The sequence below is a fragment of the Alternaria viburni genome (assembly GCF_023758015.1).
Source record: "Alternaria viburni strain BMP 2772 chromosome Unknown scaffold_37, whole genome shotgun sequence".
Taxonomy (NCBI): domain Eukaryota; kingdom Fungi; phylum Ascomycota; class Dothideomycetes; order Pleosporales; family Pleosporaceae; genus Alternaria; species Alternaria viburni.
The window spans coordinates 172937-242257 of NW_026055806.1; the positions used below are offsets into that span (position 1 = coordinate 172937).

The 69321-nt window shown below is 53.4% G+C and overlaps 15 protein-coding genes across 15 annotated transcripts; 9 read left to right on the top strand and 6 right to left on the bottom strand.

Annotated features, from left to right (window-relative positions):
* Positions 1-327: 327 nt before the first annotated feature.
* J4E79_011129 (uncharacterized protein) lies at positions 328-3105 on the top strand (the record flags this gene model as incomplete). Its single annotated transcript, XM_049359960.1, has 4 exons — positions 328-900; positions 1821-2837; positions 2909-3038; positions 3074-3105. The coding sequence occupies 4 exons, from the start codon at positions 328-330 to the stop codon at positions 3103-3105; spliced, it is 1752 nt and encodes a 583-aa protein (XP_049205601.1).
* A 3149-nt stretch (positions 3106-6254) lies between these two features.
* On the bottom strand, positions 6255-7805 carry J4E79_011130 (uncharacterized protein; the record flags this gene model as incomplete). The annotated part of the gene is made up of 3 exons (XM_049359961.1): positions 6255-7047; positions 7095-7437; positions 7496-7805. The coding sequence occupies 3 exons, from the start codon at positions 7803-7805 to the stop codon at positions 6255-6257; spliced, it is 1446 nt and encodes a 481-aa protein (XP_049205602.1).
* A 2141-nt stretch (positions 7806-9946) lies between these two features.
* J4E79_011131 (uncharacterized protein) lies at positions 9947-11147 on the bottom strand (the record flags this gene model as incomplete). Its single annotated transcript, XM_049359962.1, has 2 exons — positions 9947-11052; positions 11108-11147. The coding sequence occupies 2 exons, from the start codon at positions 11145-11147 to the stop codon at positions 9947-9949; spliced, it is 1146 nt and encodes a 381-aa protein (XP_049205603.1).
* A 4373-nt stretch (positions 11148-15520) lies between these two features.
* On the top strand, positions 15521-16279 carry J4E79_011132 (uncharacterized protein; the record flags this gene model as incomplete). The annotated part of the gene is made up of 1 exon (XM_049359963.1): positions 15521-16279. One exon carries the CDS (start codon positions 15521-15523, stop codon positions 16277-16279), a length of 759 nt encoding a protein of 252 aa, XP_049205604.1.
* Positions 16280-16702: 423 nt separating this feature from the next.
* J4E79_011133 (uncharacterized protein) lies at positions 16703-17629 on the bottom strand (the record flags this gene model as incomplete). Its single annotated transcript, XM_049359964.1, has 1 exon — positions 16703-17629. One exon carries the CDS (start codon positions 17627-17629, stop codon positions 16703-16705), a length of 927 nt encoding a protein of 308 aa, XP_049205605.1.
* Positions 17630-26443: 8814 nt separating this feature from the next.
* J4E79_011134 (uncharacterized protein) lies at positions 26444-27820 on the top strand (the record flags this gene model as incomplete). The annotated part of the gene is made up of 2 exons (XM_049359965.1): positions 26444-27122; positions 27186-27820. 2 exons carry the CDS (start codon positions 26444-26446, stop codon positions 27818-27820), a joined length of 1314 nt encoding a protein of 437 aa, XP_049205606.1.
* Positions 27821-29400: 1580 nt separating this feature from the next.
* On the top strand, positions 29401-30329 carry J4E79_011135 (uncharacterized protein; the record flags this gene model as incomplete). Its single annotated transcript, XM_049359966.1, has 2 exons — positions 29401-29482; positions 29506-30329. 2 exons carry the CDS (start codon positions 29401-29403, stop codon positions 30327-30329), a joined length of 906 nt encoding a protein of 301 aa, XP_049205607.1.
* A 2616-nt stretch (positions 30330-32945) lies between these two features.
* Positions 32946-33644, top strand: J4E79_011136 (uncharacterized protein; the record flags this gene model as incomplete). Its single annotated transcript, XM_049359967.1, has 1 exon — positions 32946-33644. The coding sequence occupies one exon, from the start codon at positions 32946-32948 to the stop codon at positions 33642-33644; it is 699 nt and encodes a 232-aa protein (XP_049205608.1).
* A 5150-nt stretch (positions 33645-38794) lies between these two features.
* On the top strand, positions 38795-39703 carry J4E79_011137 (uncharacterized protein; the record flags this gene model as incomplete). The annotated part of the gene is made up of 1 exon (XM_049359968.1): positions 38795-39703. One exon carries the CDS (start codon positions 38795-38797, stop codon positions 39701-39703), a length of 909 nt encoding a protein of 302 aa, XP_049205609.1.
* A 5371-nt stretch (positions 39704-45074) lies between these two features.
* On the bottom strand, positions 45075-45774 carry J4E79_011138 (uncharacterized protein; the record flags this gene model as incomplete). The annotated part of the gene is made up of 2 exons (XM_049359969.1): positions 45075-45289; positions 45354-45774. The coding sequence occupies 2 exons, from the start codon at positions 45772-45774 to the stop codon at positions 45075-45077; spliced, it is 636 nt and encodes a 211-aa protein (XP_049205610.1).
* Positions 45775-48220: 2446 nt separating this feature from the next.
* On the top strand, positions 48221-49915 carry J4E79_011139 (uncharacterized protein; the record flags this gene model as incomplete). Its single annotated transcript, XM_049359970.1, has 2 exons — positions 48221-48365; positions 48417-49915. The coding sequence occupies 2 exons, from the start codon at positions 48221-48223 to the stop codon at positions 49913-49915; spliced, it is 1644 nt and encodes a 547-aa protein (XP_049205611.1).
* A 7082-nt stretch (positions 49916-56997) lies between these two features.
* On the top strand, positions 56998-58016 carry J4E79_011140 (uncharacterized protein; the record flags this gene model as incomplete). The annotated part of the gene is made up of 2 exons (XM_049359971.1): positions 56998-57477; positions 57645-58016. The coding sequence occupies 2 exons, from the start codon at positions 56998-57000 to the stop codon at positions 58014-58016; spliced, it is 852 nt and encodes a 283-aa protein (XP_049205612.1).
* Positions 58017-59162: 1146 nt separating this feature from the next.
* On the bottom strand, positions 59163-59572 carry J4E79_011141 (uncharacterized protein; the record flags this gene model as incomplete). The annotated part of the gene is made up of 2 exons (XM_049359972.1): positions 59163-59446; positions 59536-59572. 2 exons carry the CDS (start codon positions 59570-59572, stop codon positions 59163-59165), a joined length of 321 nt encoding a protein of 106 aa, XP_049205613.1.
* Positions 59573-61628: 2056 nt separating this feature from the next.
* J4E79_011142 (uncharacterized protein) lies at positions 61629-62153 on the bottom strand (the record flags this gene model as incomplete). Its single annotated transcript, XM_049359973.1, has 2 exons — positions 61629-61745; positions 61800-62153. 2 exons carry the CDS (start codon positions 62151-62153, stop codon positions 61629-61631), a joined length of 471 nt encoding a protein of 156 aa, XP_049205614.1.
* A 527-nt stretch (positions 62154-62680) lies between these two features.
* On the top strand, positions 62681-63649 carry J4E79_011143 (uncharacterized protein; the record flags this gene model as incomplete). The annotated part of the gene is made up of 1 exon (XM_049359974.1): positions 62681-63649. The coding sequence occupies one exon, from the start codon at positions 62681-62683 to the stop codon at positions 63647-63649; it is 969 nt and encodes a 322-aa protein (XP_049205615.1).
* Positions 63650-69321: the final 5672 nt, after the last annotated feature.

The following is a 69321-nucleotide window of genomic DNA, read 5'->3' on the forward strand; positions in this document are numbered from 1 at the left end:
CCGTCTTCGGCAATTGAAGTAGACCTTGGTATGCGCCGGATACGTGGCCTCGAGCACCTACACCCCTTGCTCGCTCTGAATCGCTCCTTTCGGCTGAAAGCGCTATCCTCCATCACAATGCTGGCCGAGCCAGTAACGGTGCGCCTTCCGATGAATACCACCTCTAAGGATAAGTCGGGTTTCTGGGACCTCCTTCGCTATGTACGCGAAGATGCCGGAGGTCCAGATCGCTTCAATTGTTTGCACTGGGCATTGTTACGTAACAGGCATCTGAGCATTTCTGTTACCTTTCAGCTCACCCCCACGACGACCCTGCGCAACGTCGAAATGGATGTGCATGGCTTACTTCAGATCGAGATGCGTCGCGAGTGGTCGTGGCCTGTGGACTTTCCTCGACCGGATATCCCCATCCGTGTGCAACTTGTGCATGTATCTGGCAAACACTCCGGCCTCCAGACAGTTCACACACGTCAATTCCTCCTTGGCCAGTTGAATCAGAAAATGTTGTTGCTTCTGCGCGACGCCATCCAGACATCGACAATTCATTACCGCCACTGGATCAAAGTCAGCACCGATGGCCACGGATCAACTCCGCCAGTCAATCCCGCAATGTCGGAATACTGCAAGAAGTTTGGGGTGACGGCGCCCGACTGGCTTCTCACGAGAGGCGTTCTGATCTTCTGGATGGACGGATTCGGCGAGCCTTTGCGTGCAGACTTTGCTACATCTGCTGGTGATGTTGGGTTCTCGGTGCCCTACTCGCATCCTGGACTAGCCAATAAGGCGCTGCGCAACCAGGTAGACCGCCACTTGGACGAGGAGTGGAGTCACTTTGCCAGAGATTATCAAGAGGGCGTGCACGCAGGTCTCTACAAGTTGTATCACGCACAGGTTGAATGGGTACGTCTTCACTGTCCTAGCATCGGTGGTGGTCAACGTCACTAGTAGCTGCGTCTCGTTGCAGTCGGCTTGAATGCGTCTCTTTCGTATTACCTTTCCTTCCCCTTTGTATTTCTTTCCCATCTTTACCTTCTTGACTTTCTTTCCAGTTGGGAGGTTGGACTCGATCGAAAGTCGCAACCGATCAGACTATATGTCCCAAGCATTATGTGTGCGCATAGTCTGCTGTACCGTTGGAGAAGATTCGCAGGAGCCAGATCGAACAACTATGCTTGAGACTCCTCTTCACCACCAAGATTTTATGCACATCAACGTCGCCACCCGCAATGTCAATGATTTGGATAGACATCTGAATACTTTCAACCACACCTCGCATCGTTTGTCTCCTTCTAGATACCATGGTTCGTGCCCGCAATGAGCCAATACAAGACACGTATGCACCCTGCTCACAGTCTGTCCACCCTCATACCTCTGCGACGGCCACTTCCTTGTCTTGGACCCAGGCTGACCTTAGGGCTCGTTTCCTATTGTGAGGTGCGCTGTTTGCATGCGAGTGATTCAAGTGATACCTTGGTCACCGAGCAAAGCTTACCCCGTACCGATGACACGGTGCCCGCCACCGGACTGCCACAATCATGGGGGGCGCGAGATGAAGCCCGACCTCCTCATGGGTCGAAAACCATGTTCTTCCTGCCCCAGCTCTGGTACTTTATGAACGCATTTAGTCGAATGCTCTTTGTTTTCATGACGATGGCCATGTCTTTGGCTGACATGGGGACTTCGCTTGCGCGCATGGGGGGCAAGTGTGAACACACACGCTAGTCATGAACGTCTCACGATCTAGCGCCACGACCAAGGCAATACTGTGCCGCGAACTTCGCTGGCCTTGATCTGGAGACTTGACAAGTATAAGTATATAGACGCACATCGGGACTGAGGAAGCGTTATTCCCGAAGATCCTGAAGGGCCAACTCCCGCCTGCGTTCACCAACGATTCCATAGAGCAAGCCTCGACATTGCCAGTCCACTCCATCGCTGACACAGGTACAAATGATCTCATGGATCTTGCTGGTCTTGATCCTTTTGCGCCCGCTACGAGCAGCCGTTCCATGCAGACAATGGAGCCAACGAAACCTCCCACCAGTCCGCAAACCGACACTGAAGACTTCGATGACATTGCAGCAGCGATCAGTCTGATGATGATGCAGACCGCCGACTCGGCCAAAGACAAGTTCTCCTTGGACAACTGCCATTCCGGTGCCCTCGAAGCTCCCGAAATCCCCTCCATGCGGGTGACAGAACCGAACAAGAATGACATTTCGTTGGAGACCAAAGACTTTGGTAGTTTTATCGCAGCTACAACAACAAAAAGAGCGCGCCCAATTCGCATCCCTTCCATATTCACCAGTCATCGCGTTGCTGCTGGCTCTCCCACTCTCAGCTTTGCGCAACGATCCACTGTGGTTGATGAACAGCTGCCACTGACCTGGCTCCAAGACATGCCCAACGGCCCTGAGTTCGGTGGCGGCGATGTGACCAACTGGGATGACCCCACACCGGAATGCTTTTCCGCACCGCCGCCTTTACTGGAGCGTACTCCAATGTTGCCAACGCAAGCGGCTATGAACTCAACTCACGACATATGTCTTCCATTGGACAACGCCATTTCCACAAGCCTGTGGCTCGACGATATCAGCAGTGGGTTCACACCTGAGTCCTTGAGTTTTTCTCTACCATCACCGGAGGAGCGCGCAGCCCCATGTTCGAGCCGAGAGTACGACTCGCCAGGGCTATCCCAACTATGCGAATTGCCTACGATTCCACCGAAGAAGCGCAAGCGCTCGTCCTCCGTCTTGTCAGATGTCCAATGCGCACGGCGCGCGTCCTGGAACCAACCTTGGCCCTCATCATCCATCTTACCGGACCATGACGTTCCAGTAAGTCGTCACAGCACGGTCAGCTGGTATCTCTTTCTCCCCTTATGGGTCATTGCTAACGCAGCTTGCAGCAGTTCGCCTGTCCCGATATGGCAAACGATATGCATGCGATAGAGAGCCTATGGGAGGGCCCAACGTGCGTGGAGCAGGCCGACGACGACAACCACCCTGTGAACGAAGCCTCCTTGAACCATGCGACAGGTACGGTGCTGTTTGTATCAGGAAGCCAGCTTCAGCTTGGGAGCGACAGCTGCTACACATCGGCTAAGTGGTTGGTGTAGAAGGGGGGCAAATCGATTGTACAATACCTAGGTAGTCTCCTTTGTTTCTATAGGTATCAATGCCGTTTGATCGTATCCGGGATGGTTGCAACGAAGTACGTCAAATTGTGAGTTCCATACTAAGTTACTTCCTCCCCTTTCGTTTCATTGCCACATGCGAGACGGTCATTAGTAAAGTGCCGACAATCTGGGCAATGAAGAACTCGACCGTATCCCTGGACTAGGATACAATCTCACAGAGACGAAGTGGCAGAAGCTGAGAAGTTCTAGCTGGCAGTGAACCTAGGAGCTCTCATCAAAGCGTCAGGACAATCGAGGACGGATGCAGGCATTGCTGCGGCGCTCCACCACGCAGATTCACTGGATGCATCAACACCGTCGCCCTTCGCAGGAGCCTATCCTCACAGCCATTGTGTTCATGGGTGGATTTCTGGCTTGCTGGCGCGATAGAAAGATTTTCAAACCCGATAGATGCTCAAAGCAGTCAGGTAACAGGCCAGATCAGCATCGTCATTGTTTGCAGGCTGTCTACGTCACGAACAATTGCAAAGGGCACGTGGCACGCATTACGCTGTACCGTAGTCGTTACGTACTGGTATTCCTAGATTATCTGCTGTTAATGTCTCGCATTGTCGTCGCAGCGACGCAAATTCTGTGTCGCTACAGCCACCTGTAAAGTCGTCCCCAATATCCCCTGGTTCTCACTGAATCGACCCCCTACACCACCTGGGTATGCGCAGTGCTTGTCAAAGTCACTCTCGATGGGTCGGCGAGATCTGATGTCTTTGTGCAGAGCGCATACGATCGCATAGAACCAGGATGCGCATCAGTAAAACCCCTTACACGCGGTTCCAAAGTTGTCGGGCTCATATTCGGGTCAGGTTTCAGCGCGTGCCAACGCCACATCCGCCATCGTCAACAGAAGACCCAAACTCGTCACATGTTCCTCACTGATCAGAATACAGGCAGTCTACCAGCCGTATCAACTGCTTCGATAGGCAATTTCGTTGTTGCTACTGCTCAAGATGGAGCGCGTGAATCTCGGTGATGTGATGAACGCCATCATGTGGCTCAGCCATGACCGGCGTAGCAGCGCGCAACCCACTTAATTGCCGAAGCGAACCCGGGCACCCGTGCTTTTCCAGGCGCGCCTTAGCGTGGGGTCAGCCGCCAGCTGCATCTTCAACGTCATCTCACCATCGTCAGCGAACCTTACGCCGTATCCTTTCCAAGATGTCTCGAACACGCTCAACCTGTGACCAAATCCCGGTCACCAACAGCGATACTCCAAAGATGCGACATCCAGCTCACCTGTCTCCTGATCTGACGAAGCACATACAATAACACGCGCGAGTGTGCGGCGAGGAGACGAGGCTTACATCCATACGACTGGGCAGCACTAGTCCGTGAACACATCCATTCCTCGGCTGCTTTGCCAAGTACGTGTGTTGTTGAGGCTTGCAATTTGCTCTTCGCTGTCTATTGTGAGCTGCAGGGCTGTCTAGTTTTTGCCTTGTATCAGGTATGTAGATCTTCCACGGATGCACTAGCGTCCACATAGGACCCCTTGAACACGATGGTAATCGGATATGGCTCAGGAGAGTCACTACGGAGACTTCGATGTGCAGATGAACCAAGATCTCAAACAGCGCTTCAGCGCGAGAGGGTGAACCAGGCCCGAAACCGTCCCCTTCACCTTTGGTCTCTCATTCTGGGCATTCCAAAGTGAGCTGGAAAGATACCAGAAAGAACTGACCATATGCCACATGCGACGCTGATCGTGACTACTTAAGCTTCTACTACTCATCTCGTCACCGGAACCTTTGGCAACATCATGGGCACCACCGCTACCATCGCAATGCAGGCGTCTGCGCAACATCACCCTATAACCACCCCAGATTCCACATCAACCACTATCAATTGCGCAATCTCAGATTCACAACGTTATCTGCGAACGCCTCAGAGAGAGAGAAGACACAAACCCGACTTCGTCATCTACGCCGACAACTCCACGACGAATTTTCGGAGCCCGTTGCCGCAAAATCAGGGTACACGCGTCCCGCTGCGCGAAAAGACCAACCTCGCAAATGCAGTAATAATACCTGCGTACCGCCGCGCCAACACTCCTTTCGTATTCAGTGCCGCCGATCCTTTGTGGGAAGATAATGAGAACTACACGAGAGACATAGCGGGTCGTTTCACACCACCGCTGCATCGCATATATGCAAAGCTACCGTCGACCGTCTCGACTCGCTCCAGATCATCACGACGGGTGAGGAGATTGGCGCGTTTGCATACCCCAGCTTCCATCCCTGATCGCCGCACGACACAACGTCAGATATCTACACCAAAGTCACCAGTCGTACCCGTATCCATACCGATTCGAACTGCGATGCACGGCCAAGTCAATGCTTCCTCGTTTGACTGCACGACCTTGTTCACACAACCATACATTCTGCCGGCGCAACGCATTCATCATCCCATCAGCCCCTCGAAGCCGGTAATCAATGGTACATCATCCTGTGTTTTGGCCCACCACGCTACTTCGCCATCAACACATGTTCCGATGTACGAGCCTGCTGGCGATCGCGCGTTCCGCCCGCCAATTGTCTCTTCGCCGATCGGATCTGTTCACGAACCGCCGGCGACGTATGCTCGGGAGTACAACTAGCTCGGTGCAAGGCAAGCATGTGAAGACCAGTGTACGGCCGCGGTTCTACTTCGTAAAGCAGAAGTCGCGAAGCGAAGGGGACAGAAACATTTGGATGATCAGGGATGTGGTCGTTTTCTTGTCAACAAAGGAAGGTCAGTCGCGAGCGTGCCTCTAATGCCTGCGTAAGATTCCTTCGCGATGACACCGTTTATGATGATATTCGTGCTATAGAAATGTCTTGTACTGGGAGTTGTGATGTAGATGTGCCAAAGTCGCGTCATTTTGACATATTGCCAACTTCATTATGTCTGTATTGTTCCCTCGTATCGATGCTAATCATCTCACATCTCACAGCAAAGACACTGGGTGCTTCGTGTTTGGAAGAGCTAACTTCCCTGCCTGTAAAACTACTCAAATTCTCTCAAACTCTGCATGTTCACTAGCCATTCGCATCATATCCACCCATTCCTCTTTCGTCTTGCCCTAAAACCAGCGTTCCTGTGGCAAAAACCTCATTCCGCCATCCATATTTCGTTGAATCTCATTGTCCATCTCTTTTTGGAAAGCGGCATCGTTGAGTCGCCAAGTTGATGTAGCCGGCATGTCTTCTTGGAACGGTAAGAATTTCTTGATGTGGTTGTACGCTGCGGGCGAGTCTGGCCCCCACTTTTCGTGCCCACTGTTACCAATATATAGTCGGTTGCACGATGACGGCAATTTCTCGGCGACATCACCCCATTTATACCCTACGGTGGCGAGGTAGATGTACTCGAAGCGAGCATATCGCAATCGCGGCTGTCGGGATAGAAAGGTAATGAGAGACGGTGTGTCCAGGACCAAACTTCGTAGCTTCAAAGTTGTCAAGGCCGGAAAGACTAGCGGTGTGATATCTGCTGAGTCGGTGGAACTGACGCTACCAAGGAGCCTTGCGATGTAGTGCTCGCCCATATCCGGTAGTTGTGGATGTGATGTAGTCATGTTGCGAAACTCGAGTGTTTGTAACGTTTCCGATGAGCAACGAATCAAGGCAGCGAGGGATTCAGCTTCGTTGTTAGATGAGTCAAGCATGAAGTCGACACTCTCGGCGTTGAACGAAAGTGCAGTGAGAGAGCTGAACATGTGTTCCAAGGCGGCACTTGTCGTGATTGAAGATGGATCAATCTTGGGGAGAACCAGACTCTGGATGCGACTGTTCGACGCTTGAACGGCGGAGCATAAGAGTTCAAGGTGCTTCCAGGTCGTGCCGCATCCAGAGAACTGCTCGTCCACTTCATCGCTGACTGCGTTAGTTTGGTGTCATGCAAATCATGTGGCCATACTCACTCGCCGCCCTCTTCGAATCCATAATCACCCAAGTCACAGTGCCACTCTTGGACTTCGATAGCTTTCAGGCACGGCATATGTGCGAAGAGCTTGACCATTGCTGCTAGAACCGCGTCTGCCCTTACGCGCTGCTCCTCCACCTTGGCGGCCCAGATCGCTTCCGCCTGCTCGATCAATTCGCGCTCTCTATCGGGTCTTGCTAGTCGTTCCGCGGCGAGACGACGAATTCCGGCATACTCACCTTCGGAGTCAGTTTCAAAGTCTTCTTCATCATACATTCGATGAAAGTCCTCCTCGTAATCTTGCTCACGCTCTAGCCAATGGCGATACCTCGACCAGAACCCTGGGAGAACAGTCAGTATCCGTCTGGCTATGGATAAATATCCATCGGCTGAGTTTACCATCTACGTGATATTTGGGACTGAACTTAAGCTTCCGAACATGCCGCGCAATGTCGTGCGCAATGAGCTCATCCACGGTACGTTCCAAAGAAACCAACTCCACCGTGCGTGAACGACCCGGGTACATGACACACTCGTTATTCTCCATCCTGCCAAATCTGCTCTGGGGAGAGCCATCTAGATGAATTGTGGCGAACATCAGCGGCCTCACAATGGTCGCAAAAGCGCGACATGTTTGAGATACTGAACGCAGGTGGTGCTGGGGCAAATGTGAGAAGATCTCGAGGTAAAGTTCGTCGGGCAGTTCCATGGTGATCTGTAGTACTAAAGACTAGGGAAAGATAAACGAGCGCTATATGTACAAAAAGCGTGCGGTCGGCAGCAGCGCGGGCGTGACTGCGCGGTGGTTTCGCGATAGTAGCCTGTTCGCGCAAGGCACTAAGCAGCAAGGCAGCAATCTCGAACTGGGACACTTATATTGACGACGCGGCCCGATTTCATGAGTGCGTGTGCAGAGACACGATTATTGGTGGGTGGTGCATCCAGTGTTGGTGATGAGGACTTGGTGCCAGGCAGCAGCAGCGCCTAAGATTCGGCGACAAAGTGCGGGGCGTTGGTGGCGCATTGCGATAGTAGCGGCAACTGATGCGGCAAGTCGAACACGTGCCTGCTGCAAAAGGCTGTGACAACGATACAACATCTGGGCAGATAACCCTGATGTATGCAGTGCTGGGTAGATTCCTGGGGTGTTTTTCCATGGTCTTGTAAGCTACAAAGTAGAAAAAATGCGTTCACACTTCTTCAACTTCTTTCTAACACAGGCTGGTGACGAGATCAAGGCTTGCTTATAATGCGACTGGCGCGCGTCCTTCTTCACAGCCCAGCTGCCCTTGACATCTCGATCGCCCTCCCGCAATGGCAACAATATACATGGAGTGGAATGCGACGAGCCGCGGAACGATTGCGACACTCCCTTCTAGATGAGTGCAGAAAGTCTGCTGTTGAGATGTTGTTCGCGCGCCCAACTCACACCCGCAACTGACCACAGCCCCTCGATGAAGCACAGGAGAGTCCATGTACGCAAGAGTCAAGCAGAGCTGGCAGTTGCACTGCGGTGGGAAGCGTGACCTTCGGAAAGAAATGGCCGGGCTTCGGGGGCATGATTCAACGCTTCTGGTCCAAGTTGTACGCGACGCCCTCCCGACTCCAATCCGTTGTGAATGCTGACGGTGTTGCGACCATTTCGTTGTCGCCAGACATATGTCCACGGCGCATGCCATCTTCCGTGGAAGCAATGTGATTGCGACATGCTCTCGCCGCGCCGTCCTGATTGTCTGCAGGTTGAAGAATAGTGTCGAACGTTGGGGTGGTATAGTGCGATCGTCGAGCGCGCCGATGTACGTGTAGGCTTAGGGGGTGCTTCAGTCGCGGTAGCAGTTTGTTGCCTACACCATGTCAGCAATCTTGCAGCGTCCTTGACGCGAGACATCTACTTACGGGGTGGAGGACCTTCTTCCGCGTCCAGACTACCCAAGCTTTGTGCAGCGTGTTCGTCGCAAGCGGTCGTTTGCGAGCCGGCCGCGCACGCCGGTTCCGAGCTCGAGAGCGGCAGGCGAAGTAATTCATTTTGTTGAGACGACCACAGTCACATCGGCGTGATGATGTCGTCACCCAGGACAGAAGGTGTACGATACAGCAACGCCGATTCCATCCCGGTGTTCAAGAGATGAGTGTTGTCGATGTTGAGCATGTTGCCGGGGCCAAATTGTTGGACGCCATCAATAGGGTATGGGTTATGGCGTCCATACTGCACTGAACCGTCGAAGAGAAGCGTGAGCGATGGTCATGGAGACAATGTGCTGAGGTCGAGTGTCGAGCGGCGCGACTCAGACTGTCCAATCGGAGCTCGTGAAGATCTCTAGCGCGGCCCTTACTGGATCCAGCCCACCACCCTCTACTCGAACATCACACGGCCCGCAGGTTACGTGAGTGACATGTCTGCATCTCTCCGGCAAAGGTCCATTCACGCGCGCCTAATCTGAATTGCCTAGCAGCTAATGCATCGCTGCAAAGCCCTCGCGTTGGTCTTTGCTTCACGTTCCAGCCTCCCGAGGTCTCTTAGCTGGTCTTGCGGACTTGACGCCAGCAGTAAGGGGCACTGGCTCCATTTTGTCGACGGTACCTAGGTATTGATCCGCACGGAGACATATGACAGACAAGCCACCTGCTGCGACATGGTGAGTAATGCAACGGGATAACACCAGAAACCGACATGCATGTAATGCAAATCTTCTGCATGTGAGATGGCCAAAGTGAGAAGAGATTGTACCATGTATTAGACTACCGATAACTACCTTCGCCGCGTTCTCATTAGATCCACCAATTCACACGAACGTTCAGCATTATACAAAGTTTCCACCGATACGACAGTCTGCCCCAACATACGAAACGTTACTCCTTCTTAGCCTTCTTCATCACCGGTCCTTGGTTGGCATAGCGAACACAAGGACCACTGTCACGATCCGAACCCCCTGATGCTGATGCCGTCTCCTTCGCCGGCGCGGACGATGTAGCTGTTGTGCTTTTTACTTCCTCAGCCAGCTCCTCGCGCCATCCCTGGAGAAAACCCCGAAGGTTCGCCTCGCCGCTGTTGACCTCGTTGACGTGAACGTTCGGAAGCATTACGTCCGGTACGGTCGCTGTAGTGGCTGGCCTGCCTGCGACGACATTGGAGCCACTTCCAGCAGCCTCTGGGTAACGACTTGGGTCGAGGAGTGTTCCTGGCCCCCTCAGAGGCGACTCTGCAGCTCCTTCCTCATCGGCCACTTCCTTTTCCGGTTCTTCCACCATTTCATCTAGCGCCTGGAGTAGTAGGCCATCGACCTCTTTCTGACCCTCTGCATCGTTCTCTCCTACCACTTCCTCGGTGTCTTCTTCCATGACATCTCGCCGGGGTTTCTCTTCACCCGTACCGCCCATCTCATCCTTTCCTCCTTCAGCCCCCTCTCCTTTGGCCACTGTCGTGATGTCTTCTTTGCTCGTACCAACAACTTCACCCTTATCATCTGTGTTGTCCCATCCCATGGCCTTTTTGCCTATCGCCTCATCAAAGCTCTGGTCTCCATCCTCGTCGTCATCTTGTCTCTTCCTCTTTACACCTAGATCGCCTCCAGTTTCGACAGTGTCAATTGGGTCGTCTTCGCCAAGATCAATGTTGAGATCATCTTCCGGCAACACAAGGTTCTGGTGGGGTACTGGGGTTTTGACAAGAAAGGTGGTATGGTCCCAGGTTGTTGCCGAGGAGCTCGACGCCTCCGGTATGTCGGATTGGGCCAGCGGCTCTGGGAATTTGAACTCGGTCAGCGGCTCCACCATGGGGTATAGAAGTGACCGAGACAAGTCCAAACGTCCGCCTTTGGAAATGAAACCGTTGAGCGGCAGCAGTTGTGGGTCCGCTAGGAGATTGGAAGACGTCGCGACTGGTGGTACGGGGTGTGATGCGGTAGTAGCAGGCGCAGGTTGCGGGCTCGGGCTCGGTGTCAGTGGTTTGTAGCGCCCTGTGGACAGGTCAGCATGAGCAGTATTGCCGAGCATTGCTGATCCGACACTTACTTCCATTGCTCCTACCCTGTGTGGGTGTCTCGTCTGCCATAGTCAGGCGTGTGTTGAGGGTTGACTGGGCGGCGTTGGATTCCAAGGTGCGGTCGGCCGAATTGCAAAGAGAGGGAAAGTGTCAAGGTCTTTGCACGCGCAGCTCAGGGGAATTTTCTGTTTATGTGTCGTGCGCAGTGCGCGTCACTTCGTATGCAGGTAGCCATGCAGCAAACGCTCACCGGGACGCGTCGAGAGAGCGCAAGTCGACATGTCATCTTCACTCTCACTTTCACTTTCACCTTCATTGCGTCGGCATCCACGCTGTATACAGCAAAGCAGATCCTGTGGAGAGCCTTACTCTGAGCGTCCACCAGTCTGCAGTCGCTTCTTCCTCTGCGTGCTGTCGGCGGTGTGAGTGGAGGAGCACATGTGGTGACCAAGTTGGGGTTAGCGTGCGATCTGCACCCGTTAGCGCGCGGGAAGGGGAGAGAGTCACGTAGGTGTCTCTAGAACATGAGGAATCAGCTCATGTGCTGCATTGACAACGTGATCGAGGAGAGATTTTTTTGGTCTTCGTGATAAAGCTTTCCTAGTCCGGCTGAAGTGGCCGTAGTCCAGTGTGCGCCATTGGGCCCCAACAGGATGCAGAAGCTGTCAAGCCGATCGGGATGCGGGTATGTTCGCACAACAAGTCTCTCAACACAGCGCACCATGATATAGCGGCTCTTCCGAAAGATGCAACTGCGACTTCGGATTGAGGTCTACTTCTAATGGTGCAACGCATGAGTGGTCATATGGAGGCGCATGAGTGGTGCCTGAGAGCATCAGAAAGGACGAAGCAGGCCCAACGTATGCATAATAGAAACGGAAGCTCGCCCGGTAGCAATCGCAGAGAAACAGAGTTCCTGCAGTATGCAGTACCTGATGATAGTCGGTCCGGAATGTGATGCAGCTGAAAGCAACGACGTCTGGAAGGAGGAAGCAAAGCACATCTGCTACCACCGATGTCGCCACTACTGTGTGTAAATCGTGGAGCCACCCCAAGCTTGCGTGGACGTCGCACGATCGCAGGTAACGGGCGAAGACCTCTGTAGAAATATGGCAGTGACGTCGCATACTGTCTCCTGCATCTAGCATCTTCGCGATCGGTGTTTGGCAGCCCTTTCGTGGTGACGAGAACAAAGGGATTTCCTCAGAAGGATTGTCATGGACGGTAAGGCAGATGTGGATAAGTTCGCGAACGAAGATGTAAACAGCGGCCACTCGGGTGGTGGTCGCAGCGCTCCATTCGTTGACCAGCTCATGACAGTTAAGGCCGCTCATGTTGCCATCATATGCATGTTCAGGCGTTTCGACTTCTGTCAATCCACCGGCTAGGGCATGGAGGAGTGCAGGGCGTGGTTGCGTGATGAGCGTGAAGAGCATAGAATGGTGTCAGAAGGAGGAAAGAGGAAAGCAAGGGGAGCAGACAGAAGCAGATTAAAGCACACAGGGAAGATACGAAAGGGTGGAAATGAAGACAAAGAAAAGCCAGAGGGTATGAAAGGCACGACAGAGAGCAAGGGAAGAGCAAGAAGAGGTTAGATATAGTGTCTGGCGTTCACTGCACAACGAGAGTGCGCACGCCGGACAGGCCGCTCGAGAAGAGACAGCCGATCTCAAGATGCTGTTTTTCTGGTTTCGTTTGAAGCGATGTACAGCTGCTGTAAGTTCTGGTGCACTATCGCACTATCCGGCGGGTCCGTTCCAAGCACCAACAGCATGGCGAAGTATCTACACGGGACATGTCGTATCACATCAAATCTGTCCAAGAATCCCCATCCTTGCTTACCATTGCAACCTAGATCTTCCCAAACATGGCAAGATACACTGTACCTTTGGCGATGCCGTACTGACAAACGCCTGCACTATTCCGCCACCAGGATTCAGGATTATGCCTATGCATTGCGATATGGCCCGGAGTCGCAAAGGCGCGATGCCCGATCATGTATGTGCCAAAGTGACTTTGTCCGGTGGTTGACGGCTTTCCGCTCGGTTCTTCAGAGCCCAGATCTAAATCGCTTCGTGGCCAGTCCATGATAAGACCCATGTGGTATGGTGGCAGAATATCTTGTCAGACGAGCAGCGGGACGAGTAGCCCATGCCACGCTGGACGAAAACACGTGCTCCCATAAGGATGCCTGCCGTCAAGGCTCGTGTCTGCAACTAGGCCGTTGCTCAAAGTAGTGCCGGCCTGCGCCGCTTTGTTGTTCTTCAACCACGTTGTTCGTATCCCGGTTACGACTCCCTCTTGCTTCCTCCACCAGTGCTTCTTAATATGCTCTGGGTATCATTGGACCAGACCCTGTCGAGTCGTATACGTTGTGGATGCGAGTGAATGGTATGTGACGCGTTGTGTAGGGAGGCCGATAGCGGGATAGTCTCGTGGGGGTGAGGCTCTGTGACAGCGTTGTTTTCTGCGATGACTGTTCCAGTTAGCAGATATACCTCAATGTGGCATGTCGGACTCACAGGTGCCCGTTCGTGCTCGTTGCGAAAAGATTGAGGACAGGCTTCGTGATGTGTCCACGGATCCGCCGAAATTGGGGTTGGCGCACATGGGAGAGATGCGCCGTAACTGTAGTTAGTGGGATGTATACAAATCTTCCATCCTGTTTGCACGAAGCTCACATTGACTTCCATCGTTAGAACCGATGGGCGGCGTCAAAGCTTGTAGGTCGCAGGCCCTGACTGCCGAAGTGCGAACCCTTGGGTGAGAGCACATGTGCTAGGCGCGGGGAGAGGCGCGAATGCGCATGCATTGTTACCACGCGCGAAAAAATTGCAGTGGTAGCATCGTCAACACATCGTGTTTGGTGGGTGAACGCTGCGTAAGCCCTGCCCGGGTAAGTTGTTCAGCGCGGCCACAAGCTCGACGGGGGACCTGCCCTCGTGATCTTTTGTGGGGTGCATGACGCTATGCCTGTCATGGACTAGACCACGAGGCAGTCAGCGCCACCGAAAGTTAGAAGAAAGCGCCCAACTAAGTCAACAATGCGAAGCTCAAAGAAAAGGTCAAAGCCAGGCATATTCGCACGACGTTGACCATTTGGTGGAATTGGGTGATGTTGCGACACCCCAGCAGGAATGTTTCCTCCTCAGCCGAGTTGGCCCCGTCGCTTCTTGTGCCAAGCGCAGCATCGTCGTCGAACATATAGCGTTGGCTTTTACTGGTCAGGCTTGGTAGGGCTTCTTTATGGAGTCTTCACCATCTCGACAAGCCTGGTCGTGTCGTTGGAAGTTCGCACTCGGACAGCCAGCGGAGGAGAACGTACGACTGCGTGGTGGGCTGCTATATGACAGCTCTGGAGTGATGCGATCTTGTTCAATACGTCACTCTCCCAGTGGACACACCCCAAAGCATACTGCATAGTGAAGGTTAGCTGTCTGACATCGTCGCACCAGAGGCGTGCGCATCATGTCGATCGGCTTCGCGTCTAGTCGACCTCGGAGGCAAGTCGCGTTAGCATCGCAGCCGTCAAGTCAGACGAGGCGTGCGTCGGTTGGCTCATGCAGAGGATTGATGTCCAGGTGGGGGCTGGATGAAGTGGGAGGAATCGCGCTGACTCCAGGTCTCGAGTAGAGCATCTTGCAGTCTGCGTAATTTGGCTTTGATGATAACGGCAGTGGTGGGCACGGGCTGAGTTTCCTTGTGAAGTCCGAGTTGCGTGGCACCGACAGGTCGTTACGTAATCACTCCGCCACTACGTAAGCAGCCGCCTATGGCTGCCAGTGACCAACACCGTCATCGACCATCACACTTCTCGCATCACAAGCACGTCTTTCGTTGGTACTCACTTGCAATGGCTTAGTCCCGATATCCCTTACACTCTTCTGTCTTAACAGGATCGCAGACCAGAGCAGGTTATTCCTCAGCCGTTGTCATGAGCATTCCTCGAAATGCCAGTGATCATTCGATTATCATGAGGTTGCACTTGATGCACTATTCTCCAGTCAAAACGATTCTGCAGTCAAAACAATGCACATATTCAGGGTTGTGGAGCCGTGTCAATGGATTAGCAATCTTGGCGGGACTGACGCGGTCATGCAATTTAGCTGTGCAGCTTAGAACCCAATTCCGTCAAGCCGAGTCGAATCGACACAGTGGACTTAGCGGCTTTGATAACCTCGATGATTGGAACCGCAATTGGTATAGGTGGGTACTTCAATACAATGCCGATGAGGTCGTTCTCACTCGCCTTTCTAGCCCTTTCCTTTACCAACAATGATTCACACTGTCCATAAGTTTCGAATTCATTATGCGAGCGTTCTGTGTCATAATTTACACAACGATTGCATTGGACCAGGTATAGCATTGACATTTTCTTCCTCTCTCGTTCTCTCGACAACGAGTTGTCGACCACGAGATCCACACGACACACGCAACATACAATGGACACAGCAAGTTGCCCACTCGAGAACGGCTCCATAGAAATCGAACACCCCACTGACCGCGTTGCCGCTCTGGAAAAGCTAATCTTAGAGCTTCAGACCACCATTGCGTCTCTGACAACTGAGGTCCAGACACTCCAGGCCGAGAATCGCCGTCAGCACAAGTTGACAATAGACGCAAAACAATGGTGCTGCCAGACCTACGGTCAGTGGATGGATGCTTTGAAGGAGCTCACTGGCATTGAATCCGAAGCTAAGAAAGACAAGTCTGTGCTCCGAGAGAAGATATTAGAGCTTAAGGCCAAAAATGCTTATCTCACGAATGAGATCCAGACACTTCAGGCCGAGGATCGCCCTCAGACCGAGTTGAAAATAGACGGAGCACAATGGTGCTGCCGGACCTACGATGAGTGGATAGAATCCTTGAAGGATCTTGATGCCGTGGAACCTGAAGCCGAGGAAGACGAGTCGGTGCTCCAAGAGAAGATATCCGAGCTTGAAGCCAAAAATGCTTCTCTCGCGAGTGAAATCCAGACACTCCAGGGTAGTCTTCGCGATATTTGCGGACAGAACTCTTTGTGCACACAAGTTGCAAAGGAACTCGACGATCAGGTTATGCAGCTTGCACGCGCAGAAGCCGAAGCTCAGCAAGAAATGTCGGCGCTTCGACTTAAGATATCCGAACTCGAGCAAGTCATCGCAAAGCACGACAAAGACAACACTCCATCCGCGGAGCAGGAAGAAAGTGTTAAGGAGTAAACAGATGGAACAAAAGCCTGTCGTGAAGTCAGGGCAAATCCACAAGATTTAGGACACATCCACAGTCACACTGATGGCGAATATGGAATGCTTGATTTCGCCTTAATACGATCTGTATTCCAGCGTAAGGGTCTCATGATTGGATGCTACTCTCTTTATGTATCGATCTTCGGCAACTCTAGTGTTTGAACAGATCGAGCATTTGTATGAATGCCCTACTACGATAGTCTAGTGAATACATGCAAGACATAACTTATGCCAAGGAAAGAACTGTGATACATATGGAGATCCTCCCGCTGACACCCAATAGATGATACCATTACGCACCTTCGCGTCCTGGCCGCTCTTGACAACGTGTCTGAGCAGCATGACAACCAAATATGCTTGGCTGCAACAGTACCACCATCATGACCCGCTGCGCCATCAACGGGTCATGACGACAGCAGTCACAGGTTTCGTAGTGATAGTAGTCTTCTTTCCTTGAACCACGGGTTTCTTCCCCACTTGCAGATCATCCTCTTGTTGCGCCCCCGATCGCCTTCCCTCTTCATGCCCGGTAACATCGGCCTGCATCATCTGCTCCCGATGCAATGCGACTGCATCTCGAACTTTCGCATCAAACTCCTCAGACGCGAAATAACCTTCACACCTTGCTGCGGTTGCGTATTCGCAGGACGGAGGCTGCCAGGAGATGAGCTGCAATCTGAGCATGTCCAGGTCCTGAATGTCACGTCTCTGCATGTCACACACAGTCAATAGCAGTATATTGACGGCGAGGAGGATGGCGATGCTGATGCGAACATATTGCCATGACAAGACCGTGAACATGATCGTGAAGAAGATGCCGAATGTGCGCCATAGGTTGACATAGGAGTCGAGAAAAGCGTAGGTGTTGTCAAGCATGTTGGGAAGCTCGGCGATGAGACACGAGGCATGATGTGATCCAATACCAAGTGGACGAAGAGGAAGACAGAGCAGCACGTTGTATAGGTCGTAGGAGATGTTTGGAACGCTGGAGACGGACTTCCAGACCGCACGTACTCCGTGTTCAAGGGGAGGTGGATCGAACAGTGCGGCGAGGGCGATGGGTAAGAAGAGCAGGAGGTATTTGAATCGCCGGAAGTACGAAGAGTGTGTAGTTGCATCGTCGTTGATCCCGTCTGAGCTTGCAGCTACGTGGCTGACTTTCTGCAACTCCATGGGGTTCTCTTTATCCATCGATTCGCGCAGGGACGTCTCGCCGGAACGCACAGGCCTTCCAGTGAGGCCTCCGATCGTTGCAACCAGTTCGTCATCGGATTTGGTCGGCTTATTCGTGTCATGTTCCGCAGTGTCGAACTTCAGTGGCATGGCTGGGTTGTAGAGGCGTGGCTGCGGCGTGCCGGATGTTGGTGAGACAATTCGCGTAGTTGAGGCTTTTGACACTGGGTAGTGTAGACGTGAGTGGGATCCGTGGAACTAGCGAATCTAAGGCACATACCTTGCGCCTGACCATCGATCGGAGTACCATGACCAAGCTTGCGTATACTTGGGCGAGATGGGCTACTAATCTCATCACATGCTACACGGCTTGACTTGATAGTGGTCTAGGAAGAGAGTTGGTTAGACAGCATGTGAAGCTGTCGCAAGTATACTGACTTTGGCTGGTCGTGGAGTTTCAAACGATGACATCTTAGAGAGGGTAATGGGACAACACGAGATGCGTGAGCCTTGACGGGAGACGGAAGAACAAAAGCGGATGATCAGTTGTAATGCGATGAGGACAAAACCCAGGATACAATCTCAATGTGGTTGGTGGGAGGAAGCCAGCGCAGTATGGAGGAAGCGGGGGCTTATGTACCGTCTTGTTCAAAGGCCGGCCCTGGCCATTTGTTCTGATTGTTGACTTGGGCGATAAGAAATGAACATGAGACAGCTCGGAAGCCATTCGCCGCATAATGTGACGGCCTGGTTTGGCTGAGACAATGAGCGGACTTTAGTTGACCTGGAAAGCTACGCTCGAAAGTCGTGACGATGAACAGAATGTGTGACATGCGTGATCAGCCGGCCCTGATGCATGTTGCGACATGTAGGCTGAGTAAGACAGCCACATCCTCACCCTTCACGGACCGTTACTGGGCCTGACAAACCTTTGCCTACGCCATGATGAAGTGAATCACGACACGAAGCGTACGCCAGCGAAACCCACGTCGTGGTTTCTGAGACCGCGCAAGCCAGTGTGCGCCATGCTGTGCACTGAAGAGGTGCCCACGTACGCTTGGTCTACCTGAATGCACCCAGACCATGCACGCGGCTGGGTCCATGTGGTAGGCAAGGCCTGGGGAAGCGCTCACTGGCATTCCATAGCGGAGAGTATACAGACCGCCGGCTCTTGAGCTGTGAGCAATGAGGTTATGCTGTTGGAGGACATGGGCGGACGTCGTGGCGTTCTGGGTCGCTATCGCGCATGCTCCGGTACTGCACCGCTCAGTGCCACCGGCCTCTTTGTTCGTGCTCATCGTTGTGCAGGAATCGCTCGATCGAGTGTGGCTTCTTCCGAATGCCAGAGGACGGTACGTGAGTGTTCGCACCGGTGGCCATTGTGATGCGCCCGAGTGTCTGGAGTTGGGCGGAGGACGAGGCGAAGTGAAGGGACGGGTCGTGGTCGGCTTGCGATGTGTCTAGGTAACCATGCTGGGCGATGACGACACGGCGGTGGACAGGGATGTGCATAAGGAACGGGCCTAGAGGCATACAGAAACCAGGTGAATCTCGCGACGCAGCAAAAACAGTGCCTCTACCTGGCCACGTTGCTGCGAGCAGTGGAAGTGGAAGAGGAAGGCTCGGCGCGTCGGCCACAACAGCTAGCGGCAGGATGAGAAGTGCCCAGGTGGGTTCGGGCTCAGAGTGCACTAGCGTCCCCTTCGCGTCGAGCCTGCCCATCAACTCCATCATTATCATCCCTGGCCGAGACTTCGATACACATGTCTACTGCGAACACTCTCCTCCGCTTTCACTGTCAAGTCTGCTCAAGCACGACCTAGCCCGCATGGACAAATCTTCCACTTCGAAGCCCTTGGAAGCCGCGCATCATCTTCGACCCTGCCACGACATGCATCGCCGCACCCCCATGTATGCTCCAGCACGCCGGCCCTTTTTCTGCTGTCGCCCTTGAACTGCCGTGCTATTCGCAGTCTCTTTGGCGCCGTTTGATATACACGCAGGTCAGATGGCTCTGCGCTCGTCACGCCCCTTGAAGGTTCCATCAGACTTGTCGTCACGGACCGGAAGCGAGATGTGACTGTTAGGTACTGCATCATCGCTGGAAGATCTGATGCGGCATCTCGTAGTCGAAGATTGATGAAGGTGAGAAGACATCTACGCGGCGATGCGCTCATTGACAGGATTGTCGAACCCGTGCACGGTTGACTCGCGGGGAACCAATGGCAGCTGCGATAGGGCCGCGGGGGTGGTCATGCAGATTCCGGCCGAGATAACTCCGTCCGTGCCGAAGCGACTGAGCTCCAGCCACGCCATCTTCCAGCTCTGCGGGGCGGCTGCGACTTTCTCTCTCTGGCGTGTATAGGCAGAGGCGACGCCAACTATGTGTAGTGTGCATTAGTACTACTCGCACATCCATCGCTTCTATGTGATCAGTCGACTGGGCGTGCTCCACACGTTGCTACCGTTGAAGGCAAATCCTTCAATGTATACCCGAATCGAAGGCTTCCAAGGTTGTGAGCTGTATCCAGGTTTATGCATAGTCTCGTAATGGAAACTCCTACAGTATGATCGCAATGTGGAAAGTCATTCGATAGGTATGTAAGGTCCGGATCGCAGCAACGCCAGTTTGTGAAGTCGAGAATATGTGCATGTGGTTGCAGTACAGCCTCCTGGAATACGTCTCCATGCCAATAAATTCTGCTAGTATCCAGAAACAGGACCTCCGAGACCTGGAGTAAGACTTAACCGCATAAAACGAACGTCATGGTATGGAGCACGATTTTAGAAGATACATGGCTGATGGACGAAATACGACTCTTCGTTCCAGAGGGTGATGCACAAATCAGCCTCGTGTAGTGAACATGGCCACGGCCGCCCACTACGCTTCTGCTCAAACAGCCCTTTGGCGTGCCTACAAACGCCAAACTAATATTATGAAGAAGAACTTCAGAAGCGCAGTAGACGTTAGTTCAATGCTATTTCAAATAGCAGCTCGTAACAAGATACAAACAGGAGGTCGTAACTGCTAGCTCACTAGTCGCCGAGTAGATAACTATGCATTGTTAAGAGCAGGTAGATAATAGACTCCTATAACATGCGTTGCTACTACGTTTCTGTTCAATAAACATTGCCATCACACAGTGTTGCTTAAGATGAGACTTCCCTGCAGCCACCGCCATACTCCCATTTGTAGTCCGGCACCATGCAGTGCCCTCAAACTGTCAATGCTTGCTCGAAAAGCAAGCTATACCAAAGGACTCCCAACTAGTATTGACCCATCATACTCGTGTGTATCCTCCACGCAAACAAGTTCTGGTTGACTCGAAGAACGCAGAAGGCCTTGTCTTTGTCATACTACTAGTGTCAAAGGGGCGAAGTTGCCTTGTTTGTGCAGCGGATACCCATCGATACTGGCTCTTTGGCGTGAAAGATCCTGTTATGGATGTCGACGGCTGTTGTTTTGGGCCCGTAGCACCAGCTCCGGATGTTGTAATACATTTCGTAGGACTAGACGGTGATGACGAAAATTGCGAGGGATCCGTGAAACGTAGCACAATACGTTCGGATGAAGTATTGCAGTGAGCCAGTCAAGAGACTCTTGAGCACGACATATGAAATGGATCTACCAAGTTGTCAAAAAATCTGTCTGCCCATGAGTTCATGTGTCCACTACTTGAGGACTACGGCAAGCGTCAGGTGCATGGTGGATGGCCGTGGGTAAACGCGCTTTGCGGAGATTGTGTTGAGATCTGTCGCAACGCGGAAGATACGTAAATGACGGTGACGAAGAGTTTGGAATGTGGAATGTGGATGTTCAGATGGGGAGTGGTCGAGATAGGAAGCCAACTGGTGGCTGGACGTTCTTTCATTTCTGGGTTTGTAGCTTCCATGCATTGTCGCGTGATGACTTTCACGTTGTCATCGCACCTGCCAGTGACGTGTTATTGGCATCGCCAAGTATATCACAGAAGGGGAAGTGCGATGCCTACGACCACAATGCGCGCTCTGATTGAAGTCCGGTTGCAAGCCATCGCCTGGCTTTTGGATGCTATCGCGCGATGAATACCGGCCCGCTATGAGGTGGGTGTTTTCCCTAGCACGCAATGGTTTGGTTTTACTTCGTCGTATAGTGACCTATTGCAGGCATCGACACTCTCTCCCGGAATTCAACGCTGGACCGGCCACGGCGGTGATGGTAGTGACGTACAGGCGCATGTGGGCTAGTGGGGGATGATGGTCGCGGTTTCTGCGGTCTTGCCAGATCCGTGGGTGACAAGTCGGAGTTCTGTTGAAGTACATATCATGTCGGTAGAAGGCGTGTCCGGTCCAGTGGCTGGCGACCGAACCTTCCAGGTAGTCCATCGATAAACACATACTTTGCGGCGCGTGGGACATGTGTAGTTGGGGTTCCGTTCAGCAGTAGCTGATAATCGTCCTGGTAAAAGCATACGCATGGCATGCCCGACGACTCGCACCTTCTACATATGCCGCCTATAACCTGCAGGCAATTGACGTTGACATCTCTGCAATTGTTACCCTATAGTCTAGTAGAACTCATAATGATATAAAAACTTACAGCGTCATGGTAAACGTTATTCTCACAACAAGCACCTATATGCATACGGAGGTGTTTGATGTTGTCATACACAAATCCAATGCACTTTGTGTATCTGCATAGTAGCCATCTCGTGCCCGTGCGATCTCGTGCTGTGTTGCGATTTCGTACTAGGACGATAGTTCGCAAGAAACTCCTCTTCTGCGTCTCTCGAAATGGGTCTCTGGTTAACATCGTCTTCCATGTGCCAGGATTTGTGCACATAAGCCTCTACCGTGGCTCGCGGAGTGTTGGTGTTGGTGTTGGTGTTGGTGTTGGTGTTGGTGTTGGTGTTGGGAGACATTCTTGGGATGATATCTGGCATGTAGAGTTGTGTGAGTTTGAGTGAGTGAGTTTGAATTGAATTTGAAGTGCTATCGATTGTCACGATGTTGTCGTCCTTCAGATTGGAAGGTGGGTTGATGACGTGATGGCATGGTCGCTCCTTCCTTCCTTCTTCAGGATCCGTGCTACGGCCCCGGGGAGCTCTCTGGTGGCCGTCCGGCTGCGCTGCAACCAACATCGACTGCCAACGTCTTCTGAACACTGCACGTCCGCATCTCGCTACGTTGTTAACGCTCTGCGCAGCATGCGGTCGCTTCTCAGGCCATGGCAGCATGTGGTCTCGCAATGTGAACGGTTCCCCCATGTTTCTGCCCGGGGAAGGTTTCGTGTTCCCGAGGTCGAGATCATGATGCGCTACTCTCCGTTCCGTCTAGCGTCTTGGCGCGGACATCTAGCGTCGTGGCGCGGGGCACCGTGTGCACGACAACATTGCTCATCAACACCAGAAAGAATAGAGTGCGCCTTTGACTCAGACTGAGCCCATTCATCAACACCAATGCTTGCGCCGATAGCGACCTTGTGATTACGATGCAGTAAGCACAGCGTAGTTGTCTGGAACAGTGAAAACGTCCTCATGTAGCATGACCTGCGACGCTTCCGGCCAACTCGGCAAGCCAGTCGCTCTCTGTACGGCATGACGACAGAGTCGTCCTTGCTAATTCGCGTTGCGGTTCCTTGTCCAGGTGTGCAACGTCGATATTGTACCTTCTCGTATTGCGTTCTACGAAGTCCATGGCTTCTGATTGCGAATCGGCAAGGCTGATTCCTTCATCGAAGAGTCTCGACTCTGGCGTCGGTTTGTACACGTCTGGCATAGTAGGCGAGGCTTCTGTATCCATCACCGGGATCGCTGGTTTCACTTACGGATCCTCTCCGCCACCATGAGCAGACTGGCAGAAAAGTGAAGGCATAGCCTCATCGGTGCGATTGCGAGAGTATGGCGATCCAGGCTACGTCATAGGCCGCGAGTAATCGGGAACGCAACACCACATTGACCGAGCCGCTAAATCACACGCGGAGCTCTCAATGTTAGACGGCCCACGCACACTGTACGTCGCGCTCATTGCGGGGTACGCTAATGCAGGCACTCCCGAGGTCGCGCTCCTTGGGTGCCCCTCGGTCCTCCGCGACGACACCACCAACATTAGATCACGACGCATCACCACCAACGTCACCCTCCACATCTTCTGCAGCAATCGCGCTGCTCGTCTTGTCCGGCTTGCGCGATGAACCATCAGACGCGACGATCATCGGCTAGCCCTTCCACCACGCACGTCACGACCACCATTCCAGCAACTACGGGCGACGGCAGCCGCTGATCAACGCGTCGCAGGCGCCATATCTCGTCCGAAGTGGACATGCTTGTACAAACCGGGACATGCACCACGCTTCGCTATTAGTGAACGACGTGGCCAGCTCGCTTGGGTCCAACACGCCGTCGCGTCTGCCGTTATGGGCCGAAGCGGGAGCCACTTCAATGGTTTGTATGCCTCCGGAAGGGACGCTTCAGACCTGGGCGGGCAACGACGCGCTCCGGTAGCTTGAATCACCCCGGCGCATCGCAAGACACAACGCTACTTCCTCTTTAGTCTCACAGCACACAGGCTTGTTCCCCTTGATATCCCTAGCGTCATTCCCGTCCTAGTCAGAGGGCGCGTCGCTCCGAAGACCCCAAGCATGCCCACCAGCGCACGGCATGTCCTAGAGTCCACGCCACTCCGCGTCATTGACAGCATCGAGAACGGCCGACGGTACACATTCGCATCTGCAACGAGGTGGACAAGGCTCAGACACACGGTCGCTCCTTTCCGGTATATTGGCCTTCACCCATCGCAACCTGGAGTTGATGACGCCCAGTTGACCACGAGCCTTTGGCGTGGAGCTACTCGATCGGTCGCTCAGCTACTGTGCCCAGAACGCGGCCTGATGTACACTAACTCGACCACTCTCACCAAGCCATTCACAACGAGTCCCAATGAACCAGACGAACACGCACAATGTCGGCGGCTTGAAGGCTTTCCGGCGCATCGCCCCCACCAACGGAGCAGCCTTCATTGTTGCTATCGCTCCTCACGCGCCCAGGGTCGAAGCACATCATGGAACAGGGCAGCATTGCTAGCGGACATTACCGGTGAGGAGGCATGGATCTGACGCTGTTGCTCTGCCCGACTGGCCAGCCACAAGGGTGTCGGGGCTACTGTTTGCTCCTGCAAACAGTCCGACGACACATGCGACAGCTCAAGCTCAAACTCGCGACCGTATCAGCAGCATGTGTCGGTCGCGACCATGTACATAACACCGCCCTCCTTTCCGCACATCCCCGGGACGCCGACTCGCGCACGAAACACATTCGCCGCCGCCAGCCCAACGGGGGAACACGGGAACATGGAGAGGGAGGAGCCCGGGGCCATACCTTTTACGCGTCTGGACCCTGCCATTGCGTGGACGCGATCAAGGGGGACTGTCACAGGTGAAGCAACCAAACACCGGTCTCGCGATTAACGCATAGCCAGCACCTGTGCCGCAGCAATCATAGTGTTGGATTCTGAAAGACACGAATGACCTGCATCCGAGTCTCGAGAGTGAGCGACTCTTTCAGCAACACGGTCGCCCTGGACATTGCAGCTCGATAGGTGCGCGAGAACATCGCCAGAGGCATTGAGCGGCCCGGCGTACGTCTCACCACGAAGGCTCTCGAATGGGATGCTGACCTCTCCAGCCTTGAGCACCACTCCGTCTCCAGCACCACTTCGCGATTCCCCCGTCCCATCGCTTCACCATTCAACGCACATCTCCTTATCGCCCACACTCCAGACACATCATGAGCGAGTCGCGCCGTGGTGAATATCTGGTCACAACCTCCACTGGCATGAGCAGCAGGAAGGCCTTGCCGAGACTCCATCGGCCCCGGTCCGAGTGGACCCCATCCCAGCTCTTGAATACGGTTGTCGCACTGCAACGGCCCCGTGTCCAGGCGCGTCGTTCCAGCCCGTTAGCGGTCACGGATGACAGCAGGGCTATGAGGATACCCTGGAAAGTCTTTGCAAAGTACTAGCAAGCACCGGCTAGCGGAACGCGATCTCGCTTTCTCTTGTGAGTCTATGCGTGGAACCAAGTACGATATGTCACTTCGCCACTCGCCTCGACCAATTTCACCGATCCGCGAACTATGAGCACGAGCCTGCTTGGACCCAAACTTCTACGGCAACACCAGATCGTGTGTTCCACTTCACACCGGATCCGGCGGTAGCTAGGTGGATTACATCATCATCATAACTCGAGCAGCGCCAAGCTTTGTAGCCGATAACGTGGCAGAAGGCCTTCGTAGAGCTCTAGCAACCGAACGTCGTGGTTCTCTTCGCGAAAAGGCTAGCTAGCAACATGGTCGTTGAACGGGCCATTTTCTCTCTCGGGTAGCCGACAGCTTATTGCACCATGATCGGGCTCATCCCTCCACATCCACAGCTTGTCATCGCATGGCGGCAGCTCAGGCTCATTGCGACAGTGGCGGCCCCACTATATGGCGCGATGATAACACAAGTCCAGCCGAACGTTGAAGGATCTAGAAGCTCACCTGTTGCCTCTTGCAACTGAATCTGTAATGCTACGGGCTCGAAGCCGTCAAGTGCATGGATCCGCGCCGTGCCACAATCTTTTGCAGCTGGCGCAGCTGCAAGAACAGCCCTAGAGCTCTCGAACGCGCTGAACCCTCCCATCCTCTTCTACATACATCTCACCCCTCTTCATTTCTCTCCTTTGCGTCGCTGTAGTTTTCTCCGTGATTGTGTGAACTGGCTTCTGATTAATCTCACTTGCCTCCAAGTGGCTTCCTGAGGCTCACACATTACATTCGCTGCCCGTCAACCGGTGTTAGCCCTAGAGGGCCTCGCGGGCGCGCTAGCCCACCGACAAGGCGCGAAGCTGTTGCCTAGCACCGGGACTAGGAGTGCTGCCATTCCCAAGCCACCGACTACACAATCTGCGATTGCGAACTGAACCTTCCACCCGCGACACTCTCCGCCATGCGCGTGACAAGGTCCATGGCGAGCAGCGAGCAGCTGTTACCTTCCTCTGCGTCCAACCGGCCCCTCGATCAACCCTCCTCACACACCCCGACGCTACCGGTGCCACACCTCTTGCCCAAACCGAGATACCATGAGATTTACGACTTCATCCAGAGACTTCACGACGGCAAAGAATCGGTCAAGTATGGGGATCATAAGTTCGCCGTCGTAGTTCGACGCCGAGACTGGCCTTCACTGGAGAATGAGCTGTTCGAACCAGGAGTGGAGAGCGAGAACCTGAACCGGCACACTGCTGGTTGGGCAGGCGACAAAGTCTACTACAACTACGATGACCGCACAAGATCTCTTACCATCAAAATGCGCGGTTACGCGCTTTACTGTCGGGTCACAGGAGGCCTTAGGTCCCGGCTGTGTGGGAAATTGGCCAGTGTGAAGAAAGACGTGGAATTGGGTGTAAGCATACTTGATCCAGATCATAGAACGCTTACATGCTCGATCATCGATGATCTCGAGTTTGTCGGCCGGGAACAAACATATATTCGCCCTCAGTCCCTTCGCACGCCTTGCATCGCTTTCAACTACGCACACAAGAATCTTCCAGGATTCGTCATTGAGATTTCGCATGGTCACATGGATCTCAGACGAGCAGCGCATGATTATATAGCTCGCAGGAAGGGTAAGTGACATCGCTTGTAAACTACGTGTGGGATATACACTAACATCAAACACCGAGTTGCAGGCAATACCAAGACATTCGTCGGGATTGAGTTTGAACATCGTACGCCTAAGCAACAACGCGTGTTGCGCGAACAGCCTCACTGGGCCACCTACCAAGTGTTTCGTTTCCGTGTCAAGGACAAGAACCTGGCGGTTATAGACGTCGGCACTCGTGTCAAGTTCCGAGATGCTAATGGTGTCATCTCGCCAAACGCCAAAATCCCGTTCTCTGTAGCCGACTTTGTAGCCGATTCTGCGCAGCCAGATACGGTCGATCTTCATGCTCTACAGCTGGACTTTACGCATCAAGAGCTTCACGACATCTTCTCATACGCAGAAAAGTATTCACGCATCGTAGACGAGTATAGCGACAAGATGCGTTCTGAAAGGAGGCAGGAGTATGAATACGCGGAACTGGGCGATGCGGATAGTGATTCCAACACTTCTGATTCTAAGGATGTCGGCACCGATGGGAACAACAAGGACGAGGGCGATTCTGATATCCTGAGCCATGTCGATGAGAATCTCAGCGAGCACGGCAGCCCCAGCGCCACGATTGCCACTTCACCGGCCCCTGCACGTGGCTCACCCCCTCTCAAGAAGCGGAGGCGCGATGGTCCTGGCAATATACACATTGGCGAGATCAGAAAGAGCTGAAGGGTGGTTGGACCCTCTGGGTCGGGCGTACAGCCTCTCGCGCGTGGGTGATAATCACGCTTATAACCCTACTGGCTGGTCATCAAGGCTTCTTTCTGTTACACGATACCCAGAGTTCGACTTGAGCTCAAAAGGCGCGACTCGCGGATCATGAGTGACCTGATACCACGACGGGATTGTCACGGAAGTTTAACTTTCATATGATATCGCGGTGTCCACATACGATGGGTGAATTCCACAACGCAGTCCATGACGTGCGCATCAAGTGATAACCTCTTTCTCATCCCTTCCATTATTTAAACGGCGGATTCAGTCATCGTGTATCCCGTGTGTGTTGCGGGAGTCATTGCGACACCGACTTCTACGAACAAGTCTTCTCTTCAACGATAAATTGCTAATGACATGTAGATGTGAGCCTGGCACGATCTTTGCCCCGTTACCAAGATGTGAAGGCTGAGCTGTCACATGCTTATCGGTAACGGCAGTGGAGACAATGTTGATCAACGCCATCATGATGTTTACGCTCTACTCATAGACAAGTTTCTATAATTGGTGACAAAGAAGTAGATGCATAGACTGAAGGAGATCTTGAGCTAGAGGGAGAAATTCGACAGAGAGCCTACGTTCCAGGAGAGTACTGGAGCAACGACAAGAACCTGAATCGAGTTCTGCGCTTGCACGACAGAAGACGCGATAGTATCACAAGAGTGGCTCGATGGAAGGCGACGCCAATCGCAGGAAGGAGCTGATCGGATCAAAGAGTCATGACGCCACGTATTCACGAATGCTTCACTGATAGGGACTGAGAAGGTACTAGAATCTTAGTCATCGCCATCAGCGGTTGGTGAGCTCTCCAGTGCGCGTACAAAAGCGACTGCACATAGGCCAGCATCATACACGACAGATGTTGCACGACATGTATCGAGGACCCTGTGTCGTCGCGGTCGGCGACAGCGTGTCGACATGCAAACCGTAGACATCTCCTCCGTGCCTCCATATGAACAGAGTCGACTTTGCCTTGCTAGCATACTTGAAGCGTAAAAAAGAAAGGGTTTTGCTGCATTAAGCAGCACTAGGACGTGGTGGTTGGCTTTGAACAAACAGTCCTGCGACGGGATGAAGAGCTTACCGCGCGCCCCATCGTTACTTGCGCATCCAGCCGACGTCGTTTGAGAGCGCTGTCCGGAACGAGAGCACACCTGTCAAGCCAGACACCCCGCTTTCCAAGCGTCACGAACCCTCTCCAGATGTCTGATGAGCTGCCCAGACTCTGCTTCACCTACAGGCTTTGCACCCATCCTGCCACGGCTCCCGTGATTTGCACAAAGATGGGGCATGACATGGTCGTGCTCATATCGTGGTCGTAATGAGGGCATACCGTGCGTCGCAGTGCTTGAAGCGGAGGTATCATGTAGTCTTTGTCGGGTGCGGCAATCGAGAGCTGGCTGCGGGGATACGGACAGGCATGTAGGGATACTCGTGTTGGCATATAAGCACGCAGCGGCGTGTGATGTGAATGCGGGCAAAGCGGCGGGTTGTATTTGACAGCAATCGCGCAAACTGTAAGGGAAAGCAGCTACATGGAGCATCCGTCGGCGAAGACGAGACCGAACACAACACGTGTTCCTGCGATCCCAACGACACACCTCTACCTGAGCGAAGGTCTGCCGAGTCCAGCGTCCCAGAGTCCATCTCTTATGACCGCCAGTTTCTCCAAGGTGTGCTCCGACAACTACTGTGCGGCCCTTACACCGATCGCGAAGGCGAGAATCTCGCTCATTGGAAGACTGGGATCGATATGCTGCGAGCAGTACTTCCAGCTCTACAAAGCTTTGCATCAGATCAGCCACATGACATCGGCGAGAAACCGGCTTCCCTAGATAGCGCCTCGAACCTCTCTCGCAACCATTGGGTTTCCACCTCTGCTCAAGAACTCGGTACTTTCCTCAAACAAGGTCGTGCTCTGAACGCGCATACACCGACTTTGCGGATCTCCAATACCTTTGAACGTTTCCAAGATGCTGAAGCAGCTTTCCTTCGCTTCGCACAGCACCGCGAAGTGAGTTTGATGTACCAGAATTGGCAGATTCTTGGCGGTAGTACCCCAGAGATGACCGCTCAAGACTTTTGCAAGCGATACGAAGATCGCATGTCAAAGGAGAAGCGCGCGACCTCCGACGAGTTTAGAAACTTTTTGAGCATCTCCGGAGCAGCTCTGGAGCACGTCGTACCAGGGCCAGACTTTCTTCGGGACCTTGGATACAGCTTGCTCAATGATCTCAAGGTTCAGGTTCATCTCGACGAACAATCTCAGTTTGGACCACCCGGAGGCAAAGAGACAAAGACGCGAACAATCGACTGCGAGGCCTGCCTTCAGTTCGTGTTGTATGGAGAGCGGTTTTCATTCTCTGGGTGGCACCTGGATGTACTAAATGGAACGTGGCTGACAACCATCACCGGCTTCCGTGCCTGGTTCATATATACTGGACTATGGACCGAGAAGGAATAGAAGGAACTAGAAACCTCGGTGGCACAGTGGAGACCAGCTGCTGAACATGTTGAAATTATTCTTCTCCGCCCCGGCGACACCCTCATCATGAGACCTGGTCATCCGGTAGTACACTGCGTCCTTACATTGGACGACTCTATTGCACGAGGAGGCATGATTTGGTCAGCAGCCGACATCGGCAGAACTATCAAGAACATCAATTACATCATTCAGTCGCCAATGGCCACAAATGAAGACATACCTCGGCAATTCTGCAATTACCTGGATGCGCTGTATCGTCATGTTCAGGAGGGGACACCAGCAAATACGAGCGCGGAATACGCACGTCGATTACAACATCCGGTGTACTCTTCTAGCGACTTGGAAAGCATCGCAAACCTCATCAAGCAGCTAGAAGACAGCAAAGTTCTATCTTGCGCTTGTGCAAAGACATGTAAAATCCCGTCGCAGAAAGACTTTGACCGTTGGGAGAAGCTTGTGAAGCAGGGCAATGACGAGAAATGGAAAGAGGATCGGAACAGATTCTGTCCGTGCTGGTGTTCTGGAGAACGTGTTCATGCTCGGGGCTGCAATAGGTGGTGTCATGCAAAGAAGAAGCTTGCTTGCATGGTGTGACGGAATGCATTTGGATCAGTGCGCGAATGCTCGTAGATAAAGAGGCTCAAATCACTAGACTCATCGGGTAAAACATACTCAGATTCCCTTCGTCCCTCTTTAGTGCAATCTTAAAGTGCACTGTCTGGCTTCGTTCTTGCTCATCGCGACACGTCCTCTTCTGAGCTTACTTCTGAGTGCTTGCGCTCCAACACGTCCGCCATATCAACACGTCCGCCATCAACACGTCCGCCATCAACACGTCCGCCATCAACACGTCCGCCATCAACACGTCCGCCATCGACACGACCGCTCGTTGTGAAGGTGCTTCGTTGCCGGCCTAGTGCCTGTCAGAACCTTGGAACGCTTCCACGTCACGATATTTGCCATTCGACCGTTGGCGCCACTGGGCTCGTCGCCTGCAACTTCCCTGTCCGTTCGCACCTGTCTCTGCCTCACGCGTAACCATGTGGAAGGTGATGGAATCTTCGTCTGCCGAGATATTGGTGTGGTGTAGAAGCTCATCTTCACTCGAATCGCCAAGGTCGATGTTTCGCGGATCAAAAGTACTGACGTAGACCAGTGGTACGGACTGATCAGCCTCATATCTTTCGAAACAACGTACCACAGCTTGGTTGTAGCCCGGACTTGCGTCGACTCGAGTGTCTGAGATGCCGCTGCCATGGGCGTTCTGAACACGCTCGTGCTTGACCATGGTAGCGGGTCATCCTTCGACGCTGTGAGTGTGCGCGCGCCCGTCGTCTGCCATCAAAGAGCTTGAGGGGTGGGGTGAAGTCAACCAATAGGAGCCAAGCTAACCTCCGGGGTCCATCTGGGTGGGCTACCAGTGCGGAACCCCCCCACGCCTGACTTGTGTTCTGTCTTTCGCGCTCGAGCCTGAGGGATCTTTTCGCCACATGTTGGACGGCAAGGTGTATTTGCTACGATGCTCATGTGTTGGCGTTCGAGCGCTGCGCAGCATCTACCCCATTCTGAAGACTCCGAGTTACAGTTTAGCGGCTGGCCCGCGCGGCCCCGCGCTGACCGCGAACGCCCCAAGCCCGGACACAGGTCCAGGCACTCGCCTGATATCCATCATCTGTCCATTGTTTTGCTACACAGCGTCCTTTATCATATGGCACAACCTGCTCGCGACGCGTCAGATTGCGAGAATTCCATCTGGTCAAAGACCCACTCACAGCTGACACGATAAGGCGATCACACGGCGCTGGAATGGACTCTCGTGCGTCTGTCCTAGCCCACACAGGTTTCGCATGAAGAGTATTATCATCTGTTGGTAAACTGGTCTCGCTTTTTTGGGTATGGTAATGTCGTATGCCGAATTGAACTCTCGATCCACTACGCAGGAATTCTATTCTGAACGCTAATCGCAGTCCCAGACACGAGCCCTCTCTATGAACAGCTGCAGTCTCAAGCCCCGAGTCTCCCCACAACGATCACTGGGTTCGTACACCCACAAGCGAGGATGCGGCAAAGCGGACATCCCGCATGGGCGGTCATTGTGGAACTAGTGCTGGGGGGCTCTTTGCCTAGGATAAGCCACGGTTCGATACCCCTTGATGTCATGAACGTATCTCGCTGTGGAGACATATCTTGCTGGGCGATTAGTTTATGAGCTCTTCACGCTGTCCAACGAAGGTGGTTCTCGGTGTCATATGCCACCACATGACGAGGACGAACAAAGCCCGCCCTTCACTCGTTGGGGTTGTCATCCGCGGTTTGAGGACCTTGTACAAAACATCGATGCCGGCACATGGGTCGCTCCCGGCGACTGGGCCGGTGGCTGTTCTGTTACCAACGACCTGATCGAACACTTTCCCCGGGCGAGCATCTCGCATTTCGTGCAGGATGGCACCACTCGGTACCCCACCTTTGATTTGGTCTCGCTCGAGATCATTCATACGAATCTGGAGGATATCGCGGTACAGCTGCGCGCTTCGTGCCCGCAGGCCATCATGGATGAATTGTCCGCGACTCTGGAGCACCTTGACCGATTGATCCATGGAAAGCAGGAGACAGAAGATTGTCAACGACGGGGCCACCATCGGCTCCCTCAATCTGAGTGATCTTATTCGGGAGCCGGTACCCGATCTAGAGGTTGCCGACAATGCCAGCATGCACGCCTCGGATGATGAGGAAGTTACTCTTTACGAGGGCGAAACCCAATACCTTCAAGCAGTAAACGGTGGGGCCACCAATGAAACCTACAATCTCGACGACGTGCTCATACAGTCAGACTTTGAAGACAATGCCAGGATCCTCGAGCTTGGTGATGCGGAGATGGCTGCGTACGAGGGCGACACGGACGAGCCTTCAACGCTTTCACTTGATTACGACTTCATCTACGCCGACGACATGGACGCCCAACCAGTCCAAAACCAAGTCGATGCCAGCGCGGTGCCTACACCATCCAACACCGGCCTTCTTCAGAAATTCGAATCAATGAACGTTAACGACTATGGAGAAGAGGTCTCGTCCCCGATCAATGGCCCACTTACCCCTCATGACCATCACGGCCCATCCGTAAATCAGTCCCTCGGTACCGACAGCACCGAGTCTGAACTTGGGCCTGGATCTGGCGACGATGAAGCCGCCATGTCGCACTCTGACCTCAACCATGACCCTCAGCGGAGGCATCTTCCCGTGTACGACATCCGCCACCATGTGTGCTCATCAAGGAACGGGTGGACGTGGGACTAGTAACCTTCTACCCACCACGTTGGTGGGTTGTTTGTCCAGAAGCCTGCAGTACGAGCTAGATTGGATGAGAGGTTGACATGCCATGCGCGAGTTCGGGTAGTACCTAAGCTGGAAGAGGTGAGGGGTTTGACAGGTATACAAATTGCGAATGGGGACGAATTCGACGGCAGAGACGGCGTTAGGTGCTCATTGGCGTTGGCGTTGGCGTTTTTGCTTTCTCGATCAGAAGACATGCAGCGTGCGACGAAACAGGAATTGATTGTAATGGTACTCAAGTACAAATGTAGCATGTGATCTCCTGATACCTCTTGCGTTGGTGTACCAGCCAACGTCATCTCGTTGGTTTGCTCGGAAGCAAGCCGCACTTCCGCATCTATCGCCTCCCCCGTCCTCGCAAGACTGTCTTCATCACTTTGCGCAAAGCATGACTCTCATTCAAGCAAGCTTTTACAGAAGTTCCGTGCTGCTCTTTTGACTAAGCCGTGGAAGATGTCGAGCAATATGGACCAAATGAGATACGCCCTCTCATGTTCTGGATGGCTGATACCAAGAAACTCTCCTGAATCAAGATGCACTACACTGAATAGTCGACCGTGTTTCTGCGCACAAGTCGCTGCAACCTTTTGGTGGCGAATAACGACTACACAATGCAGACGGCGAGGACCATGTAAGCGCGACGAGCTCATTAAGCTAGAATCCGAAAGTCAGGCATGGAGAAGAAATTGATGGTCGAAACAGCCAAGTATCATCATGATAGAGCCTGATGCCTATGGATGAAATGAAAGCACATGGTAAAGTTAGGACAGATAGCTGACAGCATGACGGGGACGGGAATGGCGTTCAGATGCTCAACTGAATTCGTGCTAGATCTAGAGGCAAGGCTCATCACTCGAACGGTCTCTGGAAGCCCCACGCAAGATTCTGGCATTGGAAATGTTCCCATTTTTAGCCAGTGACCTCATGTTGCTAGCTCGTCACCCTGCGTTTTCCGTGTACTGCATCATGAGATGGTCGGCACAAGAGAGCGGCCGTGGATCCAAATCCAGAAGGATGCGTGAGAGTAGCATGGTAAGTTCAGTAAGCGTTGAAGCACTTGTCGGCTCCAGGTCATCGGCCCCTGAATATACGGCTACCCGCACGTGGTGTGATGGCACAACACAACCTCTGCCCTAGGGGGTGAAAGACTGGATCGGTTTGGCTACGTGACATGCGCAATGGGCAAGATTAAGCAATCCTACGACTTACTTACTGTATCGAATGCGCAAGTCGTAGGAAGTAAAAGGCTGGGAAGCGGTGCGACATTGAGCTGATCTCTGGCTTCTGCTGCAGCTTCGCGCAGGTTGATCAAGCTATGCTACAATCGCTCCCTCCGTTTCCTATGGAGGCAAACCCAGACGGTGCGATTGGACCGTGAAGGCCTTCAAAGACTTGGGCACAAACGCGTCCTGATACCACAAGGGCGTCTATAACCGGAAGAAGGCGCTCCTTAAGGGCAAGGTGAACACACGGTCGAAAGCGCTAGGCTGGAAGAGACAGGCTGGTCGTCCTTCTCATTACCTCCACTTGCCAGTGTACTATGCCAATAGCCTATCAATTAGCGCCCCTAATCAACGTACTAGAGATGACGTATGGGGCTGCTGACAAGCCTTTATGCTTTTCTAAACCTCGGAAGACATCGGCCTACCTACCTTAGGATGGCATTGGTCGTCTCGAAGCTATTATATTGAGGCGAAGTAAAGAGTCCTTAGGCAGATATAGCGTACGTACTCCCTTTGTAAGGCCTACAAGGAGAAGATGGCTATGTTTGCGTGTGTCGAGAGATACCCATAGTGCGACGGCAGACACTACGGCACCTGTTAGTCGAGACGGCGCAACCTACCGCGCCTTTAGAGACAGATTAGAGGGTCTCGACCATCGTTACACCATCTTCCTTTCCTGTTTCTCTTTCCTAAGTTGAATCGGAGGGCGCTTAGTTGTCGACGCTTGATGCCGCCACACGCATCATGAATCGCTGAGAAGCAGCTTGAGCTGTAAAAGGGCCACAGTCAAATTTCAACCAGTTATAGTCCTACTTTTCGCTTTTCGTTGCCCCGATTAGGGACACGTGAAGACACTGGCCTGTGGTCAGGCTAACAGTTTGCCCAGTCGGTGCGCATGCGAGGTTGTCCATGGAGAGAACGGTCAGCGCTCAGCCTGTTCGCAGCTAGCTTTGTGCATATCAGTTTATAACGACGCCAGCAGTCGTGTTGTTCCTCGGAGAAGTTGGAGTTGTCGGTGTGTGTCTGAAGCCTGATGTCGGCCTCGTGCTGGGTTCACCGAGAATGGCAGCAGTTGAGATCGTCTTCGCCGGTGGGCACATTTGGCGCGCGGTCGCTGTTCAGGTACGTTGCGCTCGATACGTGTACGATATAGCTACATGAGATGGCGTCACTCATACGCGGTTCGCAAACCAGTGGCGGCTGTGGCTATCAGCGCAAGCACTGCATGTACCGCTCTCGTCCCGACGCGATAGAAATCTCACATGGGCACAGCCTTACAGCATTCAAACAGCCACTTGTCCGAGAAGGGTCGCGTATACCGGCACAAGCGCTCCAGCTGCCCTGCTAGCCCCGGGTGTGGTCGCACCTCCTCATCTGCTCATGACGGCCGAAGGCTCAATTGCTGCCGATGGGTGAATGTGCCAGGTGTATGTGCATGCTGTTTTCGAGGTTGGGGCCGTGTGGTGACAGGTGTGGCGGGCTGCATGGGCAATGGAATGCGCCTCTCGATTCAGCTACAGCATGCGAGGCGGAGGTCCTAATGTCGCGGGGTAGTTGGCGCTTTCTCCGCGCGGCTGGTGGTGGTGGTGGTGGTGGTGGTGGTGCTGGTGGTGCTGGTGCTGATGCCGCGGAGCCAGGAGCCTGCAGCTGATCTGGGCCTCGGCGCGGGGAAGGCCACTAGTCTGCATCGGAAGCGTGCTCGAGCCCTAGAGGTCGCGGATTTGCAAGCATGCGGTGTCTTCCCAGCAGTCTTTCCATGGCAAAAGCAAACAAGGCGGGAAACGTTCCAAACAATCGCCTCCTCGGACTTGCCGTCGCAAGGTCAGAGATCAATTCCACTGAGTGCAATTACGTTAGATCGCTAGGGAGAAATCCCTGGATTTCCGACCTAGAAGATAGAACAGGGAAGACGAAGGGAACCTTGGAAGTGCTGGTGTTGGGGTTGCGCGGCGGATGCGGGGCAAGCCGTGATGCGAGCTGTCACGCTACTCCTAGAGCGGCATGGCCTTGATCATCCATCATTCACACGGGCTTCGAGAGCGATAGCCATGCCTTTTCTCTCGTGAGTCCATACGTCGTAGTGACATCCGCCACATCTCACCCTTTCTCCTGTAGGCGCGCTTCGTACTCGCCAGGCTCTCCGTAACCTTCATACCCCCTCGCCGACGACGACGACGACGACGACGACAGTCTCCAACGCTTAACCGCCCCTACAGCAATACGCCCCGCCCGATAATTCGTCGCACCCAATAATGCACTGTCTGGGAGAACTCCCCATGCCCACATCGTGTCCAGGTACTGGCAGCCATGAATCCCTTGCCAATGATGACGCACAACACAATACGTCGCACTGGTCTGGTCGCTCCAACGATGCCGCTTGACAGCACTACTTGTACAAGTATCCGTGTACGGCCACCGACCCATCTCGAGTCCATCTTGCTGACGATCCAGCCTAGGCCTCACCACCAATCGCACACGCTCCCGAACGGCTGCACGAAAGCCATACGACTTTCGCATCAACCGCAGAGCTCCCGCACACCAATAACACCAGCGCCCATGACTCCTCCGACAGCGCCGATCGAAGGCACAGCCAACACCCTTCACACAAGCCTTGTCGCGCGTTGACCGTCTTACGACTTGGGACGATTGGCTGGCACACTGAACATGGAGGTGAACGGTGCGGCGTGGTGACTCAACGAGGGCGAGGATACCCGCGCCGACGTCCCCTGATCGGTGAGGCCAGAAGAGCAAGGCCAGCATGCACGACTACTTCGTCTCGCTAGATGAGTAGCGGATCGGCTGCATCGTCTTGGATACCTTACAAGAGACATACTGGGCTGGTTTGGGAGTCGGCTTTTCGCTTTGGACTCGTGCACCTCCAACGATCATGTGAAGGAGATCTCGTCGTCGGTTCCAAGTGAGTTACGGGCGAACAGCTATCACTCGCAGACCTGGGACGACAGGGTCCGTTGTTCAGACATGGAAAGAAAAGCGTGCGCATCACGCTCGACCGCACCAACAAGGACGGCTTTCGGACCCTCCCGCGAGGGCATCTCAGTTTTGCTTCGAACCCGATGCGTCCCTCGCTCCTTGAGTGTATGCTCGATGGCATCCGCGCCTTCGAATGATCGAACGGCTGTAGCACGAATCTTCTGCGAAATGGCCCACGTGGTTGCGGTCGGGGCTACGGCACAGCCAGGTGTCGGCTAGCTCTCGCGGGCAGTTACTGAAGGCTTTCAGGACTCGTGTCGAGCTTTCTTTGGCGGGATGATCTCGCATCTTTCGCGCGTCGCATCTCTTAGTCGGCTTTCGTGACGGGTCATGAACCGCGATATCAAATCGACATGGTCGACCACTACTTCACTACGCACGAAGTGAACTGAAGTGTCGAGGTGGAAAGTTGGGGCGGAGAGCCCGGTGCGTTACGAGCTGAGGTGCTGTTGTCATGTATGTGCAAATGATCGCATCGTCTCTTGGAACGCGCCCTGCGCGATAAGGGCGACTTTTCGGGCTTCTGGATCACCAACAATGACGAGCAACGAGCAATGTTCCTTTACTCACTTGTGTATTTCAGTCATGTCGTAGCCGCTGTGACAGATGCTCTCAAAGGCGAAGCAACAGATTGTCGTGGTGTTGCTAGATACGCTGTCTCTTTCCGTCTTCACCTGGGCAACCCGCAATCTAGACTAACTTTCGTTGCTCCGACCCGCGCACTCACCGACTGACGTTATCTTCCGACTCATTTTAGTACGCGCTCACTGTTTACGCTAAGCCTTCCTGGTTGCCAATTATCCTCTGTCACCTCACGCGCTGGTCTCTTCTCACCATCATGCGGCCTCGTCTCGCTATGCCACCTCACGCAAACTAAATCACTTTGAACCCCACTGCAACATGAAGCAAGAATCGGCGACAAGCAATACCAGACACCAAGGGTTCGTCTGCAACAGGCTAAAAGACCTGATGAAGGGGATCAGGTCGATCGCTTGTCGGCAGATCAGCTTGTCCAATCGGGGTTCCGCCTTCCTTGCAACGAGCGGAACTACAGTCAAGGAACCCGAGCGCGATGTTGGGGATACTATGAATATGAGTCCAGAGCAGCTCTTGATCGAGGCAGTCACCAAGGCGACTGGTGGCTACGATCATGGTGCAGTCTACAAGAACATGACATACGGCTTGGCCAGCGAAAAACGCTACCGACTTGCCCGCGCTAGTTCAGGTCTCTACAAGATGGAGAGCGACCAACAAAAGGACTACAAGAGCGGTGGTCAGCTCTCGGTCTGCAACAGCCGCCAACGTAACCGCTACGAGGAGCGCGATCGTTCCGCCCACCACCAGGACTCAATTCAGCGCGACCAGCCTATCAACTTCGACGAAGAGACGGCGAACTTCGACCGCATACGCGAATGGCTGGATAGTGTTCCGCTGGATCATGGCGCCTTGAGCACGAACACGGAAGAAGATGGAGAGGATGAGACCCTAAGCGATGACATCAACAGGCATCTGAACGATCACATCAATCGAGTGACGAGAGACTACAGACCTGGTGAGACTATTGCCCGGATCAAGGATATCATGGATGGAGGCCACCGATACCATCGCGCTCGCCAAAGCGAAGAGAACAATCGTGCCACGGGCAATGATCAGGCTGCGGTCAACTATTCAGTAGACAGCAACCACCAAGGCCCAAGCGACAGTCATTGCGCATTCCAATATGGCCACGAGACTTGGGTCAACAGCAGCAGCGATCAGCGTGCAGCCTACGAGCATCAACATCATGAGTTGTACTACCATGCTCGGTAAGCGATGCGCACGCGAACACATCATGTCTACGGGTTCGACTACGATAAGAATAAGGAGGGGTAAGGGGAAGGTCGTCTCGAATGAATGTAGGTAAGGCTTTCAGAAACGTTTCGATAATACAAAACTGACTCCAGACTAGCCTGTTCATTGCCTCCGTCTCGTCTACATCTATTCTTCCAATCTTTCGTCTCCCGGCTCGACCCCAACACGTACGGAACAACGGAACTTTGGCTTCCTTTGAGAAGCTGGCAGCGTATAGCGGAGGGGACAGAATGCGAGACAAAATTAGGAGCGCTTTCTGTCATCTGTTGGAGGAGCTCAAGTCGCACAAAGTATGATAGAGACTGAGAGCAGCGATGAAGTGGCGCTCACTTTGGTGGTTGCTGGAAACGTTGTCAACAGAGACGGAGGTGTCGCAACCGTAAAGGACCCGAAACTTGACAAGGCAGCGCATGCACATCTTGCAGGCGAAGAAGCCTATGATCTCAAAGTAAAGAGTCACTTGATTGGCCACACTCGCCATTCCAGAAGGGAAGTTCTGAGTTCACTGTCCGTGATGTCGCTCTTGCAAAGCGCATTCTTGAGCTTCTTCTTCTGGTTGCCATACTAGGCGTGTCACTGGCAGCATATCTAGGTGGCTCCAATGGCGCGCTCCGGTAGCCAGACAAACGTACTCGGTGCAATTGACCCGGTCAAGTGGATCGCAAAGGCTCCAAGACGCACGCATCGATGCAACTTTCCAGTCTGACAACCCGCTCATCTCATGACAATGGCCTCATACCGATCCGCTCAAGATCTGTAGGACCAGTAGGGCATCGTGGTCTTTGTTGTATGCTTGGGGCACGACCGCATCCGAAGTTCCTCTCGCTCTTCCGGGTCGGGGTCGAGTCGTGTGTGAGCACTCAGTCGTATGACAGCCGGTCGCTTAGCGTTGTGGGAATCAACGGGGCTCGATGGTAAACGTGACGTCGGATCGGAAGTGAGCAGCGGGTGTCGGTCCATGTTCAGGAGCAAGTGGAGTGGTGTTTGCCCCCGACTTGAAAGTACTTGGAGGCTATGGTGAGTCGGATGGTGGAAGCAGTGGTGACCCAGTCACCGGATGTCGCGACGAGCCATAGCTCATATCCGGCCGGAAATGTTGTTGCGCGTGTAAGTTTGGTCGAGGTGGGGAGTTGCGGAGTGTTGGGCGGTTGCGCCCGATCGAGTGAGCCGTTCACGCTAACGCCTTAGCGTTCTCAGGTGTGCGCGCGCAAGCCCAGATGAGGGCGTGAGACCGCACACACGTGAGAACATACATCGCTAGTCCTGACTCCGATGTACGTCGGCCTCGCTGGAATGCGCAGCACCAGCTGAGACGAAGGCACTGCAGCCATATCTCTGCGCGCCTTTATGCGACGCATATAGCAACCTTGGAATGGCCATCTCCACTGCGGCGCCCAGCTGTACCATTCAAGGGTGAAAAGCTTTCTGAACGCCAGCCTACCCGAGCGGGGTGCAGCCTCGCAACCCAGAGAATAGCCCCACAGGAGACGACCCGTGGAGGTGCAAGACTGTGAATGGGCTTGGTGAATGGGTTGCAGCGAAGGAGACGTTGAGCGCTACTATTGGGGTCTTTCACGCAACGGTGGTGTCTGCGGCAGCTGCTTCGAAAGACAGGCTGTCATTAGTACGTTCCCACTTTCTTTCACGAAACGACGCGTGCAGGGAAACTAAGTGAATGTCTCCTGGAATCGCATGTGCCAATCAAGCTAGATGTACGTAATGATTGCAATGCTATCGTTCGCTAGCGAACGTCAGGGCTCCGCCAATACCAAATCCGCTTCAAGTGTCGGTACTAGCGGCGCATTATGGCTCGTGTAGCTGCTCAGTGAACAACATGTGTATAGGTAGGGCTTCCAGTCGCCATGTAATACAGAGCTAGAGTCTCTTCCCCAAAGCTTGCGAGTGCTGGCTGTGTAGCAGGATTGTCATTGGTATGCAAAGTGAGTTGTCGAACTACCTATGCCACATGCACAGCACCCACACGCAAAGAACGACAAACAAACAAAGCAAGAAGGCCATGGGAACTGCACAAACGGTGGTCGAGTACGACTGCATCTCTGTCTCCATAGTCTGCTTCCATTGAGAATGGAGACAGTGATGGCAATCGTCTATAGTTATAGAAGCTTTCTGCAGCCGTCGTCGCCCTGCGCGAGCAAACAAAGTAGACTGGAAGGCGGCTCCGAACGCCCAAGATCGACCCTGGATACGAGAATAGATGGTCTTTGATGCGCCACATGAAGAGCTCAGAGCGTGTGTAGTTCTGGTAGCGGTGGACGCCTCATCCCGCCCAAGGCAAGGCAGACACTACTTCTAGGACTGCAGGCGCGGTTGAAGCTTCCGGTGCGGTTGAAAGTGGTATTGGCAGAGCGGGGTTGTCCGCCAGGCGCAAGGTGATGAACGTTGTGCCGCGAGACAAGAAATACTTTGACAATTTGACATCTGCGTCGACTGTGAAGATGAACACCGCCTGCTTCATCGCAGTCAAGCGTGTGAAAGAATGATGGGTCGTGTCCTCCGTGTGCTTGTAATGTTAGCTGCGTCTGCCCTCTCTCTAGCGTGTGCTTACATGAGAGGTTAGGATGCCGTTCATGAATGCCTGGTAGGGCGCTACCGTGTGAACGTCGTTGCCGATCACTATGGTGACGTGATCAGGCGTGTACTGGAGATTTGTGAGGCGAGCAAAAAGATCCCGTCCGTGAGCCTCAGATCCAGTGACCGAGAGGCAGGTGGTCAACCTTCCATTCGACGCGGCCATGGTAGCGAGTCGGTTTGCGAGAACCTTTGCGTACGTCCCAGCCTCAGTTCCTGTTTCCGCTCGTACTACTGCCACCATTCCGTCATGAGGCTCCATGGCGGCCAAAGTACTGTCCTGGATGTTATGTGTGGTACCAGCCCAGATGGGATCTGGTAGCACCTTCTCCTGGTAGAACGGTCGGGGCGGTGGGAGTGGGGACGACCTTGGCATCGCAATTGATGTGATGGAGTATGCTCGGCAAGCTGTTTCGAACCGACTGGATACGATGAAAGACCTGCCCGCTTCAGTATAGCTCCGTAAGACGTCTTTGAAGTGGACAAAAACGCAGAGAAAACTCACTCGCTAGTATGTCGAGATCTAACCGTCCAATTGAGAAATGAAACGTGGACGAAATGGTCACAGAATAGCTGATCCAAAGTAACCTAGGTCGGTATCAGGCAATAAGAGGTGCCGCATTCAAAGATCATGCGTTAAAGAATGGAGTGGAAACTCGCGATATGAGGTTATCGAAGGTTCTTTTGGTCGTGATAGAACGTTACGTGTCTTAATTCCTACCTTTTATAGGAGTGAAGGATGCGGTCACGTAGCGACAAGTCTGGGCGGGGTGCTGATGGGTCCAGTCCGAGAGACAAACAATACCAAATGAAGCCAAACAAATCTACTGCCACACAGTCACGGCACCTACTTCCAATTCCTTTGACTTCATCAATTACTATGGCAGATCAAAAGACTCCACCCCGCTTTGAGAATCTCCTGACAAGATTGCCTCACCAGCGGTAACAACTGGTGGCAGCGGGGCCTTGCGCGAACGATGGAATTGATGGAAAGATGGGCTCGCGCCGCGTTCGCAAATTCTGTGGGAGGTAAGGCGGAATACTCGTAACACGTGTCGCTGAAAGACATGTGCCCGTGCAAACACCGTCTTCCACCGTACCATTGGGCCTTTCCTCAGGACTGTCTATTGTCGAAAGGTGGTGTCATATATGACACTACCGATCATATGCTTGCGGATACGTCATCCAGTACACGTGCGTTTGCTCTCTTTCGGGAAAGCAGCAAAATACGTCCCGGGTGCTCTTCATCACAGAGAAGACGCGTACATCTCTGACCATACATCCTATAGCGCAATGTTCAAGATTAGTGACTTAAACTAACAGATGCATTGTCGCTATAAGAATTGGTATTCCGCGAAAAACCCCGGAGAATACCGGAAAAACTGAAAAGTACCTGGAGGTCGCTGCCAGATTTGGGAACACTCGGCTCGCACTATTACGTTTAGGGCTACCTTTCACGACTCAATTGCGTTCATATACTTGCTTACTCGAGGAGCCGAACGCCAACTGTGAACGCGTAGCTTGATCTCGGATGTCTGGGCAGTCGCAGCCATAGCGCATTGATGAACCTCTACGCCATGTGTGTTAGCAGATTGCATGGGCGATGAGGCCTGGAGCCTAGACAGGCGCGAATGAAGCTTCTTTCGATGAATGCGTGGCAGCCCAAGCGGAAATGCTGCAGACTTCGCTCAAGATAGCAGTATTGAACCCGACGCCAACCGGCGGGGACGCTCATGCATCTAAGTACCAGGACGACGCTGGAAGTTCAGCTTGCAGTCGGTACAGGGATTGTACAGCGCTGGAGTGCATCAAAAGCGACGTGATGGATATGCGATCAGTGAGGCGTTGGGCAAGCACAGGGTGGTGGACGTTGCCATGGCGTGGGCGACGGTGGGATGGGTGTTGGTGTTGGCGTGATGTGGGGTATCGTGGGGCGGCGGGACCGGCCAATCGGCGGCATCCGAGTCGCGCCTGCCATGTCGAGTACGAAGAAGCGTTGGCCTGCCCTCCACGTCCACAACGCCCGACCATGTATCGCCCGCGGTTCGTTGCCGGTCGAGATCTATCAAATGACTGAGTCGCCGTTGATCATGTAACACCAAAAGGTCGCTGAGCTCTCACACCTGGGCAGGCATCTCAGCGTCTGCAGTGATGTCACATCACCTGACCATCATGCGATAGCCGATACAGGTACGCGCACAGCGGTGGCGGTACTGCGAAGAACGCAAAGCTGACTGACGGCGCAGTACATAGCTATGGATTGAATGCCGGCACCTCGCTTTCTCTCTAGCTACGACGCTCCAGAGTACGATGCGGAGGCCGGCAAAGAGAATGCCTCGCCCAGACGACCGTCACGAAAGAAGTACGCGAGATGCCGCGCACCCCCACCGAGCAGCGCAACAAGAATGCGGGACTGTGCCAAGCGTGCGACAGGCAGAACGCAGCGAGGCTTGTGTCGTACCCGTTCCACGAGCCCCCATCATTGCCGGCGTCGCTTCCGCCACGCGCGCCCGAATTGATGCGACCCCCGCTGGCGTCCCCGGTTCTCCGCTGTTCACGTAGCGACCTCGATGCTTGTTTCGCTCACGACGCGCCCATCTACCCCAACATCCTCACATTCACTAACAACAGGACGGACGAAGAAAGCAGCACAGAGTAAAGATTGGAAAAACCCATGTCATTTGTTACATACATTGCCTGGAACTCCATTACCACCCGCGCCTCAACAGCACCCGCCCGTCTATCCCAGTGAGCGCATTTCTCTTGTAATGCCCGCCCATTCCAAATCATCAAGGTCGCTCCCGTCTGCAAACACTCCATGGCCGCTCTCGTCTCTAGATTCGTCACGGTTGCCCTCGTCTCCAGATACCTCTGATTTGTCGTGGATGCCCTCGTCTCCAGAGTGCTCTGATTCACATCTCTCTTCCTCCTCCACGACGGAAAGGGTGTTCGGGCCTTGACAGGTCGACGTACGAGATTAGCATGGGTCTTGTACGCACTTCGTAGAGTCAGGACTTACCATCGGTTGTTCTCTTGGACAGGCCGCCAATCTGCAAGAGGGCGTCCCTGTGTGTGGCCAGCTTTGCCAACAACTGGGCGCAGCGACGCTCCGCGTCTTGCTGTGCGTTTTGCGCCGCGATCCTCTCACGCTTCTCGTCCACCACAGCAGCATCGCTTCTGCTAGCCCTGTCGCTCCATCGCTCGCACTCCTTCTTCCAGTGACCGATCTCGGCATTGGCTTCCTTGGCGGCAATCTTCCAGTACTTCGTTGCGGCGTTGGTGTAGTCCAGCGCGCGGTTCATGACATCAATGACGCCTGGTTCAACCGCAGATATGCTCGAACGCGTTGCTTTTTGGACACTGTCGGAGGTCCTCATGCGCTTGGGGGGAGGGGTCTGCGGCGACGCAGATCGTGGAGCGGGTCGCTTCGTTGAAGGCATGCTAACGAAGGGAGGCGTTCTGAATATTTTGCAATCTGATGGGACCCGAGAGAGTACAGTACAGATGGTTGAGGAGTGGACTGAAAGACCGGGGACGAGCACAACTGTAACAAACGCCTTGAGGTAGGGGAGGCTCTATCTCTTGCGTCTCGTCCGGGCGCCCTTCTTGTAGCATGTATCGGACACCCACTACAATCGCCCATCGTTTTGAAACCTACTGGGGCGCAATATCTCAGAGTGGATGAGCACGTCCTGTGCTGCGACCACATTTTGCACTATCACCCCAACATCCGCGCCACCCACCGCATGTCTCTGGTCTGATACCAACGCCTCACCCCACATTACTCTGCACATTCAGCCGAACTGGCTATACATCACGCTTGGAGAGGCTACACCATGGGTTGCCGTCGCTGTCGTCATGTCTCGGTTCGCTATTGGCCACGCCCTCAGTCCCAGGAACATGTCTGAGATAGCGCTGAATGGCTCGATTGGAAGAAGACGAAGGATCAAGCTCCGCGAGACAGCTTGCATGGTACCCGCTCGTTGCCATGATGCTTCTCGTGTAGCGGTGGCCTGGTGGCGTTGAATGGCGTGCCTACGCCGATTATTAGCGAACCTTGTACTACTGTCCATGCCACATCCCGTGGTGGAGACAACTTTCCCAGTGGGTCGATTTCATGTTTGGGATGAGCGTCGGTGGGTGCAAGATGCGGGAGAGTCCCGTCGCTTCCTCACTTTGGTCACGGCTCAGACGCTCTTTCCGTCTGCGTCAAACGTCGCCTCTTCAACCCACGTCGCCTTTACCTTCACTCCCCAATAATGTACTCGGGCAGAATGATCATGGGTCTCTTCTCTGGACTGCCATCACACCAATGAACTCAACGTAATCCGCAGGTTCGCTTCACGCGTACCAGTCCGCTGCCGACATTGGCTTCCAGACTTCCAGCCATCTAGACACAACACACACCTGGGCAGTTCGCGACTACGTCGTGAGACTGCATGCGTGTCGCATCGGGACTTTGGCTGCAGTCCCGGCAGACCAATAGAATGCTTTACCAGAACGCTAGCCCGCCATACCACCCCGACCCCTTCGTCGCTTTTCTTACGCGAATGGCGTTGTCGCTTTGCCATGTTCACTCACGGACAACAGCCTTAGTAGCTATCTCCGCGCTTGCCCAGGTGAGCGGGTACTGGTGCACCTCACCTGGAACATGTGCCATTCGGACCCCATCGCTCAATCTTCAGTCGCCTGGTCTCTGAGTCCCAGTCCCCACCGTTGCTGCTGTTTACCGCGTCACGTACCAGCCCCACCGCTGTTTCTGCGAGCACGCGACATATCACTTCACGCCCGCGGCTCAGAACGCTGTGTAACGTTTCCCGTAAGACGCACAGACTCTTGCATGGGTTCAGTCGACCCTAGAACTGCCGCCGACTGGCTGCCTTCCCGAGAATCCATGTGCCTGCCCAAGGTTTGCGCGATTTACACTCGCCGTGATCTCTGCTTCCAGCCACCCAGCCCTTGCCCCTACTGCCGCACTCCCATCTTCGTCCCTGGAATACCAGACACACAGCCACCACCCCAGGAACCGGCGCCTTGCATATTGAACAAACGACAACTTCAAGCCCAGCGCCCTCGTTAGAATAGTAGTGACACCTACATCCTGATGCAGGTAGAGGTGGCGCAAGTCTGATCCGGAAGAGACGGCAACGCTGCTTCCATCACAGTCAATCCCCACAATGTATCAGCGCCAGCGCCCACGGCGTCCACGTCTATCACCGTCAATGTTCACGTGGCTATGCATGGTAGCTGCATGTCACCCGCAGACGGCAAACCCGAGGCGAATCTTCGGCACGACATGGCTGAACGCGCTGTTGGTCAAAGACAACGTCACTGCGCAGCAGCTCATGATACCAGAAACCCGTAACAAAGACCAACCTGTCAATTGGAAAATAGAACGAGGCTATACCCAGTATACATTGCGGCGGAGAAACGCAATGGAGTCGACGAATCCTAGACGTTTGGAAAACACACGCAAGCATTGGGATGCTAGACCGTTGTCCTTTGCTTACCTGGCGGTGCGGAAAGTCAGTATTGAAGTCCAATATCTTTTCCGTCGGCACATCCGCAGTTGCAAACGCCGGCGCCGGAAGCTGTCCGCGTGGTATCGGGCGCTCGCGCAGTGGTGATTTCGAAGAGACGGCACTCATTGTCTTCTAGACTATGTTTGGAGAGTCAATTGTATTGTTACAATATCATGGCCTCTGCAACGGCCTGGGCTTGTGCTGTCTTGCGAGCCCCTGGCATCTTCACGACGAGCTTATCTTCGGTCCTCGGTCATGATTAAATATCACCCCATACGCAGATACCTCCTTTACCATTATCGAAACGGCCCGTCTATCTTTTTCATCATCCAATCAGCCACTGTTTTCATGCCCTTCAGCGAACATGTACCGAGCCAACGAACTCAAGCGCTCGTCTTACGAATACCCTTCCACCACTCAACACACTTTGCCCCGCGAGGATTTTTTGGAACGTGGTCAGCAACTGGCGCAAGACCCTGTGGAGAGGCTCGTCCTTCGCACCGACAATGGTACGTCTTCCACAACCTTTGGCACTTTCATCCCATCTAATAGCACTTCAGGCTCGGCATCGACGACTCCACCCACACAAATTCTCGATCGCAGGCCGATAGAACTTCCAGACCACGTTGTCATCGCATGTCCCCGGCGCATCCACTCTTCCGCGCGCGCATTTCGCAACGATCTAAGCGACAAACAAGAGAAGATCAATCGATACCTCGATGAGCTGGACGCGGCGGTAACCGGAATCGACCAAGAGCTAAGGGGCTTTTACAAGGTGCGGCCTGGCGGGCAGGTAGCTCCATGGCGTCTGTCGCATAATGGCGGATCGAGCTTGAGGTGGGGTTTCCGGACCGAGGAGACGCAGCCCCTCGAAAACCTCACGGCCGTTTCTGGTGGGCTTCAGTTGCTCCTCCGCAACGGAACCGAATACTGGGAGCCTGGCTTTGGGGGCATCATCGAGGCTGGCCACACCGTCCGCCCAATGGGCCCCTTCGGATCGTCGGAACCCGTTGATACTAGCCACCGAGACACCAGTCCGAGGCTCATTCCACCGGTCGCTAATCGCCCATGGGGGGACAACATCACCGACCGCCCCAGCTCGGAACCAAAGCGTTCAGCTAGCGCTTCCTGTGGACCGCCATATGGTGAGCTGCCCAAGCATTGGGTGGAGAAGCTCAGCCAATCAGCTGGGTCGCATTTCCGCGCTGATGGAGACGACATGTACCGTTGGGACTCTTTTGGCGAGAGGTCATACGCGCACGAGGGATTGGCCCACCCTCAGGAGGATGACTTCGAGCTTGCCCAGTTGAGTATCAACCCATGCAAGCTTAGCCAGAAACGCCACGAAGAAGGTGAGCTTGAACAAATGTACCGTCGGGAACACTTTCTCACTGGCACAGCTGCGGCCACCGTTGCGCTTCCATCTAGTCCCTCTGACGGCTCCGACGACGTTGGTTATGAGGCAGATGATGAGCCCCTAGCTGGCTTACCCTTTGACGAGGAGTCTTTCTCAGACCCGGCTGTACCTGGATTAAATATGGACTGGATCTTCCCGATAGTACCCTCCACACGGATCTATGAGGATCCAGTGAAGCACGACCAAGGTCATTTCGTCGCCCACGTCTACAGCGATGCTTCAGTAAGCCCCTTCACTTCTGCACCCAGCCTGAGGTACGTGGAGAGGGCCACTGTTGAGGCGTCGACTTTCCCGGACTTCAATCCTTGCAAGAAGGTCGATGCTTCATCCAACACCATCGCTTTAGATCTCCCCGAAGACATTCAGGCGACACATGATGTAGTAGGTCCTCAGCCTACTTGGCCTCGGCTTCCGACACGCCAAGAGGCCAGCAACGACGTCGTTGTAGACATGTTCGAAGGCGCAGAGCAGACGCACGAGGGAGCCAACTGTCGGCCGAAGGATGTCTTCTCTATCATCACCTTTCTCAAGTCCGTCGGCAATTGTTTTGTTAAGTCTGTTGTCGTGCGTCTTTATCACCGCCCTCGGGACCGTTCTTTTCGATCAAGAAGAGATGATAGTGCCAACATGAGCAGTTACTGAGGATTATGGCTTTTTGAAGACTTGGTGAGTGTGTTCAGCACGACATGGTTTCGGTGTTTGGGTGGTCTCTGCAATATTCACGGGGATGGTGATCATGTTGGAATCAAAGTCAGTCTTCTTGTTCAGGGCATAGCCATTAGTATCATGCAGTGTGTGAGTTGACGCGCGATGTCATTCATTTCCTAGCTTGGGTCACCACCTCAAGCCTTTACGTTTCTTACTTTCAGCGCATCGTCAATGTAAAGTCTATTGCCCTCGCTATTAAGCCTTGACTTCGCGTGGTATTTTACGGTTTCCCGCTTCAAGATATCCCACTCATAGAGGCACCGAGGTGTTTACCTTACGAGTACCCGCTTCCCGCTTGCCGCTTGCCGCTTCCCGCTTCCCGCTTCCTGCACACAGTATCGAGCGTTTATGATCAAGCAAACAGTACACCGTGGTGCTGCCTATCCAGGCGGGCGCGAGGCGAGGGTCCTAATGCAATAGCTTCAGTCAAATCCACGTCAGAACTACTCATGCATTGTTGAGTTTTGTTCGTTAGCTACAACGTCACGTCGCGAGACAACCTTCAGTACGGGCGTGTGCCCTCCGTGGTGCGCAGGTTGGACGATTTGCCAGTAGCCTGCCGTAACACCTAACTCAGCACGTCGCATTCCATTACTGCCGAAGAAAATCCATTTTGCAAATCCTTCTTTGCTCAGGTGACGCATCATGCTCATCGATTCGCTCCCGCGGCCGTACCAAAGAGTGTGCGTCGTCTTCTCCGTCGATGCAGAGTTTGCAGCCGTATGGGTGACTAAACTAACGGCGCCATCGTCGTCGGCGCGCGGAAACAGCGGACCGCTAGTAAAGTCCCGTCTCGACACGACGGGCGCGTGGTTGTGGTTGTGATTGTGCTGGGCTTGTTGGCGGGCGTCGTCGCGGATCGCGTCATCGCTCTTCGCTTCGTGATAGGACGTACGTGCATGCCGGGTCCGAATCGGTATATCGCTAGCACGTTTACTTGACGGTGCGCGTTGTGGGCCGAGAAATTGTCGAAGCTAAGCACCGTCACGGCCAGCGTCGAAAGTGAGGTGGTGTTGAAGGTGACGTCATTGGTGCCATAATGGGCCGTCGACAGGAGGAATGTCGCGTGTAAGGTAATTGCAGCGAGGCGGTCGTGACTGGGACGACAGGCTGGTATGTGAGACGAGCAACATTGGCCAGGCAACGGATAAGAACGGAAGAGTCAGATGTCAAAAGAGGGATCAGAATGCATCGGGAGACCAACCAGTGCAAAATGGCGAGGCGCCACGGCTGCCAGAATCTCGGTCCTGACTAGCTCACTCTGCCCGCACTAGATCCCGCTAGCGCTGCCCACTCCACACATCTGCAGCTCTCATGTCAGTGTAGGAGCGCTCGAGGTTAAGGTTGTTGTACCCCACCAGACATCGCTGCGGGCCCTGGAATAAATACATGCATCGTAGAGTTCTTCTCCATATGATACAAGATATATGTTCTTTATCGGGTCAGGCTTCACTGCAACAAACGCGCAAACCCCTCCACGCAAATTGATCAATTCCTTCTTCGCTTTTCCCCGCAGAGACATCTCCTTGACCATCTGTACATTGGCTTCTGATGCGACCAGCTTCGCAGTCGTCTGGTCCAATCGGCTGATCAATTGCGTACAACATCTCGCCCACCTTTTCTTTGATACCTGTAGTTCTGTGTTTGATGCGTCTTTCTTCTCCGTCATTTTGGACTACCAAAAGTATGGGCAACTATCAACCTTCACTACCCGGGCGGTCAAACCTCACGAGCCATTCGTTCTCCCTGCACTATGCACATCTCGACTCCCTTCTTCGTCGCCCAAGCCATGTATACTAGAGCCAGCACTGATCGACGGACTTTTCGCGTATCGCTCGAGACGGCGAGTGACGTTGGCAACATTCTTCTCAAGACGAGTAATATCCTCTTCGATCCTACGCACCACCGACTCGGCCCTAGACTTCAGTGATACCAGTGTCGGGCTGGGCGTCCACGATTCCGTACCATCAGTCATTGGATGGGGTCTGATGTGCGTCGTTGTCGGGAGATCTTCACGGCTGACGCAATGTTGAGGCTCAGGGTTGTCAATCCGACATTCGTTCCTACAACTAAAGTGACAAACACTGGGCGCAGATGCTGTTGGCCTCGCCTCACCGTCGATAAAATCACTATGCGTGTGATCGTCGCTGGTAGGGGTGTTGGCGCGATCCGCACCCTCGACTAAAAGATGAATCGAGTGGCAGCAACTCTCGCGTGCCGCTCGCATCATGGCCGTCCCGTACTCGCTCAGTTCGGCCTCGGATAGGTCTTCTGCATGGCGACACGGGCTGCGCGTAGTCGGTTGAATGTTGCCTGAGCTGGGGCAGTCCGCCATGGCCACCGTTTGACTCTTGCAGGAGATCTTGGTTCACGTCTGCGATCTGCCGGGGAAAGCGGGTGTTGGTGGGCAGTATTCCAGCGAGAAAGTCACGGTGATAAATCGCTGGAGACCGATCATTTAGCATAATAACGCGATTGTCTGGGACAATCATGTGTATGATTGTGTAATTGGCAATCGCACGGTACAGCACGCGACATGTCGCGTACATGACCGTGTGCGAGCGCGTTGGCAAGTGAAGATGAGCAAGACGAGCTTCAAAGGTCTAGCAAATGATTGACATCCCAGGACAGGTACATAAAGCCATCATAGAAAGGCAAATCGTATCTGGAGAATCCCATGGCGAAAGACCCGAACAGTCCATGCTGCACAGCCTCGACGTTTGCGTCGCGAAACTGGTGAACAAAGGGGATGACAATTTAGCGAAATGCCTAAGGTGAGAGCATCTTGCAGAGGTGGATGCGCGCGAGATGGCAAGAGTGTTGATGGTTGAATGTGCTGTGGTGAAGGTGTGGGGTTCTACTCGAGCGGACCGGGCCCCGGGGGGTGGAGCTGCGACGCTACGCCCTAAAACGATCAAGCGGCGCCCCAGAACCTTCAAACCGTCGAGATGTCACGGCGTACGACATCCTACCTACATCTCATGTCTCCAGATTCTGCGCGACTCATGCGCCCGTCGCGTCCACGGCCGCAACGTCACCTCAATTCTCGTTGCTGACTCCAATGTTCACACGAACGTGAAATGGTGTCTCGAAATCGAAACACATCATCTTCGGCAAGGTAGTGTTTGCGTCGGCACTTACAACACGTACCACACTTTATGCACCAACGGCATCAGCACCGAGCTATATATCCTCACGCCGTTCACGACTCGTTCTCGGGACATCATTTCCCCTTCGCCACGCCGCACATGTGGCCATCGTTTCCTAGCACGTTCAGGAAGCGCGTCATTGCCACAACGGAGTTGTACGACAACAACAGCGACCTTCCCCGCGCCTAATCTCGGAGCCGCTGTCGACTTTCTCACATCTCCTGCAACCTCGCGATCGAGCACAGGTCCACGTCACACGTGGTGCCTTCCACGGGCGGCCTCTTCAGTGCTCTAGCCTACCGGCGCGGCAACAACTTTGTCCACCGCGACTTGAGGTGACTTCCCCTGCAGCGCATACATTCGATGGGCCTCCACCACGAACTTCTCGTTTCCGTGACGACTTCGCCAATCAACCACGACGCCGATGCGAGCGAACAGCAGCCTAGCTGGCACCAGGAGATCGACGCCCTCACCCTGGTCATCGACAGCTACGCTATCAACGGCGTCACCTCACGCCAGCATCGATCGAGCCTGACTTCCTGGGAGCGACCGCAGCGCCGGCACTGACTTGGCCACCGTCAAGCTTCCCACAACGCTCGAAGCTGGCAAAGACACAAACGATGAGATCGGCGACAGAGTGCACAAAAGCGCAGCAATGGTTGGTATACGGCATGTCGTATTTTTGGCCACGACAGATCGCTGACACTTGCGCAGATACTGCCTATCTCCTCCTTCGCGACAAAAGACCCTGTGACGAATGCACACACGCAGACCACCGATATGGCGATCCATACAGACCAGTCCGCAGAACACGACATACACATACACAGGGATTATTTGCCAACGGGTCATGCAAATGACCAATTGCTCTTCGTTTATTGATGAGCAACTTGGCTGGGACAGGGAAGAAGAGCTGGCTTGCTCTCTATTTTTCCTGTTGAAGGCCTGACCCGCGCCTTGCCCGCCGACCACGCGTCCGAAGTCGATGATATTCTGCGCGTGTCCTTCAACACATGGGTGTCTTTTCCGCTTACAACGTCTGTCCTTGTTCACCATACTTTCTCCGGCATAATCTGGCTATCAGGAACCGCGAAGCGATAGCTGGACCTCCGCGGCAGGGCGCGCATTCAAGGAAATGAGGACAGGATGCGTTTACGGGCTGACAACAGCCGCGTACCTTCCAAGCTTGCGGCACCGCGCGTGTGCGGGCGACCCAAGTCGCAAGGCTTCCGCTGTCAAGATTGGACGTTCAGCGGGCAGAAACGCAGGTGGAGGCATTTCCCGCGCATCAATCTTGAGTTTCGCCTCTGTTGCATTCGTCCGAAGTATAACTGACACCCTTCCCAGCATCGCCCTTCACCTCGAACATCCAGACCTGAGCGCCTTACCCGTCCACCTCCGCGTCCTCGCCACATTCAGTCACTCCGCCCTGATCAAGCAAACTTCTTCACCGACGCCAACCTCCATGCGCCGGCCAGCATGACAATGCCGCGTTTGATCATGCGACATCACCTGTACAACGTGGAACATACACAACAAAACGATGGAATCGCAGTACAACTCGGACAAACGTATGCGAAATGCCCCTCGTTCCTTGATGAGCAGCTAGGCTGCGGCAAGGGAAGTGGAGCTGGAGAGGTACCGCGTGTCTTTACGGCGGGTACTACTCGACCTCATCGCACGCAGTGTGGACAACTTGCTGGTTGGTCGGCACTACGACGCTGGAAATGAAGGATGAGGGCTTTGCGTTCCGCTCACGCTTCACCTACGGCACATGGAAAGACCAAAAGCAACATGGAAGCATGGAGGACGAACGTTGACGGATTCAAGGCTTCGGTACATGAGCTAGGCGTTGTCGTCGAGGGAGAGGTCTTGCAGGTTTTCGAGCCCCCTAAGAACACCAACCCCAGTCATATCGCGAGAACCGACAGCAATACCAACGATCGCGGTAGCGAAACAGCGAACTGCAACGTGGAAGAGAGAGATTAGGCGGATCAGATCATCAATACCGCAGCAAGCCACTCGTGAGTATGACTATTGCGACAGTACCTTCTACTTTGACTTACACTTACTCACAGACTGAACGCAGGCCCATTGAAGGGTATCAACATACGTACTAGGGCTCTGGCGACCCGATTACTTACCGCGACGCGCACTTCCCGGACGCCTACCATGTCACTTGCGATGAAGGAGTCTCCCGCGCATACCACGTTCGAGGCCGCCACCATGAACTCCGTCTACCCTCGCAACGCTCCTCGGGATACGGCGATCTCTTCCTTAGTTACACTCGCGGTGTCGTCACTGCTGGTAGCGCAGTCACGTTTTGAGGCTGAACCACCCGTCTGGCTCAACTGGGACATCTGCAAAGACTAAGCGCAAGGACTAGTCAACAGCTGACTCAACTTCGAACCTGACGTTTCCAATCTCTCCGATTTAAAAGGTACCTTTGCGCAGGGTAGGGTCATGGATCGGGGTAAGCGTGAGCGGCTCGTTGGACTCGGCATCGAACTTGCGCTGAGGGAAATGGTCTCCTACACATTGGAGAACAACCCCTTTGAGGAGAGGTTTGCGATTGTCTCGGTGCGGACAACGTTCACTCGCTACGCGTATTCAACCTTGTCTGCTCACGACTCTATCGAAAGAGCTTGGGAACTCCTGAACACGGCTTACTGGCGCTGCCCTATCTGGACATTGTTAGCCGTGTACACATCTGGAATTGATTATACAATAGCGGGCCTTCATGATCTGCCACCCGGCGCATGACAGCAGCGATGAAGGTGAAGATGGGAGCGATTTGTGCCTCATCGTCCTTCCTGACGCGTCGTCTGTCCACACTACCTTTTCCTTGATTGCTGCGACCATCGTCTTCGCCCCGCAACGACTCCACAGAGACGTCTGCTAAGCGTAACACGCGCAAAGATCGGTGCTTCAACACACAGTCTAGTCAACTCACTTTCACACTATAGAGCACGATTCCGCTTCTAGGAAGAGCGCACACCAAATCGCTTGGCAACATGTGTGTGTGCAGAGGGAGTAGATGAAGAAGGTCGATCGTCGAGTGCCTGTGATTGGTATGCCACACAGATGAGACTGATGAGACCAGTAGTGAGACGCGTGAGGTCGGTGAGGAACGCAAAGTGGATGACTGGAAGAGCAGGGCCGGTACAAACGACTGTCCATGGGACGAGCTGGATTCCTAGACGTGCATCGGGAAGCTCTCGGTCAACGATGCGCAAGTACTGAAGACCAGGACCAGCTATAGAACAAAGACGACATACCAGCAAGGAGTCTTTGCGATAACGCCGCGCAGTACACGTCATGCATTCAGTAGCCCTTCACGACCTCCATCCCTGGGTATCGGATAATGTACGCTCCAGGCTCCTACCGAGTAGTTGTACTTGCGACGCTGATCCGGACAGCATTTATCGCTGAATCAAGCCATGTACCACGCGTCGAGACCTATAATGGCGTCGACTCATAGAACTGACCATTCGATCCAAGGCCTTCCCAAAGGTCGTCTTCGTCTACCTCTCAGGCCGTAGGCCTTCGCCACACTTCCAATCGATCTAGATATCTCTCACATACCACCGAGACTTCCATTATCCGACATGCTAGCAGAGGGCGACCTGCTCTCGTTCTCTGCCCCGCGGTGGCCATGAGAAACAGGTCGCCAGGGTCCGCCCTCGGCGTTTGCAGCTCCACCGTGGTGAGCGTGAACGTGGGACCAGAGGTGACTGAGGAAGCGCGTCTTGGCGTACAACAAGTCTCCCACTTCTTGCAACCAGTTGTTTGCTCATTCTCATTCTAGCGTACACCAACGCCTGCAAGCCCGTGATCCTGCGAACAACAAACGACGAGACCGCTGCGATGAGTTCCGGAAGCGAGGCCACCGTGATAAATGCAGAGAATGAGCCCGCTACGGTGCAACGCACAACCCCAGCGCAAGAATTTGCGTTGACCCTTAGACACCGCGTTCAAAAGGATGCGGTGCAATACGATCATCCCAAAGACCTACCGACGTGGGTAATCGGCCTCATGGCTATTGTCGAGGTCGAAGAGATCAATCCTCCCAGTCGAATCGGATCCGAGGATAAGGCTGACCCCTCTGCCCGAGTTGAGTTGAGTGACGAGGCTTCAATCTGTAGCGATACCGACTCCTGGAATGAGCCAGCCTTTTACTACGACGAGATGAAATGGAAGCACGAAGAGGAAGCCTCCAGCTACGGCGCTGATATCTGTGATGAAGCCGAGACCATCGTATCCACAGGCGACGAAACGGACTGCAAGGACCGCGTTGCAACGGGTATCATAGTAAAAGCTGTGTACGAAAAGGGTGATAGCGATATGGTGAATTGCGGGTAAGTACAGCTGCCGACTCACTGCGTTATTGACCCGGCTAATCCCCCTCATAGACTCGATTTAGACGGCGCAGACGATAGATCACAACGCTTGGCAGTCACAGCTCTGAGGTGGATCAAGGCTAATGTTCTTGCGTGTCTTCCATCCTCCCACAGACGCACATCTCCAACGCTGCCTGCCTCAACACCGAAGGCCCCAGTGTCGATCGATTTGACGTGGCGAAAACAATACTGAGAGCTATCATCAAGAAGGCGTTGCTGTTCACCATTCCAGACCGTGTCGGTTCCCAGGTGGACTACCAAACTTGCGTTTGCCGTTTGCGTGTTCCGCTCCAGGTTATCATGGGACCAAGAAAGACTCGAGACAGAGATGATGAAATTGGACAATCGCGAAGACCACGCTTCGTTCTCCACCCTCAAACCATACTCGATACCAATGAAGAGGAGGAAGAGATATGCAAGCTCAAGGCGTGGGAGCATGATGCTCTTGGGTTGGAGGAGTACGAAACAGTGCGAACCCACGAATAAGAAGCTGCTCAGGTAGAAGGAATTGACTTTGTCAAGTCTAGAGGTCTCGGAGTGATCAAAGCTCGGGAAATCAAGGTTGCCAGGGTCAGTCTTAGCCAAGAGGGACTACGCCCGCGGCACGTATATGTTGTTTACTTGCTTACATGATCTATAAAACTTGATCTCAGTCCTTTCTCCACGCTTGCCATGGACCTTGAAGCTTTGAAACAGCGATCTCCAACGTTAGCTACCGTTACAGCAGCACCCACCAAGGCTCTTTTCCCTAGATTAGGAAGCTATACGCGGATCACGCCGAAGAACCAACGTACCGAGGACCCAAAGACCGCCGGAATACGTCGTACCAGCGACTTGACGACCTTGATTACGACACAATCAACGACGTCTCGCATTAAGTTCTTTCAAGAGTTCTTAGTAATAATCCGAGTTCTTTCCACGGCTTGCACTACCCCATAGATCTGTCGTGGTCCACACGGATCCATATGCCGCCTGAAGACAACCAAAGGTCCGCGCCATCGTCACGCAGGCTTTCTCAGACTGTCAGAATCTAGAGAACTCGAAGAAAGATCGCGTAAACATACCCATCTTGCCTACGCCCTCACTCTCCATAGCAAGTCAAAAGCCTGTTCATCTGAACTGGGGGTATTGCAAGGAATGATGGGTGTAAACATCTCGAACGACTTCGCACCAACAGCGCAGCCTCAATTGTATGCTCGAATATAGGACACTATATCCGTTGGATATTCCACGCAAAGAGATCAGAAGAAGGCATAAGGTGTCATTTTGGAAAGAAAGCGACGGATGTTCCACGGGCCGAAGCCGATATCTTGCGTGGGCTTCCTTGCTGCAGACAGAACGCAGACACCTAGACAGTAGATTAAGACAAAGGCCTCTGGAATAAACGTCGCGGGCAAAGCCTCAAGTGTCGTATATGTGGACCTTTCGTGGCGGCTATTGCACTTTCGAGCAGACCTTTCCTCACCAGATAAGAGTGGTAAATTATCAAATGTGTTCTTACCTCCACATAAGATGTCTTCTCCCCAAAAGCAACGAGACCGCCGCACTCCAAGTGATGGAATTGGGATGATATCTGGGAGATAGCCTGCGAAGATCAGCTGGGCAATAGAGTAGAGGCAACAGTGGACATACTTACGAGGTATCAACACCATCGCCCTCGTGGTCATGGCCTTTCGTCTTGATGGGAATGCTTTCACAGTCAGTGCTGCCCTCCTCGTCTGCCTCAATGATAGTGCCGAGCTTCTTGAGACGGCGCTTGGGGTGGCGCGTCTTCTTGTACCACCGACATTTCATCTTTCGGGGAGTTCTCGGATGGCACTTGGGGTTGAGGAGATGTATCTTGATCTGCAGGGTAATGGTGAACAGCCTCGCGGATTCGGTGCATTCTATGCTGACGTCGCGCGATGTCTTCTGAGCTGTATATCGGTAGTAGGGGAAATGACTTTCCGTGAAACTAGGACAGCAGCGCTTGGGCACAAGGAACACATTTCCGGGTGTGGAAGACCTCGGTTGGTGGTCGCTTCCGCAATCACTTTCACCATGATTACGCACCAAGCGCTAAACCCCAGCGGCTGACCGTGTTGGCTCCAACAGGTCTCATTTCCTGGGGTTCGAAGCGGGTGTGATCAGATTTGCGCTGGGATTATTTCGCTGAGGAATTTGGTGGAGCTCAATCGTGATTCACCTGGGCATTTGTGTGTCGGGGGAGGAGAGGTAATGGCGTTGTGAGTTGGGATACATGACCCTTCCAGTATTTCATCTACCTGCAGGCTTGCGTGAACGCTCTAGACCGCAGGACATCTCACAACATTTGTACGGCTGATGCCGCAACTGCTTCAGAGTCGATACAGACCTCCAACTCGACACACAGCGTGATCGCGACCCGTTTGTCTTGGTCAACCGAGCCGCAGGTACCAGGGAAGCTTCTGTCATCCAATCTTGGAGGGCGAGACTGGTTTTGTACTTTTCGTACCTTACCAGCGATACGGAGAGATTCAGGCCGCTGTCATTGAGGCGCTGATTTCCGCCACTCCAATTCCGCAAGTAGTAGTGAAGGTGGAAGGGACGGTGAGCGTGGAGAAGTGTCTGTCGTAAGGATCTTTTGCCAACCCCTACTAGCCAACCCATCGCACTACTCCGACTACCCACCATCCCCACCACTTCCGCGCGACGCGTCGCAGTCCCCTCAGCCTCATCACCATCTTTCTGATCACCCACCAAAGCGCAGCACTTCCGAGCCTCAGAAATCGAAGTCTACAAGGCCCCATACCAAGTGACCGTTCGCAATGAGAGGGATGTTTGCGCAGGAATTTGTCGGTCCGTGAACGACCGGTTCCTCCATCTCGTCCATGCTCCGCAAGCGATGTGAAGGTGTTGAGACCAGTGCGTCCGCCATCTGAGCCGTCAATTCAGAGAGCCCAACATGAGAAACGCGGCGAATGAGGGCAAAGAAGGCGGGGGCAGCTACGTCGAAGAGGTCCAGAAAGGTATCGATCGAGACAGAGAAGGCTACGATGATATTGATGATATGAGCGATGACGACCACGTGGTCATAACCATTGAGCTCGAGTGGGTATATCCGCCGCGGGGTCGCAATCTGCCTAGCTGACCTTTATGGGGCGATCATAGTGTGGTTGGAAAGCATTCAGTTTGAGCTCGCCGCGATTGATCGCGCAAGAGAAGAACAAGCCAGGGCGAGGCTTTGTGCAGACCCTCCAGCCCTATGAGCGACGCGACGAGAACAGCTTTCGGCAACGCGCGACCTATCGAGATGCGAAATCATGTGGGGTCTGGAAGAGGAGCTGGATATGTTGGCGCAAGGGCGTTGCTGGGCGGGGTCCCTGTACCAGACTAGAGGTTACTCGTGGTTGCGCGCTGGGCTTGGATCTTTTAGAAGGGCTGTCATGTTGCGACAGGAAGGCAATTGTTAGATCGCGTCTCGATGGAGTTCGTAGGTAGTCGTCTCTAGTGGCGGCGCCTCGTCGTGGCTATACTGATGCAAGGGCGGGCGACCAACGCATAGTCCGACTTTCAGGCGTGGATGCGCTTGCGAGAAGGTCCGAGGTGTTGTTGGGTGGGCGGCATGTCGTGTTTCCGACTTCCGCCCAGAGCCGAGGTCCAGTCTTGCGCATGCCGCCCTTGTGTCCTCCGCGTACACTCAGCGCACTGCTCATCCCAGCCTGAGCTGGTCAATAGGAGGGCTATCTTGTTCCCACTTTATGGGACTCTGTCGGTGATGCGCGGTGTGGGCACATGAGTAGCTCATGGGCTGCATATGACTGATTTAGCGCGGAGGCTTGATTGCACAACAGATCTTCTACACGTTTGAAAAAAGGTATATTGGCGATACAAATGCGCGCATTTTTATCGCATGTACAACAATTTGTCGCGTTTTTTGCAGTTCAGATGGCTGCAGCTTCGCTGATTGGACGACACGACCTTCCCCATCGATCCGCCACATGCTTCCCATGCTCGAATGCTTACACTGAATCAGCTGGGCACTCTGATGAGATGACTCCCGGACTATCCATCGCTGACTTGGCAGAGAAAATTCTCACGAGGGCTGATACAAGCTCCATACCAAGAGCGTTGGCGTGTTCATGCCTCCTTGTAGCGCTTTGCCAGGCTACTCAGTGCTGAACTGGGCGCGCCTCGTTTCCTCAGGCTGCTCAAAACTGCGAGGAACAAGAATTCCTCATCGGTTTCATCCTTGATCTTGTCATTTGTCAGCCCTACCACAAGATGCAAGGACTAAGTCTTGCGACTTACGTCCTTGCTCTCTCCGCCTTTCTGTTCCTTGGCCTTCTTATCATCCGTCTCATCCTCGCTGCTCCATCCGTTCTCCATGTCTTGTATGATTTGTAGCCCATATGAGGCGGGGGCATACACTTCGTTGCTCGGGGGTGCCATTGTAGATTCTAGGCCAGGTATAGTCGCGAGCTTGAGGTAAAACGCGATGGCTACGTCCGGCTTGACGTCGCAAAGACGGTCAGCGAAGTCTGGTTTGACATTATTCTCTGCTGCAAATCTTTCTAATCCCCCTGCCTCGACCCAGTCCTTGTACGCTTGCAGCTCTCGAACCCGTCTAATCCTTGGGACGGACTGCTGCTGGGAGGATGACATCGTGTAGGGTGCGCGAACTGTAAGTGCGTGTGCAGGTATGCTTGTGCGTGGTGGTGTGTATGCGTGTGCGAGTATGTTTGCGACTGTGCAGTAGAACGAAGGGTTTTAAGTGCAGTGGCTATGTACCTCTAGAACCATGGTTCTCCTTCCGCAACATCCACAAATTGAACCAGCACTATTAACAATCCATTCGTCCTAAACTTCTTAGGGTTCTTTTTGATGGGTATAGTTAGCGACGTCTGTAAGCTTAAGTCCAGGAGATAGCCTTGCTGAAAGGATGAGTTGAGAATCATAGGATTATAAGGAAAGAGTATTGAAGTACACGTAGAAGGAATCAACGTGAAATGTGTACACGCGTAACCTACGGAAGTTGCACACTGGGTAAATGTTTACCATGCGAGGACCGTTGTCTTGCTCTTTGTCAACCACCGACGGGTTGACCAGCGCCAAAAGCTACACACTTTCGCAATCGCATCCGCATCCCGACGTTTTCATCATACACTCGTAGACACACACACATATACACAATGACAGACCTCGAAGCAGCCCAGTCTGCTTACGAACAAGTCTGGGCGTCTTCAGACTACACCAATGTCTTGAACGCCAGATACATCTTGGCAACAGCCATGCCGGCTGCAACGCAGCCGTGGAGAGAGTTCCTCCGAAGATGCGATCAACTGCTAGAGAATGTCGATCCGAATACTAGATGGGACCTCGCGGGAAAGCTGCTAGGCAAGAAGAATGGAAAGTTGTTCGGGGATGTCAAGCCAGCATGGACAGAACCTCTTCCTCCCTATCTTTGGACAAGCGGCATCGGACTATGCACGTCCTTTGCGATCGCAACAAACGAGCATGCGAGCATCGATGCCGCTTATATCGAATATCCCGCAGCACATCGCATAGCAAGCAAGTCCGATGAATCCCAATCGGCCGTTGTCATCGATTCTGGTCCGGGCTATGCGTTTGAGCTGGCGGAAGGGGAGTCCATCAGCAATTGGGAGAATCGCTCCGGAAACGTCTGGTGGAGGAACGGCGGTAAGATGATCGAGCCTGTCAACATAGCGACAGCCGAAGAGGCCATGAAGCTGTGTTTGGATCAGCTATGGAAAAAATGCCGATGCCTCTTGGTTCTTCACCGAGGCCCCGTAGTAGATGCCTGCGGCACTTGGGAAGCTATGACAATGTTTTCCGGGTTTCACCGAGCTTTCAGACTTCAAGAAACCGCTCGAGACGGATTTGTCTCGATAAGATACATTGTCTTTAGTAAAGGCAGGCCGGAAGATCTGGACGACTGCATGGCTATCCTTACTGACTGGATGATGCTGCGTCGTCCTCTTATGGAAGAAACAGCGAAGCGTCTCTTGTCTGAGATGCTAGAACTGTTTTCAGATGCATCAGACCTTTGGGGTAGTCCCAGAGTGTCTATTGCGGAGAGGGTGACCGACGATGGAAAAGCGCATCGTAGTTGGCCTGATGCGAGATTCGAGGAGTCGTGAATCAGGCTCGTTTGAGGAGATAGGTAGAGGTACTTCGTGTAGACTTTTGTGGGTACGTTGAGTATGTATAGCTAGCAGTGTCTTTTTGTCATAACGTCGTTCTACGCTCGATGCACCACCACCTTTCGCAAGTTCATGGAGTGCATCGAGAGGTTGAGATGATCTGTCGTCTGATGTCGCCCGAGGCCCGCCCAAGCCCCGCCCGTGAGACTCGGCTATGCCGTGCCCTGGGCGGTAATGGAACTGACGGCTGAGTGTTGGTGGTCTTGGTCAAGATGGCTATGACGTTGATGACAAAGCGGCGCTAGTGCCCATGTAGGCTTAGTGGCACCCGGCCGCGGCCAGCATTCGCTCTGGGTCGGTGCCAGCTCTCACTACCACACCCCCCATGCATGCGCCACAGTCCACCATGTCTTGACAACAGCGCATTACAGTCATGTCGTCCTCCGACCCCATATTACCTCTAGAGCCGGAGATCCCGGTTCTGTTCTGACCAGCAGCCTCAGCGCTCTCGGCGTGACATATTCCGTTGCCCTCCACAAGACCACTCGCCATGCGACTCGCATACGTATACCGGCCCATCGCCCTCCCGCATGCGACACCACGTTAGCATCCAATCAAGCGACTGCAGCACCCAAACGCCCATATAAGACACGGAATCACGTTAAGCAGCAGCACCTTGGACTGTCCAGCATCGCGACGGCCCTGCTCTCGTGCGACGTAGCGCTCAGATCTCCACACATACTACATACACCTCAGACATCGCTCATGTCTAGTCGCTACCAATGGCCCGCCGCTGTCGTCCTGGTCACACCAAAACACGACCGGTCGGGAACTGGGAGACGATACACAGCAGGATAGCGGACCATGGGCGCGGTAGCATCTAATCCGTGGAAGCGCGCTCAACGAAGCCAATGACAGCCTAGTTGAATCAGACGGCTTGATATCGGGTACCGGTGCAGCTGAACACCATATTTAGCCAACACCCGACACGAACCCAAAGGCCTATCCCTCACAACACCTGTCGCGCGCACTCTCTGCAGAACTTTGGACTATCTGCCCAACACGCACGCCCGGTTCCTGTCTCTAGCAGCGACTTGCAGATGTCCCCACTGAGGACGTTACCTGGGCCTTGGAATTAGGCGGAGCTGGTGCTGGGCAAGACAACATGTCTCAGCGTCACCCTTCTCTGATAAGCATCTCAGGCTGAGGCACACCACTGCGTCTTGGTTAAGAGGTTGCGAACAAAGTCGTTTCATGCCACCCGCGACGCCTACAACCTCATCCATGATCGCCAAGTTCACTCCGCAGCCCCCACCATCGGCGCGAGCCCACCCCAACTGCCACCGCCTCGCCCGAGGTCCACCACTCTGTCATCGCCAGCTCTGATCTCACATTGACTGCGCGAAGCTTGTCATCAGTTACAACCGCGTGCTTAGATACCCTGCTGCAGCAGAACGTTATCGTCCTCACGATGGACCGAGTCCACATGACGCGCAGTTGCCAGACCACGCATCGCCCGTTAACCGAACGTCGATCGATACTCCAGCCGATTGCCCTTACGCCATCCCTCCGGCCTCTCCACATTGCGAGGACGCGTTCTACACCTGGCCACACGATATCATACGCGTCGCGATAGGTTTCCGTCTCCACGACACACATGGCGATCTCGAGAGAAGATGGACAGGACAACAAGGGTGGAGTACAACAAGATGGGTGTCACGGGGAATGGCGGTCGCTCCCCGACTGTGGGAGTTTAGGAATTCGACTGGATTGGCACGAGTAGGCTGCAGGTCAACGAAGGGTGAAAAGGCTGACGGCTTCTTACTCAAAGACCGAGTACATGTTGTGGATGAGCAGATCTGCTGCAAGAGTTTGGATAACCCGACGCCTGCTGGTGACTACTCTGAGATGGTTAGGTGTTCATATAGCAGTCCATAATGTTCTATTTGCAATAATAATAGTCTGACAAGGCAACGTACCACTATTTACCACGCAGTCAAGCACCCTGACCGGAATCTAAAGAATCTATCCTGCCTATCTCCTCCGCGTCAACACGACTATTGGTTGTATGCGCGAACTCCGAACGAAAGAATGGTATTGTTGTTGCTACGAAAGACTGTCTAGTTCCCATCAGTAAATGAGACTTGGCCGATGATCGTCCAAATGGGATGCCAACAAGTCAGCGACTGTTGGTGGGGATGGATCAGGTCCGAGAGGAAAGCAGTATTCACAGTGGTAGTCCATTGGGCTGATCCTGGTTACCCGGCCGTTCACTCGGTTGCGTCCACGAGCTTGGACCCGTCCACGAGCTACCTTCGTCACACATGTGGTACATACCGGATGACCACACGGAGTGTCGAGCAACCCATCGTCTCCATTGCACATGCAGCATTCAGTATGGCTGGACCGGAGGGGGTGAAGCTGCTGAGGGCCTAAAGCGAGGTGCTGGGGACAGTAGACTCGTTGGTCGCTGTCGCGACAGGCATTGAAGCATTGCCGGCAGCAGATGCTCTTGCATGTGCTGAAAACGAGTGGGTCCGTGTCTGGGTCTGTGTCGTGTTCGTGGACGCACTGCGAGATATTATTGATGCTATCTTGAGGAGTATCCATGCTCTCTTGAGTATCAATGCTCTCTTGAGTATCAATGCTCTCTTGAGTATCAATGCTCTCTTGAGTATCAATGCTCTCTTGAGTATCAATGCTCTCTTGAGGAGTATCCATGCTTCCTTGTAGATCAATGCTCTCTTGAGGAGTATCAATGCTGTCTTGAGGAGTATCCATGCTCTCTTGGGGATCAATGCTGTCTTGGGGAGTATCAATGCTGTCTTGAGGAGTATCCATGCTCTCTTGGGGATCAATGCTGTCTTGGGGATCAATGCTCTCTTGAGGAGTATCCATGCTGTCTTGAGGAGTATCCATGCTCTCTTCAGGGGTATCCATGCTGTCTTGAGGAGTATCCATGCTGTCATGAGGAGTATCCATGCTCTCTTGAGGAGTATCCATGCTGTCTTGAGGATTAATGCTGTCTTGAGGAGTATCAATCCTGTCTTGAGGAGTATCAATCCTGTCTTGAGGACTATCGGAAATGCTCCAAAGCTGTCGCCAGCTTTGCTTCGTAATGATTATGCAGCTCCTGAAGAAATCTCCATTCCCCAAAGAAGGCCAGCTCTCGATGGTGAAGATGTAGACGGCCACAAAACAAAAGAAGAGAATGAGACGAACGGATGTCTCGACGACAGCATCGTGGTCGCAGGCTTTGCGAAACGTTACTGGCCAGAAGTAGGTACCGAGCGCGAGATACATGAGCGATTCGACAGACCAAAATTTGGCGGAGTGATATTGCGTGCGGAATAACGCTCGTTCAAAGTAAGCCAATAAGTCCGCGCCTGCTACTAGCACCCACCAAATACTGAAGATGATAAAAAGTCCTTGACCGACGCTTGAACGACAGTAGCATCCCTGATGTACTGTCTCCCAATCAGAGGCTCTGGGCGTTCTTACAGAATCTCTGGTAACCAGCATGCCTATGTATACGGCATCAGTAAGGGATTTTCGTAGGGCAGGACCGATGAACGCAACCGCCCCAGAGTGGTCAAGATAGTATCGTTGGCACTTCCAAACCCCTTCCGCAACCATGCGCCTTGATTCATGCATGATTGATACGATCAGACGCCAGCCCTCGGATAGAATTCCAACAAGAAGACACACTCCTACCATGATGAGGTAGATAGTGAGGCAGGTAGCGATCATAATTCCGCACACAGGCAGGAACATGAACAGGATACTGAAGTTCTTTATAACGGGACCATCGTATAGTAGCATCAGGAACCCCGTGATCGTGAACAGCAAAAGTCCATAGAGGCCATTAAGGAATTTTCCGTCAATCTCTTCATAGTCCCGAGATCTATCGTAGTCCTCAGAGCTAGACATGGTGTCGATGTAGCTTTTAATTAAGCTTACAGTGGCGAATGCGATATCGAAAGGTACCCAGGAGGTGATGTAATGTGACAAGAACTTTGTGTGTATACAGAGTGACGGATCGTTTGTGTAGATATTTGTAGGTGTGCTGAGTACGCGTAGATAGTTGTAATGTGTTGTAAGTCTTTGTATTAAGTCGATAGCTGTACTAGAAGGTTTACAGACTATATACAGATAAGCGAGCATAACTTCAAGAGAACGGCATACGGTGTTCTCCGACAGAGATTTCTCCTCAGGAGTAATGACAATGCATTGTGTAAAAATAGAGACCAAGCGATGTCTCGAAAGAAGTCGACGACTTTCACTGGAAAGAGTCACCTTAATTGCGCTCTCAACTCGCTTCCAGCGCGAGCAGGCGCTGTGAAATGTATCGCGATGTACACAGATAACCTTGGAACTGAATTAGGTCGGAATGTGGCGAAGACCGTGAGCATGCGCTAACTTTGGTAAGGACGAAGTGTAGTCTTAGTCAAGTTGGACATGTCGAGCATTAGCGTGACTGACATCTTAGAAGAAGATGTCGACGTAGACCTATCGAGGAGGTGATGCTGTTGCTCGATAACCATGTAGCAGTCAACTTCGCTCGTGCTTCGTCGATAGATAGTAAAACAAGCGTCGACGCTGGTCGCGCGCGAACTACCCACTGCGTCTGTCTTTTCTTTTCGCCCATAACCACCTCAAAGGTATGCTTGCACATAAGAAGCTATGCCGGTCTCGAGCAAAGAGAAACTCGAACGGCGGCATTGCAGCAATATTGATAAGCAGCACGGCAAAGAAACTCACTATAACCTTACGAACAGTCGACGTGCAATTGAGGCTTGGCTGCATGAATAAATTTGTTCTTGCTTCGCGTCTCAAAAACCCCTTGCAAGATTAAGCCGGACTATCTAGGTAGGATCACGGACAATGGGACGAGTGGTGTAAGGTCGAATGCGCAGTTCGAGATACGTCCGTAGATCTCTTTGACAAACTCGTAGATACATCGACGAGAGAGCCACACCCAATACTTATTGAGTTCCTGGGAAACGTTCAGGCTTGGTAGAAGAGTGACGAACCGGTCCCATCCAACATCACGCTTTGAGATAGCCCCGTGCGCACGTTTGCATCTGGTCCCAAAGATAGGGCAGATGCGCCGGTGCACGCGACATGGCCATGGGCATCTTGTAGCGTGAGCTTATACATCAACCGCTCATCTTTCCCCGTCCTCGCAATGTAGGCGGACCCAGAATTACGTTCGATTACGATAGCCTTTCGATAGAAGTACGATGCAACAACCATGGGCAAGGGGACGGCGAGGGCAATATGCAGTGCTTGACGTACTGCTTAGAAACCATGTGCGAGTAGCAGACGTTGCAACAGTTCCTGGAGATAGCATGGAAAGAGGCGCGAGCATGGTTACTTCAGGATATGTCCTCACTGTTTCGTCCCAGCCTCATAATGCACAGTTAGCAGTTTGTGGGCGAGAGGCATGTAACAAAAGAACAGATACTATTAGCGTTGGACATCGTTCGGTCTAAAAGGGTGGAGGGTAAGGTCCCCAGCTTCCTCCAATCTTCATGGGTGGACATACTCACCCATGGCGACATTAAGAGGCAGTAGACTCTGGAATTACGAACCTTGTGGCAAGATATATCAGGCTTCTACCGCCACCAGCGAACGCGCCAGCGTGCGCATGGGACTGGACTCGCTAT